The sequence below is a fragment of the Brassica napus genome, unplaced genomic scaffold (genome assembly GCF_020379485.1).
Source record: "Brassica napus cultivar Da-Ae unplaced genomic scaffold, Da-Ae ScsIHWf_763;HRSCAF=1102, whole genome shotgun sequence".
NCBI classification, from domain to species: Eukaryota; Viridiplantae; Streptophyta; class Magnoliopsida; order Brassicales; family Brassicaceae; genus Brassica; species Brassica napus.
Window position 1 is genome coordinate 64,347 of NW_026016810.1, and position 50,483 is coordinate 114,829.

Consider the following 50,483-nt stretch of genomic DNA (forward strand, 5'->3'; position numbering starts at 1 on the left):
ATCAGAAATAAAGAGAATCGGAAGAAGAAGAAAATAAAGACATTTTATAATGATATTTAGAATTTAGAGAGTCTAGTGTTATTGGTTTATAGATTATCATATTTTTACTAAAATCTAGTAATACTTGGGTTATGATTTTATAATTCTATACAGAATCATTTGTTAATTAAAAAGTTTAGATTTTAGTGATTCTATAAATGTATTAAAATTAGTATTATTGAGAATTGTATTCTTAACTATTTAACTCATAAAACGAGATTTTGATAATACTACATATATCCTTCGGATTTTTAAAATCATTATAGTTATTTATTTTCATAGTTTGTGGCAATATACAAAATTCTCTCTAAGTCTTTTTTTTTTTTGATAAAATGTAAATTATAATATCAAATCAAAGTTTGAATACATCCATTATATAACCGAAAACTTCTATGGCCAAAAAAAAAGAAAAACCAGGGAAAAGCCAAAATTTAGCCAAACAATTAGCACTATAGAAATTAGCTATGGGCAAACCAAAGAGAAAGGAGTTGATCACAGCCTTTCCGATGTCTTCTTGCCAACAATGTGTCTCTGATGACTCTATCCAATTGCTTGAACGAAGCTAATGGAGCAGTTGAAGGTGCCCCATGTCGTCTGTCGTTCCTTTCCTTCCATGTGAGATAGATAACAGCATGACAAACGAGCTTCATAAGGGTCCTAGTCTTGACAGATGAGTGTCCATTTAACAGCCAGTCTATAAGCTCGTCCCAAGATTTGAAAGGTTGATAGGTAAGACCAAAGCGTCTCTAAGTCTTTCCAAATTCAACAAATTTCTATACTGTTAAAATCAACACTTTATATAGTCATATAGATCTAACTCCCACTAACATCTCCAAAGTTGATTATTTTTTATTGATTAGGTAAAGAACTACATATAAGTGTTTGTAAACTAAACTGGAAATACACAACCAAATACATAACAAAATATTAAACCGGGATGAGATAATTGAACCATAACTCATGTAACAAAAGTACTTGGTGAAAGTTCTTGCAGCAGTTGTTGTAGTGTTTTTTGCACCATTCCTTGCTCCGCCACTCGTTGTTGCCTCGACGATCGTCTTCAGCTCGTCCCTTCCTTATTTTTTATTCTTGGCCAGCTTTGTTTGTTCTGAAAAGCTGATGAGAAAACTGCTTCCTAATTATGCTTTTGGTGGAAGAGGTGAGAAAATGGTGCTACTCCGAGTCTCCGAGACAAAATTGGTATTTAATTTATGATGATGGCATAGCAAGAGTGGCTATGAGTGAGCCAATTTTTGTGCAGGAAGAGGGGACTGCTGCAATTGCTTCACCCTTGAGAGTGACTAACTTCTTTGATGTATATGAAATCCCTGAGGATATGAGAAAAGAGTCAAAGAGATGAGGATAGAACTAATCAATCACTTGATAGAGGAATCTATGAAAAAGATTTCAGAGAGGACAACAAAGAGTGGATTGGATAATAAACATGTGAGAGAATTTTGGAGGGTTTATTTGATATTGTTATTGGCCCGAGTCGAATGGTTGTTAGAATGTATTAAAAACCATATGTAACAGGGTCATTTTCAACTTAACTATATCAAAGTCAAGGACCATGTACATAGTGTCTAAACATTAACATAACATAGTGCTGGTGGTGAACTTATTCAAGAAGTCTGCCGATGTCATATGTGGAGTATCTTCCACAGTACCCATCAGCTTGTCTTATTCTTTCTCGATGGATATTAACTTGTTAAATGTGATCATGCATTGTATTGTTTTGATTCCAAAATTAAATCACTCTCAAGTGGGTTTTTCCTTTTTCTTGTTCGAAATCAAGACTGTACAAGTTAAGTTGCTGAGATTGAGGTTTTTTTGGATGTCAATAAAGGTGTTGTATAGCGAGGAGAAGATATGGGCAAAGATGGAGACAGTAAGGAAGATAGTCGGATACAGTGTTGCCAGAAGCACAACATATTCTGAAGAACTGGAGGCACTTTACATGTTTACGGGTGTGGAACCCCATACATCAATGTTGGAGAAGGAGAATCAAGATATGGCACAAGTCAGTGAGAGACTTTACTTGCTAATGTCTGGTATTGGAATAAACAGAGCTTTTGTTGGGACTATTTTATGATCTGATCGTTTCTTTTTTGTGTTTAACATGAAAATGTGTATCAATTTAAGAGATGTTACTCACCAAAGGTGTTGGAGAAATAAAGAGATGAACAAGAGAGAGACTACAGAACCTGCAGAGGAACTATGGCTCACAAGAGACTATCTGATTTAAACTTCATCTTTACCAAAGATATTAATACGAAATAATCCCAATAAATAGATAACCAGAGAGACAACAACATCAATGACAAGAAACTGTTTGGTTTATTTGTGCAATGAATAAGCATTTTTTCTGATCAAAGGTCCACAAGCCATGATCTAGTTTTGTTTCTCCAGCAAGAAGATTGCACTCTAAGGGAAATAACAAAATAAAATGAGAGTTTTAAGACTGCGGAATCAGGCAATACTTCCATAGTCCATCCTTCCATGAACATTTGGGACATGATGGTTAGTCCTACGTCCTCCTACAAGCCAATTTAATTTACGGACAGTCTAAGACCAATCAGAAGCTGTGAACAAGAAAAAAAATAAGGTCTAGAGATAAATTAGTTATGGGTGAAATGAAGTACCCCAAGGGGCACCACTGGTATATGAGCTACTTCTGGGTGAGCGTTGACCCCCAGAACTAGTGTTGGACGGAGGAAGCTGAGCGTTGACGTGATTCCGATCTGTAGCCCTTCCAGCATTTGGTCTCCCATGATTGGAGCGTTGCTGCCCTAAGCGACTTGGAGAGTTCTGGGTGACATGAGGAGTGAATTGCGATCCTGGCATAAGTTGGCCAAATCTGGCATAAGGATCATTACTTGGAGGGCTGCCAATCTCTACTTGCGAAAAGGATTGATTGGGAACATATCTCCTGAAGTGTAGATCAAAAGTTACAAGCAATTACGCCAAATAAGATCCATCAAGACTGAAACAAAACAACAAGAAGCGAAAATGCTTCCAGGACAGAAGCTTAAATTTCTCTATCAGAGCACGTTCATGTGATAAACAATACATCATATCGTCTAACATCTTAAGTTCAAATTGCTTTTTACTGGGTCACTAAATAGTGTAGAAAGATTTGTTACTCTTATTAATTGCTTCAGATACACGTCCACCAAGAATCAGTCTTGTACAACGGTTCACACATACTGTACAAAGCACTGTATACATTTTCTAATAGAATGAATATATAAGTCCCATCAAGATGACTATTATGCACATAGATAATATCACAAATTCAGGAGGCATCAACATCAAGTATGGGACTTTATGCATTTCTATAATCTAGTTGAAAAAACCCTGATCCAAGTATAACATAGTTCTGATACTCAAGACGAACACATAGTCTGCACTGATAAGTTAGTATATATGAAAGATGTAGATCTAAGTATCACCGAAGTTACTCGTGGGGGTATATGTTCACGCATTCTAACAGAGGTTCAACAGCAAAAGAAAGAAAGGTTGTCTTTTAGGTTACCTTTGTGTTACCGGATTTGATGATGATGAGGTCGAGGGATTACTGTTGAACCTTCTGGAACTGGAGGCATCTGTTGAACCAAATTGCATTCCTCTACTGAATGCATTAGCAATAACACTTTCATCTGCGCTATCTTCTTGTAGAAGCAATTCTTCGCTGTTCATGTAACAAAACTGTGCATATTAGAATACTTCCAATTAAAGGATTAGAAGCAAGCATGTATCTTATGCGACTGCAAATAGCAGAATGAAAAAAGAGGTTGATATCATTTTAGCTGGGAAGATTAAACAGAACAGAGAATAACATCAAGCAACAAAGAATGATTGCCCTTTAAATGGAAACGTGATTGGTTCTAGATGTCACTCCACCGATAGCTTTTGATAGAGTTTCAATGCCTTCAAATTTGTCTATCTAAGTTTAAAACCCAACTACCAGTTAACAATGATGAGAGATCAGGAACTGTGACATGCCTGGTCCGAATGGTTGGACTGAAGGCAATACACAATATCACTCATATTCTATATAAGCCTCTCCCAGATTTCTTCTATATAGACTCGCAGAAAAGAGCTTTGACATTCTATAATCTGAAAATTAGGGAATATCTTGAATACTTGCCTGTAATTTGGGTCCCAATCTCCTGGATCAGGCACTGATAAGGCTTTTTCTGTATTCTCAATATGGGGACCAGTACTGGACCGAAGGGATGAGCTGGAAATGTTATGCGTAGAGTACCCAGGACTTCCTTGTGACTGTTTACGGTTTTGGAACCCAGGATCCAAATGTCGATGTGGAAGTGAACCAGAGAATTGCCCAGAATAACCCTCATTTTGATGCAAATTGTCCATCCCATGCCCCTGAGCTTGTGACAAGGAAGAATCTTGAGACTGAGAACCTCCAGAATATCCAACGCTTTGTCTTCTGTTAAACTGACTGAATGCTGCCATTTTCCCTAAAGGAGACCCGTGACAACTGTTTCTTGCTGGAGATGTCGGGCCATGGTGTCCAGGAGAGCCAGCTAAATATTGATTGTTTGGATTTGGTGGAGTAAATTGTGATGGACTAGTGCCGAGGGGTAGTGGAGCAAAATTTCCCGCGGATGGACTTGTACCAAGGCCATTTCCATGTGGATACTGCATAACCCTGCGTCTGGCATCAGGACTAGTTCCAACCATTGGGACACCACCTCTGTTTTGCATGTATAGGCCAGTATGATTCACAGGTGAATAATAGGCAAACATATTGCCGTTATCTCCATAGCTCCCGTAGCTACTTCCCTGTACGGCACCATCATTGTAGCTACCATAGCTTCCAATACTCCCATAACTATTTGCATGTGAATAAGGTATCATCTGAAAATGGGGACTATTGTGCATTGGGATTCTGGTTCTCCCTGATGCCTATAAGAGAAATAAATAACTTTAAAAAAGGAGGTGCACAAACAACTTGAAGGTGTTGAAAATATTCTATAGAGAAAAGATTCATACATGAGGAGAAAGACCGGCGGCAAACCAGTGCCCTCCACCTGGATGATGGTCAACTTTGAAATTTTGAGCAACATGCTACAAAGAAAATGGAAAGATAACAAGAACAAATTCAGCGAATAGAGGAATTTTAAACACACGTCGGTCCACAAGAAAGAACTGCATTTGTCTTTCAGCTAACTTTCTGCAAGATCTTTAAACTGTGAAGCATATGTATCCACCACAGAAGATTGAAATATCGGAAGAAAGTGCTAGAATGAAAAGTATCTTCAATTTATCACATGATTGTTTGGTTTAGAAAATGATGAAATAAAAAACTATTGGTATGACAGCAAGGCCACACAAGAAGTTTGAGACGTAGGAATAAATTCAATCTGACTCACCACATGAGGTGTTTCTGGCGGAGGGTTGTATGGGCACGTAAAAGGTTCCCCGGTGATAAAAGGGTGCTTGGCGGCCTAAAGAAATGAAAAGTAGATGTTTATCCACTATGGGTAGCAACATAATATTAAGCCTTTAAAACAATATATATAGATGACGTTAGCCAGGAAGTTCAATACCTGAAAAGGTGACCAACGTTTAGCTGGATCAAATTCAACAAGTCCTCTCAAAAAGTCTATAAGAGCTAACCGGATCTGAGTTTCTGTGAAAGTTCACGAAAAAAAAACTGTCACCATGGAAGATAGTCCAGTGATTATCCCTGAAACTTATAACACTATAGGGTCCTGACTTTACCTTTGACAACATCGTCTTCTGGCAAGTTTATCTTGTAAGGATAGCCTTTTACAATTTCTTCAAGGTTCTTATGGCGGAAGTACTCTTTCCCAATATCTGGCTTTTTCTTTTCTCTCTGAATAAAAAGTAAAAAATGGCACATAGTTATCCAGAGCAAAATCACCAAAGTGAAAACTTAATGACTATCTAAGAATAAAATTAATTTCCTCACGAAACGATCTAAGCCTTCTTTGTTCACTGACATAATTATCTTCCTCTGTTTTCAATATTTTTTATATTTTTGTTTGTCTCAGAGGTAAAGCATTACTTACAGCCTCAAATTCTTCTTCCGTCAGAGCCATATAAGCACTTTTGAGGCCACCATGAGTTCCACCATTCCCTAAATTGTGGACACTCCCAACACACTTAAAGAATTTATTCGCATTTTTTGCTTCCTTGAGCACATAATCAGGTGGTTGCTTTCTGGAAAACAGTATGACATAATATTGGTACAATCACAACATGAAGAAACAGAATAACAAGAGTTCCTCGCTCCTAGAAATCTCGACACATTGATTAAATAAAACTGAGGACTTCATTGAGAAGCTAAAATAAGGACTGCTGAATACAGAGGCCAAAGAAAGAATGACTGTAAGCACCAAGGGAAGTCTGAAACAATAAAATAACCGCTACTAGGAAAATGCATGAGTACTAGTATTGACCCTTCAAGGGTGCAAAACCCCCAAAAGAATTTCCCTGGCCCCTACAATTGTAGTCTGCTTCCTCATTTACCAAATTAATAATAAAAGATCATACCCCAGTATTTCAATCATACGCCTCATGATATCAAATTCTGAAGCTCCAGGAAACAGTGGCAATCCAAGAAACAGCTCGGCGACAATGCATCCAAATGACCACATGTCGATAGCTGTAGTGTATCTATAGAGTGGTTAAGCCTCAACAATCAACATACAATCTCAAAATACTTTAAAGATATCATGTACCAGGGGAAGACCAAAGCAAAGAACTTCTGTTAGCATTAAAACTAACGCGGGACAGGAAAGTTATGATTTTCCAAGGACAGTGATTCCGCTACCAACGACTTTGAGAAAATATTCTAATTTCGTTTATTATATATATAACGAAAAAGGATACTGATGACCAAGTAAAACTTCCGGCGATCTGTAGTAACGACTCTGTAGAAAGGAAAAAAATAGGTAACTTAGTTCATTTGTTTGGTTTGACATAAGAGAATAGACAGATAAATAGGAAGCAAAAATAAAACTTGAATATATGAATAAACAGTCCGATCTTCCATGCACGCTGATCCAAAGTCGATTATCTTAATTTGAGTTGGCTTCACACTGATGCAATTGAAAAAAAAAATATTCAAGTAAATTAAAGTTATGGACTCCAGTTGTGTGTATTGTATTGGTGGTAGAGAGTAGACCTGGCACACAGAAGAATGTTCTCTGGCTTCAGATCACAATGAATTATGCCAGCATCTTTCAAAAGAGCCAAACCAAGTAAGATCTATGGGACACCATAAGAAAACAGTCGATACAGTAAATTCAGACGCTAAAACAAACAAAATGGTGAAAACACAGATCTAGAAAATATAAATACCTGCTTAGAGAAGAGCTGGACTATGCTTAACGAGAGACCTCTAAATTGATTTATTTTTATGAGCTCATACCTAAACCACAAATTACCACGGACAATTGAATTATCATCAACACAAAAAAAAACTGTATACAGTTGGCATTAATGGAAATAAGAGGACAAACATATAGTCACAAAGACGGAGAAGAATACTTTAGTTATACAACTTACAGATTCATGTCCAGAAGTTCAAAGCATATGCACAAATGACGTTGATGTAAGAAGTAGTCGTATATGCGAACAATATGGTGCTTATCCTCTGGATCATACTTCTTGTTTAGCTACAAACTCAACCAATCCAAAAATTATGAGACAAACCTCATACGATTTTTAGTACTAAGACAAAGTTATCATTAAGTACAGAAGAATCTCATACCGTTGTCAAAATAGATACTTCAACCAGCGCCTGCTGATAGTATGCAGGCTGGTTTTTTATTACTTTTACAGCAACAAAGCTGTTTGTCTCAGGAACCCAGCATTTAGCAACCTGACCAAAAGTCCCATGGCCAAGAAGATCTTTGACAATGTATCTAAGAGCACGTGGTGAAGCTTAATCAAAAAGACATCTTTCGTAGATAGAAAGCGGTTCAAATTTTATGCCTCTAACAGCACAACAAAAGAAGGAAGAGTATCGGTCAATTGAAAATTGAAGATAACTAAGACAATAGCAAACCTCTGCCGTGAGTCTGAACTGCTCAAATCATCATTTACAGCCAGAATTAGGTCGGAGTTGACATTATCAAAGCCATCATTGAGCACACCAGCCGATGGAGTAGTCAAGTACCGCTTGGGATTCAACTCTCCTCTATATTTAAACTGTGGATTGCATATTTTGTATGTCTCAACCAAGCCGCTAGTTAGTCTCACCACTACCTGCAAACAGACAATTATATTAAAAAAAAAAAGAAGAAGAAGAAGCTAATTTGAGCTCTGGAAAGTATTGGAACAGCAACAAAAATCTTGACTGTTACTATTCTCACGTAGATATACATTTCTGATGGCTTGTCATAAATCAGAACAGTGATCAAGTACAAGATAAAGAGGGTAGATAGAGCATGGAATACAAGTATAACCTCCTGTAAAGTTATGGCAAGAAAACAACAACATTTATCAAGTATCATCCACTACCTCTATAGCAGCTAAGATTAATGCACACTTAAGAAACACTGGACCAATCATTCAACCAGGACCCTAGGGAACCCCACAGTAAGAAAATGGAAAACATTTTGCATCAGATTCATAAATGAGTTGATTTTGGCTGGTGAATACCTAAAAGCATGAAGGACTCTAACCCGAACCTTGCATAAAAAGAGATATTTGTTGAACAACTATACATCCTTCATCTAAAGTACTATGGTAATTGCATTGAGCTGTATGTAGGACTTGGCAGTGTATCACCTACTTAAAATAGTTCATGAGATAGCATGATTTAGGTAGAATGAAAGAGTGGTAACATCTTCTAAGCAAACTTTATCATAGACCTCCTTTATTACTAGTGTAAGCGAACACATACTAGGAGGCTATGCGTAAAGACTGGACCTAGAGCTAGTTCTGGCAGCTTACAAACAACATTGGCTTACTTAACGAACATACAAGTATTGCGTTCAATTACTTAAAATCTAAGAGCTATTATTATCACACAGAGTTAAAAAGAGAGGCTTGCTTTAGTGCATTTGAAAGATGAAATGAAATGTGCAGAGCAATTCTCACCGACTTCTTCTTCTTTGCAGTAGCACGGAATGTCCCACCTGTGAAATCAGACTCATTCGGTGGGATGTAAGGCTTGAAAACAAGCTGAACTGGCTGCCACGGTGTTGATGAGCCGACCTCACGAGCACCACCATCAATGTCATCCATAATCGGAACGAAGCAACCAAAGCAACTCAGAGATAGATTACAATCACCAATTCTAGGAGCCGATTGACTCAAGTCCCATGCCCCGCTCTTTTCTTCATCAAATCAAACCCAAGTCAGCGCCCTTGATCGATGATCCATAAATCAACACAGGTGGTGTATTAAAGGAATCGACTTTGATGGAACACCAGCAAAAGGGTAAGGTTGGATGATTGATGTCGGAGGAGGAAGGACTCGCAGAGCAGCCCAGGGTTTGGGGAAACGAAAAGAGAAGAGAAGAGATAAGGGAATCAGAGGGAGACAAAAGTGAAAAGCTTTTTGATTCTGATTTTTTTGGTCTGAGGAAGATGAGATGACTCGATTTGATTTCGTCTTCGATTCCACCACTCCTGGTTTTTGTTCTTTCTTCTCTCCTTCCCTTTCCCCACCAGTTTATTTATATGTATATATATTAAGAGGGATTATTATTATTATTCCTTTAATTTTTGTAGATATTTTAATGGCAAAGAATAATTATTTTATTGATAATCCAATTTAGTTTTTGTATCATTTAGAACACTAACCATCCATATCAATTTGGTTAACTTAAATAAAATCTTCTAAAATTTTAATTTTTTTATTACATATAGCTATTTACCTAAGTTAGTGTAAAAACAATAAAAATAAGCAAATAATTTGAAAAATATTAGTAAATGCAAGAACTTATATATCAGAGAGATCAATATTCCAGATCCATATAACTTTTACACACACTTCTCACTCCAACCCTTAACATTCCAGATACCAACCCTTCATACCTTCAAATTATGGCATTAGCCGGATCTTTATTATGTAATAAATATACATCATTCTTTCGACATTGAGGTGGTGGACATTTTTCTTACTTGTTTTGCATTTTGAAATTGGATATAAAGTCACTAATATTTGTATCGATTTTTAGTTAACATGACTTAAGACCTAATTGTTCATGTCATACATTGAAAGACTCAACCAAATATCCAAAATACTTTTTTCTTATTCACTGAAACTTTCATAGATACAAATTTTGATGGAACTATCATTACATTCATCATGACAAGTCCATCTTTATAATACCACTTACCCACACAACTCCATTCTTCCTAATCATTAGCTTGTCCGCCTCAAGGTTCATGGCGAATCCATTCTTACTGAGTAAGCTCCCCGTAATCAAGTTTTTCCTCATGTCAGATACATGCTTCACATTCTACAGAGTAACTTCAAGTCCATATGTCATCCTCAAAATCACCTTTCTGCAACCTTCAGTTTTGGATATTGTATTGTTTCCCATGCACAACTACTCTTGAGTTTTGCTCACTTGATATGTTCTAAACATCGACCTATCGATATAAATGTGTGTGGTGGCTCTTGTATCATACCACCACTCCTTAAGGTTGTTCTCAACCATGTTGACTTCAGTCACCACTGCGCAAAGTTCCTCTTCAAAGAGATTGACTTGATCTTTCCCATCTTTGATTTTACTGCGGCACACATCATTCTTGTGTCTGATTTTTGTTACGGTGTTGACGTTTTCCTTGAAATTTTTCACATTTGATTAAACGGCTTTCTTTTCAAGTTTGTTTTAAGAAGTTCTCAAGTGAACATCCATTTTGGAAGGCTAGCAGGAGAGTTTATCTTTGGCTTTCCTTTTGTCTTTCAACTCAATAATGCTGACATTGTGCTCTCTAGTGACGAGCTTATCATCATTTCATTTCATGGATTAGTTGAAGTCTCATGATGATGTCTTTAAAATTTATTGGCTTCTTCCTGTGCTTTAGGTAGTTTTTGAAAGTCAGCTACACTGAAGAAAACTTCTCGATGAAGTAGTTCATCGTCATGTCCCGCAGATCAATATTCTTTTAGCAACAATTTCATGGCACAACAGCTGCAAAGCTTTAACTTGATACATAATGAGTTTTGAATCTATCATTTTGAAGTCAAAGAACTTCACAACTGCAAACTTTTAGTAGTCAGCATCTTTGCCTCTCTACTTCTTGTCCAAAGATTTCCAGAGCTCTTTCACTGTTGAAATCTCATTGTTCGGTACAATTGGTTATTAAGACGAGCAAAAATTCATCGTTTGCACAGAATGTTAGATTGTGTTTATATCTCAACACTCTCAAGAGTGTGAACATCCTCAATCCTGTGAGGCAAAAAGATTCGTCTTCCTTGATAAATTTGTCCAACTTTAGTGTTGTGAGATATTGTTGGACATGTTAAAATAATTGACGTACTCTATAATCAATAGCGTGTACATTCTTATAAAATTCCTTGGTAAATATGATAAAAAAAATACGATACAGCAATCGAATGAAATGGATTAGAGTTGCGTCAAAAATAATGTGATCTCTTCAGTCGATATATGAATTATGTTTTTCAATTGATTTCGCAAATTTTCGTTTCTTTTAAAGCTTTTATGATTTCTGATTTTTTCTAACAACCTGATTATGTTTCTAATTATTGGTTTGATATGAAAACTCTATAAAGAAAAACAATAATTGGCTAAACTAAACATCCAACTTTGTGTGTAGCGTTCTTCACTTTAATTCATAACTAATCACAATTATTTTGTTGCTTTCTTATGCATAAACCTCAACCATGGAAAGTTCGGCAATATACGAAACTATCAATTTTAAAAAAACATTTTCATTCCAGTGTTTTTGTTGATGTGAATTTTAATGATTTTATAATTTATTTCTTTCAACAGTAATATTATTCAGTACTTGCCCGGAGAAAACTTTAATTCACTAATACAAATGTTAGAAATACGAAAACAAAAATGAGCTGACTAAAAAAATTAATGTGTGAACACATTTAATTGTTTGCAATAGAATTAAGAAAATTAGTGTATGAAAACATTAATTGCTAAATGACTGTGAAACTAACACGTAAATAATCTAAAAATTGAAATGACTGTGAGGTTGACACGTGTGAATGTTTATGTCAAAACATGTATTATAAATGCTTGTCTTTTTATAATGGATGACTATTTTTGTGATAAAAATGTTTAAAGACTATTTAAAAGTATTTTTCTATATTTTTGACTAAATAATTTTACCAAGAAAATACTAGTAATTTGACGGAATTAAAAAGAAAAAGAAAAGAAAAGTTGGACAGACAGCAGAGAAGTTACGATATTGCCCTTAATGTACTAAAAAATAGCTGGAGAGCAGCCGTGGAGTTCCTAAAACCCTAGCCGAGCCAAGAGATACACACCCACCCTAATCGATCTCTCTCTTCCTGGAGCCGAGAGAAAATGAGCGACGGTAACATGGACGTCGAAGATTCTCCAGAGGTTTCTTCCCTGGAGGCCTTAGTCGTCGATGGTTCTTCTTTCTCAAGAAACCTATCGAAACTCTCATCCTCTTCCCGTCTGATCCCGTCGAGTAAAGATTTTCACTTCTTCTACAACTTCGACGACTTCAAGCGACCCACCGACGATGTATCTGCAACCTCGCAGTCACTTCTCGAGACGATCGGTGATTCCGAGCAGGTTCTGGGGAAATCGATTAGGTTCCCCGGGGACATCGAAGAAGACGACGCCGATGATTGGCTCTGCAACGTCAACGATGAGTTTCTCGAGAGGTTCGATGTTTCGGTTGATGAGTTCCAGAGGCTGCGGAAGAAAGAGGAAGAAATAGGTCGGACTCTGTTGCCTCCTGCGTCTGATTTTGAGGAGGATGGGTTTCAGATGGTTTATGGTAAGAAGAAGAAACCTGTAGTTGGTGGATCTGGTAGGGATGGTGGATCAGTGATTGATGTTAAAGTGGCTGAGAGGAGCTTATCTGGTAAGGCAAAAGTTCCTTTCCATGTACCGACCATAAAGAAGCCTCAAGAAGAGTTTAACATTTTGGTGAACAACGCTAATCAACCCTTTGAGCATGTTTGGTTGGAGAGGAGCGAGGACAATCAGCGGGTTTTGCATCCACTGGTTACTCTCTTTTTTTTTTTTTCTCTTGAGGACGTTTCTTGTTTTGTTTCATAATTGACTTAAGCACCACCACTTTCACTTCATGAATGAGATTATTCCTTTTAGTCTAGTGAAGCAATCGTTAAAGTTGAAAGAGTTATACTAGATGTATAGGCTGTGGCATTTTTTTCCCTTTTTTTTAATGTTTGTTATATGTACTACGCAGGAGAAACTTTCAGTGATCGACTTCGTTGGCAATAGTGTAAGCGAGATGGAACCTGTTAAGCCCCTCCCTTTGGAAGAGACTCCATTCAAGCTCGTTCAAGATGTGAAAGATCTGAAAGATTTAGTTTCTAAATTGCGTACTGTTGAAGAGTTTGCGGTAATTTCTTTTCTTCTTGTTTATTAGCGCCTTGTTTGACTATCATGTCTGTTAGAGTTGGTAAGAAATTTGATAGTTATATCATTATTATGTAAAGACTAGTCTATTGTAAATAATAATACTGAACTACCAGCGTCATAGTTATTTCAGCATTTTGATTTGTAGAACAAAACGTTTATCTTATTTCGTTACCCAAAACGACTCAGATTGTGGAGTTACCACCCTTCTCTTATAACTGTTCTTTTTGCTCTGTTTAGGTTGATCTGGAGCATAATCAGTACCGATCTTTTCAAGGATTGACATGCTTAATGCAAATTTCCACCAGAACGGAGGATTATATAGTTGATACATTCAAGCTTCGTGTTCATATTGGTCCTTACTTAAGGGAGATTTTCAAAGACCCTAAGAAGAGAAAGGTTTTTGCCTGTGATACATTCATTTCCTTTCTAGAAGGTTTAAAATGTTTTCCTGCACTATGAACTCTGTTCATTTAACTAGGTGATGCACGGAGCAGATCGAGATATTGTTTGGCTTCAAAGGGACTTCGGGATATATGTCTGCAATCTCTTTGACACAGGACAGGTTTGATTCTAGTTTGAGCTATAACTTCGTAATTTTCCTGTGATGTTTCCTATCACACTAAACATAGGAGGTCCATTTTCCATAATGTAAACCTTTTGCTATATTGAAGACGAATGCTGGCATCTGAATTGAGTATCCCGCTTCCTACTTTCTTTTCTCTTGGTCTGGAAATGGATAATTTGAACCTTTCTCCCTTACAAAGTACATTGAACCAAGTTATTTGGAAGATATGTTTTTGTTAATTATATCATCTAGGGGACAACTAGAAAGAATTTGCGCAACGCTGGATTTTTAATTCTTTTAATACCCTCCTGACTGTTAGTAGCTCATGGTATGTGTTCCAAGGCACACAAGTCAATAGGTTAGAAATGCTTTGGATTTCATATTGTGGTGATTAAGAAGCAAACAGATTTTAATCTGATTTATATAGCTTTTTCCCCTAAAAGTAGGGTGGTTTTGGCTTACATATTCGCTTTTTTTTTCAGGCTTCAAGGGTGCTAAATTTGGAGAGAAACAGCCTGGAGTTTCTTTTGCAGCATTTTTGTGGTGTTACAGCAAATAAAGAGTGCGTTCTAGTCCAATCTGTTTTCTTTTTCGTTTTCACTCTCATCTTGACACTTGTATGTCAACTTGTTCATTGCTGCAGATACCAAAATGCAGACTGGAGAATTCGACCTCTTCCAAAGGAAATGACAAGGTTAATTCTTTTCTGTCCTGTGTCTTTTCACTACTGTTCTGGTATTAGTTTTTTCTTAGCTCACCTTTTCTTGGAATTCCGTGCAGATATGCAAGAGAAGATACCCACTATCTTTTGTACATATATGACGTAATGAGACTAGAACTGCAAAGAGTGGCAAAAGCTGACCATCAAACAGACTCTCCCCTGCTTGAGGTAGTCGTCATTAAACTAGTCTGACAAGTCTAATATCCATCTGCATTTTGGTATTTACCCGATCAATATAGTATCTTTCTGTTAGATTCCCACACTGGCCAAGTAGGAAGTAACTTAAAACTTGATGTCATAGCATTGTTTGTGGAATATTATTTGCGGCCAAGTGCGTTGGGTTTATATGGGTGGGTTATGTTGTCTTCTACGCTAGTTGGATTTTCAGTGATCTTAATGTATATTAGCTGCCTAACCTAAGTCTAGTTTTGCAACATTCTTATGGTTTTCTAACTCTCGAAGGGATTCATCGGTACATCATAATTCGTGGGTTTTATTGTAAGCTAGTTAATTTTCAGTGTTTTTATTGTATATTAGCTGGCTCAGCTAGGTGATTTCCTAGGTTTGCTACACTTTTATGCGTCTTAAGAGTAAATTTGGGAGGCATTCATCATGCATTTAATTGTTCTCTGGCTGAATTGTCTTTAGTAGCACTGGCAAAAAAAGTTGATTGACCACATGTTTTGGGAAATCATATTGTTTATCGGCATTCACATTTGTCTGGAATTGGTGATTTTAACATCTTTGCTTGTCTATATTTTGTTTCATTCAGTAGATGTATAGCCCAAGACGAATAGGCTCTATCTTCTTCAAAGTTCTGACCATTTTGACTTACTGTTTCCTATAGGTCTATAAACGCAGTTACGATTTGTGCACACAACTATATGAGAAAGAGCTTTTGACTGAGAATTCATACCTTCACATATATGGGTTTGTTGCTTTTCCTTCAAAGAATCATTATAATTTAGTTTCGATTGGCTCAGCAGACATGGTTTATGTGTTTATTGTTAAAGCCTATTAAGCATTTATTTATTTTCACTCGCCAAGATTATTTCATGAATAGACTTCTCTTAAGCCAAGTTACATAACCACCGATGTTGTTTCCGTTATCCTGGTATTTTGTCAGGCTTCAGGCAGCGGGCTTCAAGGCAGCTCAGCTTGCCATTGTTGCGGTAATATATGATGCATCCTTATTCTGCTTTTGCTAATACTATATGGAGCTCACTTCAAATTTTCTGTTTTGTAGGGACTTTGTGAATGGCGTGATTACGTTGCACGTGCGGAGGACGAGAGTACTGGTTATGTATTGCCAAACAAACTTCTTCTTGAAATAGGTAAATAGCCTAGGTTTTGATTTTTCATCTGCCAGAGTGGATTGTTCTGGTAGTTACTAACTTGGTCTAATGATTACTATCATAACAGCCAAGGAGATGCCTCTTAGTGTTGCCAAATTGCGTCGGTTGTTGAAGTCAAAGCATCCTTACATTGAGCGTAATGTTGATTCTGTTGTCAGCCTCATCAAGCATTCGATACAAAATTGTGCAGCATTTGAGTCTGCTGCTATATCTTTAAAAGATGCGTCTCCTGGAACTGTAAGATATCTGTTAATCTATTTTCAGGTCTCGTTCTGTTTATATAATGTAAGTGCAAGTTTTCAGTTGAGGTTTATAAGCTAATTGAAAGCCGATTAGGGTATTTAATATCCTCTGATACTCAAACCTCCAAAGAAACAAGAGCCTAGCGTTGAAAGAATTTAATTTCAAGGGCTAATTGTGATACCAAATTCCTAGTACTGAAACCTCACCGAATAGCTCCATATACTGCCTATTGCTGTATTCTCCATGTCTGCTTGAAGATATACTTCTCCTGTTGTAGGTAATGGAGAATATTGAACCTCTTAGTGAGAGGAAAGACATGTATACTCGTACAGAAGACGTAGCTTCTCCGAATCTGCAGGAAAATTCTTTGCAAGTTCAGAATAATACCTCGGGCCTAGTCACGGTTGCAGCAGATGCTAGTGAACGGAAGGATTTAGGGACAGGCTTGTTTGGTTCTGCTAAGGTGACAACTAGTTATTTCTTTGGTCGGTGCTCTTTTGTAATCCATGCCGTAGTCACAAAAGCCTTTCTGTTATTTATTAGGTTCCTGCGGCTGTTCTGATCTCTAAGAAACCAAGCAGTGGTTTAGGAGCATTACTGGGAAGTTCAGCCTCGAAAAAGAAATTTCGAACGGATAAGAACGTAAGTTTGTTTAAATTAGAACTCTAGAGTTGGTTTTCAATGCAGAATGATTGATAAAAATGTTCTCAGGTGAATGAAGAGGCGAAGCTCGAACAGATACGATCATCTGTAAACCTGCAATTCCAATCTTTTACCGACAAAAGTTCTGAGTCAAAGTCGGCTACTGGACCATCACCAAAGGAGCCTGAAGAGGTGTCGACTACTATGCCAGCCTCTGTTTCCAAGCAACATGGTGTGACTGCGTTAAAAGATGATTCAGAAGAAGCCTCAGAAATTGTTGGTACTTCTGATAGAGTTTCAGATGCCGAAGTATCTTGTTTTGAGACAGAGAATGTTATACTGTTAGACGATGGTGGTGGGAGTGGGAAGGAAGTTGATGCGGAAGATGAACCAATGTCCCTCTCGGAGTTGTCCACAAACTTTCAGAAATGCTTTAACTCCATGAGTAAGAGCAACAATAAGGCCCAAAAGCCCGAGTTCTTAAACATAGAACCGTTTGATTATGAAGCTGCAAGAAAAGAGGTGACATTTGGAGAAGGACAAAAGGGAAGACAAGGAGGAAAGAAAGAAGGTGGGTCAAAAGCAGGAGGTCAGAAGAAGGGGTCTGCTCCGGAACAGTCTGAGTTTGGGCAAGGAAAACGCCGTCAAGCCTTTCCAGCATCCGGGAATAGAAGTGCAACCTTCAAGAGTTAGACTCTCCAACTGAATATCTAATCAATGATCTGATCTCCGGACAGTCAGTATTGGTAGGTTTTGTTTTGATTACAATTCATTTTGGCTGTGGTCAATGGTGACTTTGTTTTACTTATTTACATTGTCTACTACAGATTTTCTCATTTTTTATGGGACTTATGGATACAAACTCTTTGGTTTGAAACATCAAAATCTGATTCACTGTTCAAACCATCAACCACTTTAATTTTTTTTTTTTGGTTAGCTTTATTTATTTTTAATTCATTAATTCTTACCAATCATATTATAATTTTATTTTAAAAATTAAAGCTTACCATTTTTAAACAATTTAATGAGTCTAAAATAAAACTACAATATATGCAGCCTTTATTATGTTTCTTTTTCTTAAAGCAATTATTCAAGTATTTTAAAATTGGAATTATTTTTTTTTAAATATATATATATATATATATAGCTAAAACAATAAACATTACACTACAAACTAAGTCCTACAGTAACATTTTTACATCTACAGTTTAACCAGTTATCACTATTACCTCGTCTTTAATTTGTGCCAGAGTCCATCTTAGTCTGTAACGCAAGACCATAATTTATTTTGATGCATTCACTTCACTATTCACTAGTGTCACTTAACCCTTCTTATAAGTTACTAGGGGTTGTCCGCGCTTCGCGCGGATTTATTAGTTAGTTATTGTGTGTATGTTTGATCTGGTTGTTCCAACTACGTGTATATTGATGTATAAGGTTGTGTTAATTGTGGGGGTGGTATGGATAATGTATAGTTGGGACTTCCGAACCGAAATAACCGGAACCGAAGAACCGAACCGGAACCGAACCGAAATACCCGAAACCAGAACCGGATCAATATCTTCAAATACTCGAACGGTTTCTATATTTTTATATCCGAAATAACCAAACCGAACCGGAACCGAACCGAGAACCGAACGGGTACCCGAATATATAAAAATATTCATTATATATAAATATAACATCATTAAATATATATTTTTAATTTAAAATTCTATTAAAGTATCTGAAAATAGTTGAGTATAACTAAATTATTATAAAGTATCCAAACTACCCGAAAGTATCCGGATAGTTTTATCCGAAATATCCAAAGTAATCCAAGATATCCAAAATTTTTTATCTAAATCATCCTAATTATTTGATATTTTACCTTAAATAACCGATATTTTATCCAAATTATCCGAACTACCCAAACTATCCGAACCCGAACCGGATCCAAATGAGAACCGAACTTTTTCCGGATATTTTCCGGTTCCTGCATTTACTATCCGAACCGAACCGAACCCGAAACTACCCGAACCGAACCGAATCAAAAATAGGTCAAGTACTAAATGGATCATCTAGCCCCTATCCAAACTATCCGAAACCCAAAATACCTGAACCGAACCGAACCGATGCCCGAAATGCCCAGGCCTAGTTGGGAGTTTGAAATCTTGTTAGGGCATGACTGGTTCAAACGCAGCGGTTGCGGTTGCGATTGCGGGAGTTTGTGGATGCGGGCGGTTGCGGTTTCTAGCGGTTTTAAGAGATTTGTACGACTGGTACTGCGGTTAAAAATTGGTGCGTTTGCGGGTGACTTATGACTGGTTAACTACCAAATGCAGTAACAATCAAATAATAAATTAACAATATTTACATTTAATATAATTATAAAAATATCAAAAATCATAAAATTATAATAAATATAAAATTTATATTTAGAAAGTTATAATTTTAATTTTGAAAATTTATTGAAATTGTTTTTATTATAAAATTTTATAATATTAATTAAAATATAATAGATATTTTTTAATATTTTCATAATTTCAATTTTAAATTTTTTATTAAATATTTTTACTTTTGTATATATATAATTTTTTTTAAAAGAAAAAAAAATTTACCCTCCCGCAACCGTCCGCAACCGCAAACGCTAGCTGGAGCCAGCTTTTGAATTTATGAGATTCGGAGCGGTTTGAAGCGGTTTAGAGCGATTTGAGTGATTGTTGCAAACCGCCAACAACCGCTACCAACCGCAAAAGCTGCGTTTGCGGGTGGTAGCGGGAAAACCAGTCGCCCTCTTAGTGGTATAGCTTTTGCGTTTTGTTCTTTTCTTCTTTTTGTGATTTGAAATGGGCCTTGTGTTATAAAAAAATAATTTATTATTGCTATAATAATATTTGGTTGAAGACATTTTTTTACTATATTCTGTTAGACTCTAGTATAAGTTTCATTATTAGATTTAGTTGTATTTTTAGTCGGACCTGTTGTTTGTATTTTTATATTCTGTTGCCTCCGTTCATTTGATTGGCATAGGTGGTTTAAGCTAAGTATTAAAAAGTCTGATTAGGATTATGAAAGTAAATAACCTTTTTTAGAGTTTGGAATTAAAATAAAAGAGGAATTTGAGTCACATCACATTTGTTCAGCCTATTATAAATGAAACATGTTCTTCAATCCACATTACGTGCATGTGGATCGCAAGTATTGAGCATGAAGCTGTCAATTATTATATCCCAGGTTGTGATGCGAGATGTGAAAAAATAGTTTGGGCTGCAATATGTTATAAGTAGTTAGAGAAAATCTTATTGGACGAGTAATGTCCAGTGTATGTCGATCGAAACAAACATCAAGTCTAAAGTAAAATGAAGCATATAATACTGAGCAACCAAAACACGTGCTGTATGCTTAAATTTTAATATGTGCAGAGACTTTTATAATTATTATTCGTTAATCTTAATTTTTCATACTTCCTCAGGGCTTGAGTTTACTTTCTGGCCATATGAGTTTCTGGAAGACCAATCCACAAAATTAATTGGGCTCAGATATATGTTGCAATAGTTTACTTTTGGGCTGGAAAATATGTTAAATGACATGTCATATTGATTGGTCCTGAATATTTTAGGTGAAGTGGTCACTCTTAGAAGCCACAAAATTAGTTCCTTTTATATAGTAGGATATGAATGATTTACATAGAAATACACTTTTGTCAAGTTTTGTTATTCATGGTTCTATTTTTACGGTCTCAAAAATATTGATATATTTGTGTCCCTTAACTAAGATATAATGAAACAAGAAAGAAGTCAACATAGAAAAAATTAGATAGTTGATGTAGAAAGTTGACAGTTTGATATATATATATACTAGGATTTGGCCCGTCCGTAGTTAGTAACCGAAAAAATTACGTAATTATATCATCAATTTTAATTAGTATTTCAAAATGCTTAACGTACTTTAGATTAAAAATAATCTTAAGTTTCACTGTGTATATTTTGTTATTCTTGTTGTGGATTATGTTAATCTAAATATCAAGAAAATGTTCATGATTGCATAATAGTCTTACATATTTTGAAATCAATTACAATGGGATGTCTTCTTGAAAGTTTACATAATAGTTTTACTGTGCATCAAGCGGATCACTTATGGTTTTTGTCAAGAAGCACATTACCACCATCACTTTAAAAGAATGACCATTCTGCTACCACTATCACTTACATAAGTGATGGTGGTATTGTGCTTCTTGAAATTTTCAAACTAATTACAAAGGAATGTTTCTTACATCAATTGCTTGCCAGCACTTTACCACCATAGATTAGGCTCAAGAGACCAATTAGCCATTACAGAGGCGACACGACGGTTCTCCTACCTGCAACAACGATAAAACCCTAAAGATAAATGGGGCCGTATGTTAACTTCCTAAGGACCTCATGAATTCATTGCTAACCCAAAAGGCCCGCTAAACATAACAAATCGAAAACAACTTTGAGGTGATTACTACTTTAAGTAGGACACTAGATTTTGACATTCACTTTCAAAGCGCAGATTTATTTTCTTTTCTTTTTTTCAATTGACAAATATTTAGTAAATGTCATTTTTCATATATTTGTGTTTTATTTTATAAAAGACTTAAATTTTTTTATCTTTATTTATCATATTTTATTTTAAATGACTATTTATGTTTAAGAAATTAAACTTTATTTCTTTAATGAATTAAGTTGGTATAACTCTGATAAATTAATTTTATTATGTAGTTAATATTTTAATAAAAAAATTATATACTTTTAATACAGATTTATACTTTTCAATGAAAAAAAATCGATTTTTTTATGAATGCTTAAATTATATTAAGAAAAAAATAATAATAATTAAGAATAGTTGAAAAAAAAATTATTTGAACTTGAACTCAATGACCCAAATGAAAAAAAATGTGAGAATTGGATCTGATTTCTTAATCGGTCCAAATGGCCCAAGAGAGATCTGATGTGGGCTGGATCCGAAAAAATGACCCAATATAGATGTGTTATTAATATTACTTGATTGCCCTTAATGAAACTTGCAATGTTAGTAAAGAAATAGACATGTTAAGGTAAAAAGGACAATATGATCATGCTTTAATAGTATAGATGTGTAGAAATTAGAACAGTGCTTTGCTGAAGTGGCGCAAAGAGAAGGGACAGAAGTCAACTTTATTTAGATAGATAGATATTTTGCAATAACCAATGTCACTGGTACTTATAAGCAAAAACCAAACTAATCGATTGCAATATGATCATATATCTCTTGTTACTTGAGCCGTGTTGCATCAGTGCCACCGATGACGTCTCTCGGTGACATCGACGACATCTCTCGACGACGTCTCTGCCGCAAAAGAAATTCACCCAATAAAGCAGAGATTGGACAGATTGAGATTGGACAGATGATACAACCCTAAATCGAGTAAGTGCAAACACATCAATTACCCAAAACTGAAAAACATAATTTATCCAAACATCTGAGATTTATAGAAAAATTGAACTTTAAAAAAAAATCAGAGATTCCTAGACGAGTAGAGATGGCAAAATTTGAACCTGCCCGCAGGCCCGGCCCGTTTGGACTTACTGCGGGGGCGGGATTGGTCACTAAGATTCGGGCCCGATTTTTTAACGGGCCTCGGGGGATGAACTTGTGTGGGATTGGGGCAAAAGCGGGATGGGTTCGGTGTATCCCGCGGGACGCGCGGGGATCCGCACAGACATCGTCACTTTGACTCTCGAGCTCTCACCGACAAACTAAACAAAGAGAAGTGGCGAGTACAAAGGCGATCTCTTCCGGCTTCTTTTCTTATTAGATCCGTCAATTTCGATCTGTCACAACTTCGCCATGCATGTTCTTCATATCCTCGTTTAATCAAGGAAGAGTCTCTTCTCGGTTTCATCTTCTTTCTTCATCTCCTCTTTAGCCATGACTCAAGAACAATGGACTCAGGTAAGGAAAAAATTGTGATTACATGTTCTTTAGCTCGTTACTGTGATTTAATTTGTAAGGAAAGATAAAATTTTTGGTCTAACTCTTCGTTGTCGATTACATGATCTCCAGTGAAAGAAAAAAAATGGGGTCTCTTTTGTCCTTATGAAGTGGCTACACATTGAGCAATCCTGTAAGTTGTTATGTCTCATTGTTGTCTCTTAACAAACAGCTTCTTATCGATAATACTTGTGGTGTTTAAGCTGTTTTTGTTGTTATCATCAAGTCAGTGTCTGCGTGTAGCTGTTATTGCTTCTTGTTGTTATCATCAAGTCAATGTTTGTTAATATGCATTTTTTTCATGTTGGCGTTGTTGTTCTTGTGTGTAGTTGTATGTTATAAAGTTTCCTTCTTTGTCTTGATATTGAAATCAGAAGTATGTTCGGTCTGTAAAATTAAACTAGGCACTGTTGTTTGTTATCCTCATGGCAGTTGTGTCTTAATGTTCTGATCGTATAAACTCAAGTGACTTAAGTCATAAATTTTCTAAAACTTTTTCTTGTTTTATTTGGATTTGATTATTTGGATTGCCATCGTTACTTCATGTCATTCTTATGGATACGCATCAAACCAAAATGATGCTCATCAAATAAGTGTTTTCAAATCCTAAACCATCGATATGAGACAATAATCAATCAAACAAGTGTTTTCAGATCATAAAATATGAAGCTTACATAATTATACAACCGAAAGAAAGCAATGTTTCATTTGCCTATAGAATTGACTTATGTTGTAATCTCATCTCTCTTGGTCTCTTCTTGTTGCAGCTGACATGTGAAGATCGGCGTTCCGGGGGCCGTACCTTCAAGGCTTGTGCATGCGGTGGGTCGGGATTGGGCAGCACTTCTAGGGACCGCGTCCTGCACGGGCCTGCCTGTCTGCAAAGACCCACATTGAACATGACCACGGCGGGGCGGTACAGCCCAATTGCCAACACTATAGACGAGCTAAGACTTAAATCGATTTCAGACTAAAAGAAAAAGAAGACTGAAAAAGAATCAAACTCTAAATCTCTATAAAAAATGTAGAATGTTGAAAGAGAAGCGTTGAACCGTAGAGCGAAAGAGAAAGTATATTTGATTAAAAAAATCGATTTCAAAGAGAAATGCTGTTAAAAATGTTATTTGGATAAATGAAGATATGGATATTACACTCACTAGATAAACAAAAAAAACCATAGTTCACTAACTAACCAAAAATACACTCTCTCTCATCTTTTCTCTTCCTATCTCTCTCTATACAACTAATTTTCATTTTTTTTGGTTATTTGAGAAATAAACCCATGAAGATATGTATTTCGCTAGGACTTAACAAAATTCTAAAATTTTTGCTTCAACATATCTTGTTAAGACAATTTTCATATTTTTTAATACATGAGCACCAATGTTAAAACTAGACACTGATGCCATTGTATTTATCAAAATGCTTACAAGATCACGTGTTATATGAACTAATTCACCATAGCACTGTGTTTGACATTTCCACCATTCTCAAACATCCAAGTCCTATAGTTAGTTCCAATATATTTTTCTAAAATATAAAGTCAATTTAGACTTTCTTTTGTTAGCATTCATAAATTTTGAAATCCTGTTATAAGCGAATCAAAATTAAATCAATCTTAAATTATTAATATTTTCAATTAATATGAGATACATAAAAGAATAAAACTTACTATATAAGAGAATAGTCTAAATTAATAATTTAGAAAATTAACTATTTTAAATAATTTAATATATTAAAATATAACTTTCGGGTTTTCGGACCGGTCCTATCCTAAACGGGCTTAAGTCTAAAACACTTAAAGCCCAAATGAACTAAGTTCGAAAGGTTCAATTTTTTGGCTTATATAATTAAGGCCGAGTCCAGTAATAGGTTTCAGCAAGATCAGGGTTTGGGGTTCGGCCCCACCAAAGTTGTTTAGCCAGTAAAGCCAAATCAAACTCATGAATCGTACGAAATCCAGTTCCCACCCTCCTCTTTCAGTAAGCAAATCTTCTCTCATTTCCCAAGTAAAATTTTTTTTGGTGGGTTTAAACTCTGCCAAAATGTGAAATAGTACTTGCGAGATTCTCATATATCTCAAAAGAGATGTTGGAAGGGTTAAAAAATAGTTTTGATTAATACTTCTTTTTCTCTTTTTGATTACTACCTACCATCTACCGGTCCATTCGTTCACTCTGTTCAATAATTTTTCTTTTAGAAAAAAAACAAACAGTAGAGACATTGGTTTGATGCTTGCCCGGGGCGGGAGGGTGTTTGTTACTTTGATCAATACAACAGGAGTTAACTATATGTATATTACATTAACGTCCTATATTTATGTTACAGTAACTAACATACATTTATGTGAAATCCAGTGACGTCCGATTATTTATTCAGTTATTTATTGAGACCTTGGAGAGTTGCATTCAAAGCAATGGAAATTCTGCGAGGATCACAAAAGCCGACATTTCCGATTCTCTCAAGTATCTCAACGTTCCTCCCTCCATGAGTTTCACCATCTTCTGTGTTATGTGTAGTCCCAATCCTTCCCTTGATGTATCTTTCCTCAAAGGCTGAAACATCTCTCTTACTAGATCGTCAGGCAGTCCCGGGGCCGGGTGTATTATCCTGAACTCTAGCTCTACTATCTTCATTCTTTTCCCTATAGCTTCTATCCGTGACATTACCTTAAATGATACGCACAATCCCTTCAATGCAGGAGTGAACCGTATGCTGCTTGAGAGTGTCTCTGAAAGGATTTGCTGAAGCCTTAAGGAATCTCCATACAGTCTCATTAACGAAACTTCTTGAGGATAATCGCAGATGATCTGCACTTTACGTTCTATGCTCAGCTCCATCACTTGTTTTACAACTGCTTCCAGGGATTCCTCAAGGCTGAATTCGCTGCAACCCAGCTGCACATACCTGATTTAAAGACATCAACAAACAAACAAACAAAAAGCAACAGGATTAGAACAGAAAATTCAAAATTCAAAAAATAGTAACCAATCCAACCAAGAAAAAAACACAAGAATACAGGTTTACAGTAGTACCCATCCTCGATTCCCTCTATGTCTGAGTCGCTTATGACTTTGGCTAACTGCTCCCTGCATGACACGCTTGTACTCAAGAGCTGCTTTTGTTCTTCATTTAATCCAGATGAATGTAGAAAATCTTGAAGGAAGGATATTGCTTTTTCTGGATTCTCCACTTGTTGGCGGAGATATGCCATTTTGTTGACAGCGCAGGCCATTGCCTGCTCTGATATTTGCTGAACCTGTAGAGCGTATTGGAGTTCTGGACTAGGTACTTGCAGAAAGCATAAAACCCCTGTAACTTTTCCTTCCATATCAGTTCTTTTGTTTGCAGAAAGCAAGGCCTCGATGAATCTACCATCACGATGGTAGAAGCCAAATAAAAGCTTCTCTATGTTATCCTGGCCAGAACTCACAGCATTTAAAGCTATTCTGAGTTTAGTTAACGTGTCATGGTCTTGAAGGCGGCAGCATGAGTCATTTGAGGTGAAAACCTCTCCAAGAAGCATTTTATTCACAGCTTCTTCTCTCCTTATACCAGAGAGCTTCTGCATCGCGTCGTTCCACTCTGAGCATAACCCATTCTCAGTGGTCATAAAAATTGGTGGGATCAGTGTTGAAGGGCTCCACATGATTCTGGCGTAATCTCCTTGCACGCGGCTATACTTCTCAATAAGCGTCTTCTGGCCTGTAACATCTTGTCCAATGAAGCACACACCAAGAACATTATTCCTTGTATCTCTGCTACAGCAAGTGTTGACGACTAATTCAATAGGACTGCTTTTCCTTTAGGACCAAATGCTCTGATCCTGATCTCGGCGCCACGTTCTTCGCTACCTATTATGTATTATGAATGAATATCTGTGAAAACAGTCTGGAAAATATGAAAACTAAATGTAAAAGGGAACCGGAAACATTTGCTTCCAAATACTGACCTTGGAGAGCCAATGCTAACATGTTCTTAACGGTTATTGCAGAATCATCTTCAACGATATCTGATACAGGTTTGCCTATCGCTTGTTCAACAGCCAACCCAGTCACCTCAGCCGCTTTTGAATTCCAACCGTTTATAACACCAGAGGCATCAGCCGCAAAGATCGGAACAGCAGCTGTGTCAATCAACCGCACCATTTCGTTCACAATAACACACATTTCATCCACCTTCTGGACTCTATTATCCACAAACGGCGGCACATTCACAACAGTCTCTGGATGCTCCTCTTGCAGTGAGCCTTTTATTATCAGCTGCAGAGAATTGATAGCATCCATTTCCATGTCATCCCAGGGCATACTTTTCCACCGGACTATTTCCATAAAAGCCTTGAACGAGGATCTAGGATGCATCCTTTTACCATCTCTGTCATCAGGATCATGTCTTGCACCACCCCACTTGATCTGTTTTGCAGTGCCAGACCGGAACCAGAAAAGGAAAACCTTTTGGGTTATATGTACGGCAGCCATTCCACAGATTGACTCCCCGAGGACGGAAGCATCCGGATAGCCAGACTCCATTAGACTTTCAGTGGTAAAGCCACTGTTTCCTCCTCCTTGACTTTTTAGAACCCAATCGATTATATCTCTAATTTGTGTCTCTGTAGGAGCAACCCCTAACGCCCAGAGCTTATCTCTGTAATAAAGAGCTGCTCCATCACATTTAACAAGATCCATTATATTTGGAGACTGAGTGACTATACCCATAGGTGCATTGCGAAAAAGCATGTCACATAGCACACTCTGAGTTTGCAGAATACGCTTCTCTTTCAACAGAAGAGCTGATTCCGCTTCCTTGTTGATCTGCACGCCAAACACCTGAGTCAAGAATTCACAGGCATATCTCAGAGGAAACGGGACGACCCTAGGACTTGCGTGATGACAAACCACTAAGCCCCATAAGGTTCTACCCGTCTGCAAATCTCTGTTCATCTCATCACTCTCACTACCATTGATCGTTACGGACATAACAAGAGATGCCACTGAGCCCATATTACTCATATACTGCGCGTGACAGCCATGAGGAGCTCTCAGAGTAGATCCAGCGAGAGTAATCGGCTGTGAGAGACTCTTGTCCTGGACTACTTTAACTGGAACAGCCGAACAATCACAAATCATCCTAACCTTGTTCCTCATAAAGAGAAATCTAGAGGCTTGTGGTATATCAGTAGCCGAGTAATGCAACCCAAGATAAGGTTCCAAGTCTGCCTTACAGCACTCAGCAATCACTTCCCCATGCCCATCTCCATGAAACTTATAAACCATCACCCTATCATACCCGGTTAACTCACTAACTTCCTTAACTAAAGCATCACAGAGCAACGACATATTCCCACTAGGCAAAGCCTGCAACCTCGAAATCGATTTAGCAGCGAGCTTGTATGACTTCAACGCACCAGCAGCAGTCACTGGGACCTCATCAAGACCCACTGGCTCCAAATCTATAACGAGACCTTGTTCAATCCGATGGAGAATGGCATAGAAAGGCTTACCCGAAGTCCTGCAGTGAAGCGTGATAGGATTCAGAATACTAATCTCACCAAAGTCAGCAGCTTTCTGCAACGCAGAAGAGCCTTGAGACTGAAACAGAGACTGCACATCAGTTCCGATACTCAGAGCCTCACGTTGCTCCATGCTAGGCACAGTGTGTGGAGACAAACCCAACATCTCTTGCGTGTTCTCGCTAAAGGCAATTACTTTGAGGGTCTTGTCGTCAACGACGATTAAGCAACCAAAGGGCTGAATCAACATCCCTCTCTGAATCTTGTGTAAGTAAGATGAGACGTCTGAAGAGGAAGGGATGTCGTAGGACGAGGAGGTGGGCATGTTCACGTGAATTGAAGCTGAGTAGTCGAATAAGCGCTCGGATTCCTCGAAACTCCCGTGGAGCTTTGCATCAGCGAGGACTTGTGAAGAAAGTCGAGAGTTGTTTCTGGATCGAGTTGAACAGCTTCCGGAATTGCTGCTACCTGATGACATTCTTAGACCTTTGTTTTCGTTTCCTGCGATTTATTTGAGAGTTTGCATCTTTTCTTTGGTTACTTTAGTGAGTGAATCCCAGAGCGGAGAGGAAATGGGTAGATTGATTCATTAAACGGCATGCGTTTTATTTCTGGATATAGTGAATTGCGTGGCGTGTAGAATAGAAAGAAGCATGGACCACCAAAACTGTTCTCGCCTCTGGGAGAGATATTATTGTTTTCGTTTAGACCTTGTACATTGGTTAAACATTTTCTAACATCCTATTTTTCACTTTTAGTTTTACCATTCCACGGTGTTACAAAAAAAAAAAAAAAAAAAGTTTTACCATTCCACATCATCCTCTCTTACTTCCATATAATCATTCATAATATGTCTAATTTTTATTTATTTACAATATTTCTTTTTTGAAAAAATCTGTCACTTTATTCTTCTATTTTTATTTTATATTTACAAATATTTAAATTTTATGATTATAAATGTTTATATTTTATCTTATAAAAAATTATCTAAAATATAAATAAAGAATATTAGAAAAATAAAATAAAATAAACATTATAATAATATAAAATATATATGTGTCCAAATCCAACAAAACAAGTTTATATTTATAAAACACAAAAATAATAAATTTTGATATAAATTTAAATAAATAAGTTTATTTGCTTATTACAAAATAATAGTCTCGAAATAATTAGTGTGATAAAAAATATGTACAATCACAAGAACCACTAATTGTAGAAGCCGGAAATCGAACTGAAATAACAATAATAAATAAAGCGATATTAAGAAGAAAAAAAACGATTATAAAAACCAAATAGAAACGGAGATGAAAACCGTTTTTAAAAAATGGACATTGAGTCGAGATACAATCTATTTTTTTTAACTCTAAATATTTGCTCCATAGTGAGACGGAACTGTACGAATATCGAGTTCCAGGATATAACCATGGCAGGCGATCGTGAATTCCCTATCGAACTATAAACCCTATCGAGATGGAGACGTTGGAGATATCTGGTCAGGTTGACGCTTCCATTCCTTCGGCTTGTTCTATATGTTAGTTGTGGTATCTACCATGATGATTGTTTCCTGCCTCTTTCCTAGGTTTTTGATAGGTTTTCTCGTTTTTGTCTCTCTCTCTCTTTTTCTCATTATTTGTGACGCGGGATTCCAGCTTTGAAAGTGTTTGAATTGTACGCTGAATTTTCTTTCCATTTGTACTCAAACTCAAGATAAGACATCTTTTATAATTATGCACTGATATTTGGTTAGTTCTTTATACATTATCATTTTATATCAATGCTAAACTATTCCAATTACTATGACATTAGTTTTATATTTTAATTATCACTAAAATAACAAATTATTACTATACCATATTATCACATTTTTGGTTTAAAATATTTATTAAATTAAAAATAATATAGAAATTTATCAGAATTACAATATTGGATTTATTTATTTAAAAGAAAATTAAAAATGTATGTTTTAGGTTGACTTTTGCATTTCATAATTCCAAAGGTAGAGGAGTACAAACACATGAGTAAAGGTATTTTACACGTGTAAGCACAAAATAAAAGGATCAAGCAAAGCAACATTCCTCAGTTCTGAGATCATTCATGTACAGAGAACGCATAATTTGAATGCGTATAGTCTATTATACAATATCAAGAAACAACATTCTTTCGTTGTTCACATGGATGAGAAGCTACCAGTATGGTTCACAAAATCAGTACGAGTGTTTTTAAGTTGATGAAAAAAAATTAAGCAACATGGCGCAAATGAAGCATGCAAATAAGAGTCTTCACTGTCTGCAGTTCTCTGCATCAAACCACCGTTTGTATATCACCTTCACCGCCACAAAGCTTCCAAAGAGCACTCCTTGACCCAATCTTTCACCAAAGCCGTTGTTTGGATCCATGGCTCATATCCATACAAATTGATAGAAACAGAGAAAAGACTCAGTTGATTTAGTGAGGATTCTTTATCGGACCATACAACAATGCCGACTCTGCTGGAGCCCCTTACATCAACCAAGATAATTTCATCATCACAGTCTTCCGTTCCTTCAAAGATACTTTACTGTTACACCAATCTCGGATCTTGGATGAGTAGAGATTGACTCCTTCATAAAAAGGAATATGTGAATATTCGGTAGAGAAAAGAACTGAACCAACCATGGGAGTTAGATGATTTGTGAAAGGGGCGAAAAACACATGCAAGCAGTAGCTGTCCTGGGCAAAAGCTATGTAAAATATATATAACATTTCGGCCAATAATAACAATTATCTCTGGCAGCTTAGTCGGTTAAGGTTTCAGTAGTCAATTGAAATGTGGCGGATTTGAACTTTTTCACCTATATTTTACATTTTAGTTTTTTACAGACCCATAATTTTTTTTTTTTGCTTCCGGCCAAAATGTTTTTAGACATTTTCAGAGCCGACTCTGCATACAAAGTTCTAAAACTTTATTTAGTTTCAACCCAGACCAGAGAAAGATAACAAGAGATATGCAGTTCTGATTTGATTAAAACTTAGCACACCAAAATCACCTAACGAAAGATAAGATTGCCTAAACGAAAAGCAAATTCGATCAAAGACCGAAAAAGTATCTACGATCAAAAAAACCTCCGACCGTATTTTTTTTTTTTGAGAAAAAGAGAAAATAACAAATATAATTTTATAGAGTTTTAATGATGTTTATAATAATTATTTACAATGAAATAAAATTAAAATAATGGTCTCTAGAGGCCCGGCCCGAATTGACCCAAATCGGCCTTAATGACAGCCTTCAAAGTTAACACTCCATCCCTAATCTCTCTCTGATTCACAAGAAGCGAAGAATATGGCGACGGAGGATGTGAACGAAGCCCTTGGGGCGGCGGAAGTACCGATAGAGTCGACGACGGAGAAGCAGCCTCATAAGCTCGAAAGAAAATGGTGTTTCTGGTTCGATAACCAATCTAAGCCAAAGCAAGGCGCCGCCTGGGGAGCTTCCCTTCGTAAAGCCTCTACCTTCGACACTGTCGAAGATTTCTGGGGGTGTGTCTTCTCCTCCTCCTCATTTTTAGATTTCTTCGATTAACTTCTTCTGACATGCGTTTTTGCAGTTTGCACGAGACTATATTCATTCCCAGCAAATTGACACCCAATGCTGATATCCACTTGTTCAAAGCTGGCGTTGAGCCCAAGTGGGAAGATCCAGAGTGTGCTCACGGCGGAAAGTGGACTTTTGTTGTTACCAACAACAGGAAGCAAGCTTTAGACAAGGCTTGGCTTGAAACTGTAATACCGTCTTCCCTTTTACTGTTTTTGTCTTTAGACCATTGTGGCTTATGTCCTAATGTCTGTTTCTTCTCTCTCTCTCTCTCGTAATTGGGCGGCAGTTGATGGCTTTGATTGGAGAGCAATTCGATGAGGCAGATGAGATTTGTGGTGTTGTTGCTAGTGTGCGCCTAAAGCAAGACAAGCTCTCCTTGTGGACACGGACTAAATCAAATGAAGCTGTCCTGGTTAGATTACGAATCATGTTTTCTTCTAGTTGTCTTTTTTTTTTTTTTTTTTTTCATTTTCTTGCTTTTTGGTGGTGTGCGATGAGATGCCCATGTACTATTCACTAGCTTCCTTTGTTGAACGTGTTGATTGCTTTCTACAGTAAAATAGCATAAGCTGTTTAATATATCAATAACGCTACTCTAAATTATCAACGAAAGATGTAGAGAGGTTTTTTATAATGAGTTAAATTAGTTTTTATACTGAAGGTTTATAGGTTCGTTTAACTATTCATATTTCTGTGATACCTGCTTTTATAGTTTACGCTCTATAAACATAGCATTTGACAGCTCTTTAGAACATGGCAGTATCTAGATGCTAAAAGACTAGTTTCTGAATCTGTCTGCTTAAATTACTGCTTTGTTGTTTGTTATGGTAAATTCAGATGGGTATTGGAAAGAAGTGGAAGGCGCTACTTGACGTCACCGACAAGATAACTTTCACTAACCATGTAATTAACGTTCTCCTATAGAAGCTAATAATACTTTTGTTCATGTTCATCCTTTCACGTGCTTACTAAAATGTGGTCTACTTACTTGCAGGATGATTCTAGAAGAAGTCGGTTCACTGTCTGAAACGAAGACGCCAGAGGAAGATGAAAGATGTCTTTTTTCTTCCTTATTTTGTCGGTTTACTCCAATAGCTGAGACCTTTAGGGCCACTTCAGTTTGAGGTGCAACTCTACAAAAAAATTATGTTTCATAGAGATTTTTAATATTATGTTCAGCTATATAAATTCACTTTTTGAAAGCATCGTTTTTGATTACCTTTTTTATCAAACTAATATTTTTTCCTTGATGATATTATCTATATTGGTATATTCCAGCAAATTGGTATATGCCATGTTCGAAAACACGAGCGAGTTGGCCGATTACTCGCCGGTTAAACGCAAATCGGTGGTGTTCCGATGCGATTTTGTGTTATTCGGGTAAAAACTCGGATTAAAAAAAAATTGTACATATTTGGCATTTTCTGGTTCGAAATCGGTCCTTTCAACATAAATCTTTCATATCTACTCTATTAAAATAGAGTCCTAAATTTATCTACCATTGAAATTGTCATTTAAGTTTTGGACTGTTTCAAGTTTGTTAATGTGTTGCATAATTTATGGACCATATCCTGTTAGTTACAATTAATTATACAATAAAATTAAAACCAGATAACTTAAATTAAACCAACAATCTATTATATTATAACAACCAAACGAATTATGTTCTATTGAATTATGTTCTATCTACTCTCTTAAACTATACCGATTGTATAATTACAATTATACTAGCAATTCAATAACTCTCACTTGGACCTCTTTTACTATAGATTAAACCTTGCTCTAAGTTGATTTATAATTTTCTCTTATCAACATCATATAATTTTCTCTATACCAAACATGTAGATGTTTGGTTCCTCTTTGCTTCTATAATAGATTAGATATGATAACTTTTTTTACACCTCATTTTGTATATATGTTACTTGACTCTAAGTTGATTGATTTTGTATTAGGCTTAGAGATACATGACATTATGAACACATAACTTAGAGACTTAGAGATACATGTCATTATATAAACTTCAATAATATAATTTCAAAAGTGCCAAAATATGATATCTATTTATAAAAATCTATTTAAAAAAAATAGAGTAGAAGTTAGGAATTACATGTATTATTTATTTAAAAAATATTTGTAACTACTAATTTCGAAAATATAATCCTTATCTACAAGAGAATTACAAAGATATTATTCAGCAAATATTTCAAAAATATAATCCTTATCTACAAGCTTCTTAACAAGATATTATTCATACTAACTTGACTTGCACACCAAATAATCGATAACAACTTAATACAATTTATTTATTACAAGATTCTCTCATATTTGAAAGTTTATATTTTTTAAATAAATTAAACAATCACATTAACTATATAATAAAAAAATTAGTTTTTTTTCTTATATGTTATATTTTGAATTTTTTAAAACGTCTATAAATTACTAAATCTCGGTCGATACAACAAAGATTTATTTAGAAGCTATTGAAATCACCTAGCGAGAATATGAATTGCACAACAAATTTGCTTTTGTAACCTTTACCCCCTTTCTCTTCGTCACAATACCGAAAAATGAATAATTTGAAAGTGTCGATTAAAAATCGGAAATGGTAATGTTTTCTTTAGTTCGGTCCATTGTTTTCCTTAACTAGATGGGCCACGTACATAGAAGAATGTATTTTGGCCTAAAAATGATTGCATACCCAAAATCAATATGAATCATCATCTATTTCGTTTAAAATTTTGTTACAAAAAAAAAATATAGGTTTGGGCAAAAAATCTGAATCCAAAAAATCGTACCAAATATAATCCGAAAGGTAGTAATGAACTTTAATTAAAATTGGTTAGATATCCGAACGGGTTCAAAATTTTGGTATCTAGAGAACCAGAATGGAACCGGATCCGAAACAAAATATTTCGGGTATCCGAATATATTCGAACCATATTTATATACTTAAATATATTAATTATTTTTAAATTTAATATTTAAAGAATATACAAAATATATAAGATGTTTTTAAGTTGTTTAAAATACTTATATATATATATAAATAGTTAAAAGTACATGTTTAAAATAGTTAAAGGATACTCAAAATACCAAAATTACTTAAAATATCTATTTATTTCATATCCAAATATTTAAGGTAAACCAAAATTTATTTTAAGTTTAAGTATTTTGGCATACATTATTCAAATTTATATGTTATATATTATTTTTATTTTTAGATTTTGAGATATTTAAAGTATATATGAATTTTATTTTGTTTTTAAAGTTAAATGAGTTATCCGAATCCAAACTCAAACCAAACCCGCAAAGATTCAAATTAAATCGAACTCGCAAAGATCAAAACAAACCAAACCAAGCCAAATCGAACCGAACCAAATGGAACCCGAATGTCCACTCCTAAGATTCAAATGTAAAAAAAAGTTATTCATAGCAAAGTATACTATTTATAATATTTAAATACAACATATTTTTAAAAAACCACTCCGCGCAGAGCGCGGGTTATCATCTAGTTTTATTGTTAATAATCAAGAATCGAAGCAAATCGTTCCAGGAGAAGATGATTTATGTTAAAAAAAAAAATGGCCATAAACTATGGTTAAAAGATGCACAGGTCGGGAGGAAGAAGATGAATTGTATATTACAAATATACCCTTCATTAAAGAAATGCAAAAAAATGAAAAAATAATATTAGTGGGCGTCAAATCCGGGTTAAGAGAGCTGAATATAGGCCTAATGTAACCGCTGAGCCACAATAACACGTCTGTTATTGATTTTCAAAACAATTTAACATATACTATAAATGAAAAATTGTGAATTTTTCTTATTTTTATTGTAAAATTACTCTCCGAGTACTCTCCGATTTTATCCCGATTTTTTCTTAACTCGCTAGGTCCAGGTCAAGCGTACGTATAGCGCTTAGCGCAATTTCGAACATGGGGTGTATGTAATGTTTTTGTTCATGTGCTGGGTAGCCTGATGTTTTTAAACATGGAAACTATACATGAACCGGCAAGTGGTGATGTCAATTTAGTTGATCTCATGAGGTCTCTACTGACGCGATGCATATGCAATGACCTGATCCTTTTGCATAAATACACAATCAACAAATGCTCAGCATGCTCTTCACTACTCCAAGAATAAACCATGTTATCATTGATGAAGATGATCACACACTTATCCCGTTGCTCGCGAAACACATCATTCATAAGCTTCACGATTGCTATTGGTGCATTCGTTAACCCAAATGATAACATTACACACTCATAATATCCATAATGTATATTGAAATCTGTATTCCGTACATACTCCTTAGTTATAAAAATGTGATGGTATCTTGATGCCAATTCAACCTTCAGAAGCATGAACCTCCTTGCAGCTAATCCAACAACTCGTCGATAAGCGGAATCGGTACTTATCTTTATCTTTGATGGTTACTGTTTGAGGTGAGTTTAGTCTCGGGTGAAGTAAACAATACTAGAAATGGGTCGAACAGAGGCGTTTATTAGATTTCGAGATGATGTTACAAAGGTGGAGAAAGTAAAAGCAAGCCGGAGCTCGTGAGAGCTTAAACCGGAAAAGTACAAATAGCAGAGAGATGATTGTACGGATGATAAACCCTAATCTCGCCGCTAAGTTTGTGTAGCTAAGTGTCGATGCCTTTCTCCTTTGCTTTCCTCTCCTTTTATACTCTGTTCGATTACCTTAACCTAATCTCTTTTTACTGATTGGGCTTTGTCGGCCCTTCGGGCCTGATTATGAGATGCTCGCTCCGAGCCGTTTAGTCGATCAACCTCGCTTCGCTTGCTCTCCGCTTCGACTAACGGCGCTTCCTGGTTAAGTTGAAGCCTCGAGAATCGGCTTCTGCGCCGACGTCGACTCGGTTTGCTGGACTGGGCTCTTTGTTCGATGGGCTTTGTGGATGGGTTAAATCCATCCCCAACAGTAAGTCCCCCCCCAGTTTATTGATGGTCGAGCAATCGACCTTCGATGAATTTGGTGTTTGTAGTTCGGAGAACAAAAGGTTCAATCCGAGCAAGCGACTGATCGTTGAAGAGTCGATCCGTTCAATTGATACTTCTCGATCGAGAGAATGGATTGACGCGTCCGTTTCTCACGCGTTGCGATCGTGAGATAAACGCTTACGGGTCGAGAAGACGGACCGGCGCATCTGTCGATCACGCGCCTAATTGGGTTTAGGCCCACTTAGGCCTTATTAGGCGTAATGATGACGCCTTGATCTCCGCGCTTATCTCTCCCTATAAATAGCTCTCCCCCCCTCTCCACTTCTTTTCATTTTTCTCCGCAGCGCTAAAGGTACTTTCTCTCTCTACGCTCCTTCTCTCTCTTTATCTCTGTTTTTAGATCTGCGATTATCCGAGATGTCGTCATCTCATCGTTTGACGCGAGAACAAAAGGGAAAGGGGGCGGTATCTTCTCGGGATTCTGACGATATCCATCACGAAGCGATGATGGATACGGGAAATATGGACTTATCGCAGCGTCTCTTGGTCTCGGAGGCGAGAGAACAGTTCCGGGGTGATGACGACGGTCACGAAGCGGTTGACACTTCGATTGTTCCGATCAGCTATTATCCCGGGAACATCTTCGCCGAGGAGAGTCCACTGGAGGTCTGGAGAATTCGACCTTCGGTCGTCGACGGACAAGATTGGTCCAACGTCGAGAGGACGAAATCCACCGTGGAGTCGGTGGAAGCTATCCTCCGAGATCTCAACGCACACGGGGTCTCGTTCATCATTCCAAAGCGGGATCAGAGGCCTTGGTCGCCTCCGAAGGGGTATCAGTGCATTTACGAGTCGTATTTTAGGAACGACACGAAGTTATGGTTCCCAATTCCCCGAATCGTCACGGCTTATGCGTTCCGCAGAGGAGTCGCTTTAAGCCAGTTGATGAACGGTTCTCTCCGGTTGATGGTCGTTTTATCGGTGATCGCGGCTGAGGCAGGGACATCGATGAGTGTGAGGTCGTTTGAAGAATTGACTTCAGTTTCGATTTCCGACGATGGGCTCGTCTCGACGAGGATGCGCCCAAACTATAACGTGGTCACGGGGTATCCGACCAAAACTTCAGACTGGCAACGCTCGTACTTCTACGTGAAGTCGAACAGATCAGCATTCGAAGAGCCTCCGAAGTCTGGTTACCGCGTTCTCTGGAATGCAGAGATGGGTACTGCACGCTGTCTTATGTGACGATTGTGGCGTGTGCTCGTCTAACGCGTATATTTTTTTTTGTAGTTGGTCACCCGAATCTCGCTACGTACCCCGAGAATTGGAAGGAGAGTGCTCGGATTGTCGCGTTGCAGAGGCAAGATCACTGGGAGGATTTTACTCGGGAGAGAATTCAAAGATCTGTAGAACGGATTGCGAGTCGTAAGTTCTCACTCCCCCTTTGTGTTTCCTATCAAGCGAATAACATCTTATTAGGGATTTTCTTTTGCAGAGCATTGGATTTCGGATTCGCTTCCTCTCATCAATCGATCGACTTCGAAACGGTTGTCTCTTTTTACACGAGCCGAGCAAAAGGAAATCAATCAGGCCCGAACAATGAAGCAACTGCCCGATCTTAGTCTTATTGCGGCGGGGAAGATAGGTGCCAAAAAGGGTACTGACGGCTCTGCAGGAGTCGAGATTACGGACACTGTCCCCGTTACCGCCGAGCGGGCGCCTACTGGTGGCTCTTCTCAGGGAAAAGCCTCGAAGAAGAAGAAGAGCAAGGAGACTCGGAAAGAGTCCAATGAGATAGGTCAAACCGATCTGGATAACTCTTCTAAGAAGGGTAGTAAGAAGAGGAAAGCCGCGGAACCACCTGCGGAAGACGTTCCCAGGAAGAAGAAAACGAAGAAGCAAGATTTCTCCGTGCCCCGACCATCTTCGGTTTGCGAGGAGGAACTCCAAGCTTTGGTCCCTGACGCTACTCCCGAGGTTGAGACCTCGGATGATGATGAAAACGAGACCATCGCTTTGCGTCGGAGAAGACGAGAGGGCCCTCAGCAGAATCGCGGAGCCTTAGTGGGTGATCAGGGCCTCTCGGAGACTTCGAAGGGGTTGCCAGCTTCTGAAAGACCGCGAGTCCCTCTGAGGGGCGACTCTTCGGCTCACATCACGGAAGGTTCTGAGACCCGTGTGTCCGGCCGTCCCAAGGAAACCCCGGAGGATGGGTTCAAGTTCGAGTTCAACCGAGAGCTCCCGCTGGCCTGTTACCCGGAGGATTGCGCTCGTTTGCTACGGCTAGTCAAAGGCGGTCCCGATCTGCTTCCTTCAGTGGGGGACCTCATCTTCAAAGATGAATATGAACATGCTTCTTGCTCGTCGGTAAAGGTAAGTGGTTGCTCGTTTCCTTCTTCTCTGAACTTTAAATTATTTTGGCTAAGTCTCTTTTTTTTTTGTGTTTTGATCAGAGTCACGGCGACTGGAATGTTCTGGTTGGGAAGTATGACTCAGCCCTTAGGCGGGCTAGAGAGCAGATCCGCGAGAGCGAAGAAGCCAAGAAGAAAGTGGAGGAGGCTCTTCGGGTGTCTTCGCGGGAGAAGACTGAGGCCATTGCTCGGGAGAGGTCTCTCAGGAAAGCGTTTGACGAGACGCGAACATCTGACGCGGTTGAATTGCAGATGTGTAAGGAGGCGATGAACAACCTTGAAGTTGTGGTAGACAAGCAGCGGAAGGAAAAGGTCGACCTAGAGAGAAGGATAGCCGCGGAATCACTTAGGCATTCCGAGGAGATGACCAGGCTTCGGAAATCTCGTAGGTACGAGGTTACGCACGAGAGGATTCGCGTGTTGATCGCCATGATTGCTAAGGCCGAGAAACGCTTCCATAAGATTTCTCTTCGTGAGGACCAAAGGGACAAGTATGACGATGCTAGATGTCTCTATAGCCAAGCCTTTGGAACAAGGAAATGTCTCGAGCAGATTAAGGCCTCAGGTGTCGAGATCCCGCAGGAAACCATCGATTTCTTCGCTGGGCAAGAGAGGCATTATGAAGAGGAAGCAGAACGCTTGGAAGTAAAGGAAATTCCAGCAGAAGATCTTCGCCTCTCCCCATTAGTGTTGGAGTCTCGGTTCCTGATCGAAGAGATTTGGCGTCAGCTCGACCCATTTGGATCGAACATTGGTTTGATCGATTCAGAGGCTGCCATTGCCCTTCGCACTCCCCTCGCCGACCGAGATCCCCGATCTGCAGATCCGACGGAGAAGCCCGCTCAGACGGCCGTATCTTCCAACCAGCACACCGACCAAGGTGTCGACCCGACGGAGCGAACATCAGTGGGACCGGTTGTTCAGAAGGACGGGGCCGTGCCTACCATCGTGCTGACCGATTCCTCTGCGAAGGCATCGAAGAATGCCAGCTCGTCGGCTTCCTCGTCGGAAGACCCGGGGAAGGGAGACGACCTTCCAACTGAGACGCCAGCTGCGAATGTTACCGAGTCAATCCCAACAAAGTTTGGCCGCGTCTCGGGTCCCGGAGAGGGTGACGGCAGTGGCGACAAGGATCCTCCTGTGGTCGATTAATAATCAATGTTGTTTGTTGTAACTTCTTTCGCTCTTTTTTTTTGTAGCCTTGATTCCTCGGAATCTATGAACTCAGCATTCCGTAAAAACTTTGAAATTTCTACTGAGTGTTTGTTCTTTATGTGGGTTACTGATAACAGCTAACAACTCAGTAGATTATGAAATTATTCGTTGCTCGTTAATTCGATCCCGCTATTCTTTCTTTCAATAAGTCGGGAGCAAACTAAGACAAGAATTCTGAGTAAGTTTCCGAGGGAAAGGTTTCTGGACGCGACACGGTAATCGAGAGAAATTAGGTCGGCCAACTCATTATTCTTCGATTTGTGACAAGGTCCGAAATTCCACTCGTGAGTTTGGTCAATGATTTTCATCATCGGTGACTCTGTTTTTCCCTTCGTTCAATATCTGATCAGGATATGTTCGATTAATTGGGCGAGTGCTTGTGCGCCGCTTTCGAGTTAAGGGGCTGGCATCGTTTGCTCGTTAGATAAACGAGACGAGTAAAAAGTTTTTTTTTTTTGTTTGTTTGGGGCTGGACCCCGTAGAAGGGATGCCTACGTACCTCCGAGGAGGATCAAGCCTTTCGTAGTTCGTTTTAGTCCAAGTAAAAGTGGCTTGGTAGTCACTTTTACTTGGTCGAGTAGAAGTGACCGTAGGGTGCATCTACTCGGGTTTTTTTTTTTTTTTTTTTTTTTTTTTTTTTTTTTTTTTTGAGTAAAACGGTGATGTAGATCATTTTACTCGTTCTGAAAGGTTACTCGTTTTACGAGTAAAAACGACGAAGATGCATGGAGTTCCAAGCTCGTGGGACTGCTTCTCCGCGGGAAGTCTCGAGTCGGTACACTCCTGGTTTGACGACTCGAGTGATTTTATACGGTCCTTCCCAATTCGCGCCGAGTTTTCCAGCGTTGGGTTCTTTGGTGTTCTCAAAGACTTTTCTCATAACCAGATCGCCGAGCTCGAGAGGACGCGAGCGGACCTTTTTGTTGTAGTAGCTCTCGATTTGGTTTTGGTAGTTTTGGATTCGAAGTAAGGCTTGGTCGCGCTTCTCCTCTAGCCCGTCGAGGGCATCTAGCAGCATCTCTTGATTAAGCTCAACATGCTGAGGCATCTTGGACCGGCGGAGACTTGTTACATTGACCTCGGCTGGAGCCATTGCCTCCATCCCGTAAGCGAGTGAAAAAGGGGTAGATTTTGTTGCTCCTCGGGGGGTTGTCCGGTGCGACCAGAGCACGCCGTCAAGTTCATCGGCCCAATGTCCTTTTTTGAGGTCAAGGCGCTTCTTGATTCCGTCGATGATAATCTTGTTCGAGGATTCTGCTTGTCCGTTTCCTTGAGGATATCTCGGCGTCGAAGGGCTTAGTCGGATGTTCCATTTGTTGCAGAAATCTTTAAAATTTCTGGCCATAAACTGTGATCCGTTGTCTGTCACGATCTCGTATGGTAGACCGTGGCGACAGATGATGTTCTTCCAGACAAAGCCGCGAACTTCCTTCTCTGTAACCTGCGCGAAGGCTTCTGCTTCGATCCATTTGGTGAAGTAGTCGGTCAATACCAGCACGAAGCGACGTTGGCGAGAATTCGGCATCGGTCCGATGATATCCATCCCCCATCGCATAAATGGGTAAGGGGCTGCGGACGTTCGTAGTAGCTCGGTTGGGCTATGGATACTCGGAGCGTGTCGTTGACATTTGTCGCACCGCCGGGCATATGCTTCGCAGTCGGTATTCATAGTTGGCCAGAAAAATCCTAAGTTCCGAATCTTCAGGGCTAGTGACCGACCTCCAGAATGGTTTCCACCTGCTCCTTCGTGAGTTTCCGCCATTACTAGCTGCGTTTGCTCGGCAAAAATGCATTTCAGGAGGACCTTGTTAGCCGTTACTCGGTGGAGTTCTTCTTCCATGACGACGTAGTGCGCGCTGCGCCTCTTTAATCGTCTTGCGGCCCATTTATCCGTTGGAAGTGTACCCGCGGTGAGATATTGGATGAATTCAGTCCTCCAGTCGGGTAGTAGCTGATCTTGGTCTGTCATCTCGGAGTCGTCGTTGGTCTTAGATAAGGGCGTTGTTTCGGGTTCTGTGGTGACGAAGTTAGCTGATTCCGTTGAGATGTCGATGCTTGGTTTCTCGATTCGGTGGATTGGAATAGTCCTTTTGACTTGATCGCGTAGCTTGCTTCCGAGTGCTGCTAACGCATCCGCACAGACATTTTCTCCACGAGGAACCTTTGTGAGCTCGAAGAATTCGAACTCTTTAGCCAATGCTTGTACGACTCGGAGGTAAGCATCCATTCTATCGTTGCGCGCATCGTAATCACCGCTGAACTGACTGGCGACGAGCTGTGAGTCGCAGTACGCACTGAGTCGCTTAGCCTTGACTGCTTTGGCGAGGCGAAGGCCGGCGATGAGTGACTCATACTCTGCTTCGTTGTTTGATGCTGGGAAACCGAAACTGAACGACTGTCGAATGAGTTCTCCCGATGGGGATTGAAGCTGAACTCCTGCTCCAGAACCTTTGTTTGTCGAGGAACCGTCGACATGCAGGATCCATGTTGAATCCGAGGTTTCCAAATCTTGAGCGAGTTCCGGAGATAACTCGACGAGGAAATCAGCGAGGACTTGAGCCTTAGCGGCGGTTCTACACTTATAAGTGATGTCGAGCTCTCCGAGTTCGATCGCCCATTTGGTAAGACGGCCAGCTCTGTTCGTGTTCTGTAAGACAGTTCTGAGCGGCTGGTCGGTGAGAACTTCTACCGAGTGTGACTGAAAATAGGGGCGGAGTTTCCTTGCTGATTCGACGACGGCTAGGGCCATCTTTTCAAGTGTCGGGTACCGGGTCTCCGGTCCGGTCATCCTTTTACTCATGTAGAAAACAGGTCGTTGTTCTCCTCGGTCTTCCTTGATTAGTACGCTGCTGACTGCGGCAGACGAGACTGCAATGTAGAGAGATAAAACGTCGCCTATGTCTGGTTTAGCCAGGATAGGAGGCGTCGTAAGGTAGTGTTTGAGCTGATTAAAAGCCTCCTCACATTTATCGTCCCAAATGAATTTCTTGTTTCCTCGGAGGAGATCGTAGAATGGGAGGCATTTATCGGTGGATCGGGAGATGAAACGATTAAGTGCTGCGATTCGGCCTGTTAGTCGTTGGACTTCTCGGCAGTTTCTCGGACTGGGGAGATCAAGGACAGCTGATATTTGCTTCGGGTTTGCTTCGATTCCCCGCTGCGTCACTATGTAGCCAAGGAATTCTCCGGACGATACCCCGAAAGTGCATTTGGCCGGGTTTAGCTTCATCTTGTACGCGTTTAGGATGTCGAAACACTCCCTTAAGTGTGCCAGGTGGTCGTTTGCTCGGACTGATTTGACGAGCATGTCATCGATGTAGACTTCCATCGTTGTACCGAGCTGTTTAGCGAACATGCGGTTGACAAGTCGCTGGTACGTCGCACCGGCATTCTTCAGCCCGAAGGGCATTACTTTGTAGCAGTAAGTTCCTCGATCCGTTATGAACGACGTCTTCTCTCGATCGTCGGGATGCATCATGATCTGGTTGTATCCCGAGAAAGCGTCCATAAACGTGAGCATTTCATTGCCGGCAGTTGACTCGACCAATCTGTCGATGTTCGGAAGTGGGTAGCTGTCTTTTGGACAGGCTTTGTTGAGGTCAGTAAAATCGACGCACATGCGCCACTTGCCGTTTTTCTTCTTGACAACCACCGGGTTAGCGAGCCATTCCGGGTAACGAACTTCTGCTATTGAGCCCGCGCTTAGTAAGCGCTCGACTTCCTCGACAACTGCTTTGGATCTTTCGGGACCCAACTTTCGTCTCTTCTGTCGGATGGGCTTAATATTTGGGTCTACGTTTAGCTCGTGAGTCGTGATGGACTGGTCGATTCCCTGCATGTCAGTCATCGACCAGGCAAAGGTAGACAAGTTTTGCTTCAGGAAATCCGTGATATCACGTTGCATCTCGTCCGACAGATAAGCGCCTACTCGTAGCACTTTACTTGGATCCGATTCGTCGACTGGGACTTCGAGCACCTCTTCCTTTTGTGGGCAGATCTTGCTGATAGGAGGTGAGATCGAGTTGACTAGTGACTGAGATCGCTGCAGTTTGACCGTGGCGATTAAGAGATCTCGCGCGGCCCGTTGATCTCCTCTCACTGTCTTAGTCGTGCCATCCATTCCCGGGAATTTGACGCACTGATGGTACGTGGATGCGATTGCACGCATGGAGTACAACCATGGAGTGCCTAGTATCACGTGGTAGGGAGCCTTGGTGCTGACTACCGAGAACTTGACCATCCGTGCTACTCCCTCTGCTTGTACCGAGAGACGGATAGTTCCCATGATTACTTCGGAAGAACCGTTAAAGCCGGTGAGAGTCCTGGATGACGGTTTCACGTCTTTTAAGTCGATTCCCATTTTTACGAGAGTTTCGCGAAAAATGATATCGACCGAGCTGCCAGTATCGATCAGCACTTTGGTGACGTCGTACTTATCGATGGCTAAAACGACGAGGAGAGGATCGTTGTGAGGGAAAGTTACTCCGACAAGGTCTTCAGTTGAGAAGGAGATTGGGAGATCAGTTGGGAACTTCTGCGGCCAGCGCTGCGAGGTGTCCACCATTCGTCGGTGATCTTTGACTGCTCGTACGGAGTCCCCGCAAGGTGGAGATCCTCCCATAATCACGTTGATCCGCGGCCTGACACTTGATTGCTTCCTGGTGAGAAGAGCTCGGAGGTCTTCGCTTTCTTTCGGCGACCCGGCCTTTTTGTGGTCCAGTTTTGCACGCAAATCACCGACTCGCGCGTTAAGCTGATCTCGTAGATCGACGATAGGATTGCCTTCCGTAGTTACCAATGAGGATCCTGGGCTCAGCGAATGCTTAGTTCTTTTAGCATTGAGCTCGACTCGGAGATCGGATGATCCGGGAGTCTTGTCATTCGTTGGCGTGGTCTTTCGTTTGAGGAGTACACGTAAGTCCAACGGGTCGAGGGCTTCCTCGAGATCGCTCTCTTCGTCTGATGAGGACTCCGGTTGGGCTCGAATGACTTCAATCCTTTGTCTGGCTGCCGGCGGATCTTCGTCAGCTGAGGCGTCACCATCGTCGTCTTGATGTGGGATTTGCTCGGCGACCTTTGGTTTTTGGTCGTCTTGACGCGGTTTTGCTTGATTTTTTCGCTGATTTTTCCTGTCCTTGTTTCTGCTCCAACTGTTCTCGCTTTTTGGCTTCGGAGGAGGAATCTTAATTTCACCGCTTTCGAGTGAGGAGAGGAATTGCGCAAAAAGTGTTTTGCACTCCGAAGTGTCGTGACCTTTTACACCGTGGAGTTTGCACGATTTAGTAAGCCCTGGTGGGGTCCGGGAAGATCCCGCTGCCGAATCGACCTGGGCGACCGTGGCTGGCGCTGTTGCTCGGGGGGATTCGCTTGGAGGATCGGTTTCCCGATGAAAGGTGTTCCACTTCTTCCCGTTTTCGTCGACGACGTAAAGGAGACCGTTCTTACGGTTATTTTTGTCGCTTGGAGCATGCTGACGAGGTTCGACGTGAGCTGTGGCGGCATTTTTAGGCGCCGATTGCTTCGCCGAGTTGTGCTTGCTCAAGATGGCTTTAGTGTCTTCTTCCATACGAATGAAGTTGTGAGAACGAGCAACGGCATCTTGCAACGTCGTGGCGGTGCATCGATAGAGATCTTCTCGGAACTTACATTCCACAAGGAGATTGTTCCTCAAGGCATCGACGGCGATGTGGTCTGGGATATTGATTCTTGACACGACCGACTTAAAACGTTCCATGTAATCGCGAAGATTCTGATCCTTCGTTTGCTTGAGGTTCCAGAGAGTCGACGCCGTTGCTTCACGCTTGGTGAACATGATATAAGTCTTGAGAAAAGCCGAGGAGAGCTCTTTGAAGCTTCTAATTGAATTCTCTTCGAGTCCCGAGAACCAGGTTAAGGCTTGCTCGTTGAGTGTTTCAATGAAAAGTTGGCAGTATCCCGCGTCTCTTTCATCGGGGGCGAGTCTGGCCCTCGCTACCGCAATATTAAAAGCCGTCAAGTGCTCGACGGGATCTCCTCCTGGTTTGTATTCCGGAAGACGCAACTTGTCCATCTTTCGGAGTTTGACCTCCGTCAGTTCCTCGGTGAAAGGAGTACGCGATGTTGATGCGATGACACTGTCAATCTCGGGTACTGCGCTCGTTGCTTGGTGGATCCTCGAACTCATTTGTTGGAAATTTAGTTTAAGCTCAGCGATTTCTCGGACAGTTGATGGATCTGACGCTGTAGGAGAAGCATCGGCGGCTAGGGTTTCCGCGAGTTGAAGAGTGGGATCGACTGGGTTCGTCGTTCGTCCTTCTGCCGGAGTAGGAGGGTTTGTATTGAAGAGGTAACGACGGAGCGGTTGTGAGTTGCCGGTGGAGGCGCTAAGAGCAGCGACAATGGCGGCGAGCTGATCATTCGTCGTCTTCTGAACTTCTTCTTGATGAGCAAGTCGGGCTATGACTGAACTCATGAATTCCGACGAGAGGAGGGGAGGAGGCGGAGGAGGCGTGAGTGCCGGCTCCTCTCCTGAGGTATCAGGGTTCGTACCTCCGGTGGTCATATCGGTCTAGAAACGCTGGGTCTGTTGGCCCCACGGTGGGCGCCAATTGTTTAAGGTGAGTTTGGTCTCGGGTGAAGTAAACAATACTAGAAATGGGTCGAACAGAGGCGTTTATTAGATTTCGAGATGATGTTACAAAGGTGGAGAAAGTAAAAGCAAGCCGGAGCTCGTGAGAGCTTAAACCGGAAAAGTACAAATAGCAGAGAGATGATTGTACGGATGATAAACCCTAATCTCGCCGCTAAGTTTGTGTAGCTAAGTGTCGATGCCTTTCTCCTTTGCTTTCCTCTCCTTTTATACTCTGTTCGATTACCTTAACCTAATCTCTTTTTACTGATTGGGCTTTGTCGGCCCTTCGGGCCTGATTATGAGATGCTCGCTCCGAGCCGTTTAGTCGATCAACCTCGCTTCGCTTGCTCTCCGCTTCGACTAACGGCGCTTCCTGGTTAAGTTGAAGCCTCGAGAATCGGCTTCTGCGCCGACGTCGACTCGGTTTGCTGGACTGGGCTCTTTGTTCGATGGGCTTTGTGGATGGGTTAAATCCATCCCCAACAGTTACCTTGTACAAGTCTTTGTAGTTGATACAAAGTTTGAAACTCCCATCTTTCTTCGTAACAACAACACTGGTGTTCCTCAGGGTGAAGTACTCGACCTGATAAACCAGTATTAGATAGTTCCTTCAACTGCTTTTTCAACTAATCTATCTTTGCTGGGCCGAGACAGTATGGACCTCGTGACAGCGGTGCTGCCTCTAGTTCACGGTGAGAAAGTTATTGACGATTTACTACACGACCCAAAACTGAAACTAAAGGCATAGCGGTTTCCAGCGGTTACCTTGATCTGCGTACGGTGGTGATGAGGTCGATGTGGTCAATCTCCGCTGGTTCAATCTCTAGTATCTGCAAAAGCTCCACTATTTTTCTTGTTGATTTGGAGGAAATAAAGTTGATGGAGGTGAGTATTTATAGAGAATCATTCTGGGTTTCGGGAATGCCTGGACTTTAACGGACAAAACTTTTGGACTGAAATTGGGTCGTTACAATATGGTTCATAATTTTTTAAAAAATATGACCACGATTATTCTTGCTCGTATTGTCAACTATTTGAAAAGACTAACTGGTGTTTGCTCCATTAGACTTGCATCTTCTCGTATACTCACATCCTGACTCATTGCTTTCTCATATATTTAATTTGGTCATGATTATAATTAATATTGATCTACATGAATGTAAGAATGATATGCGTAAAGACCATAAAACAAAAATATTAGTAAATATGAAGCTGAAATATTGGTCAATTTAAAAGAATGATTGTTATGAAAATACTAGACTGTATGAGTACTCACTTCATAATTCACTGAGTCCTTTTTTTGTTTGGTTCTCATTGTCGTTTACATTCATCTGCATTAGATAACAAACACATTATTTTATGAATGAAATTAATAAAACTCCCTAAGGTAGTACCATAAATATTGCATATGCTCGTGTACTCACATCTTACTTTATTTGCTTCTACGTGAGTATACAAATGGTAGGTAAAGACATTGAAAAATCACAATATAGGTAAATGTTTTCCCTAACCTTCTCCCCGAGATGCAAAAGTTCTGGAACCAGTAATCATGACGGTCGGTGGCAGTTCTTGAAAGTCAGAGGCAGTCGGTATATCTGTAAGGACGGCTAGGCGCGAAGGTTTGTGGAGAGCAGAGGAGTCTGCGTTTAGGAGCTCGCTCGTTAGATTCGAGATTTTCTCCTCCTTTCGGTCTTTGCTGTGTCGGTGGCGGTGTGTCGGCCGCTTTGAGGTCCTATCAGCTAAATCAAACGTTTTCTTTGCCTCATAGTGGGCGTATCTGCCTCTCAGTCTTGTCTTCTCTGTCTTTCCAATGGAGTCTTTCGGTGCCTCTGCGGATTAGGGTCCATCTCCGATGAATCGCGGCTATATGATTAGTAGGGTCTTGTGTTCCGATGGTTGAAGCAATCCTCATGGTTTTGTTGGGCTCTGTTTAGCGGGTCGGATGTGTCGTTCTTGTCAAAAGTCCTCCTCTCCCGTTTGACCATGCGTGTAGGATGGCTCTGTTCTGATCTTCTTGGATTGGTCTGTTTGGGTCTATCCTTGTTGATTATTCATGTACTCTTGCTCAAGATAGTGGGAATGTCGCTAGCAGGCTCCGCTATCTTGCCTGAGTTACAAGATGTGACCATCTCATCTCCAGTGGCGACGTGCAAAATTGGCGGCAAAAAACATCTTGCAATGTGGTGGAGTCGCGGTTCCTCTCTTGTCAGTCCCCGATACACCGTTCTGTGTCAACAATTAAGATGTGATGGATATTCAGAGCTACTAAGGTTCGTCGTAGTTTACCGTTTGGTCTCGATTTAGTAATCAGTCAGTTTAGGACAGGGTTTCAACAGGTTGTGGGTTTATTTTTGTGACTTCCCTCTTAGTTAAATTAGTTTGTGTAGTTTAGTTATTGTAGTAGCTATTTACTTGTATCTTTGTAATCTTTACGAAAATCAAAAATAGTAATAATATTTAACATTTTTACCAAAAAAGACTTATTTTAATATATTTATGCAGTTCTTCCAATTTTTAAGGATCTTTTATTCTCTTGTTTTTTGGTATAACTAGTTGATATCCCGCACTTTGTGCGGACTAATATATATAACAATTTTTAATTATAATGTTCATTTTATTAAAAAATTTATTAAATTAGATACAATTTTAAATTAATATTTTAAATATACTTCAACATCATTTGGTAATAAATATATTAAAAATGTTATTTTGTTTCATATTTTATATTAATAGATGTGAGTTTTGGATCAAATTTTTCCATGGTAATAATCAAATAGGAAATCTGGATTTGAAATTAAACACTTATTGTATTTGGACCGAAAAGAAACCCACTGGCACGGAAAGGATTTTATAAAAACTACAACCCATAAAACGTCAACAAATAACATATAGTCTAGGGGTGGTTCATATCGGGAAAAACCGAAGACTGAAAACGACACCCAAACCAAAATAAACAATCATAGGGGGGATTTGGTAGTGCGCGGATCGAATAAACCAGAAGAGAGGTTAGTTTATAGAAGCCAGAAGAGAGGGAGAGGGTTCAACTAAGGACGGAGGCAACCGATAAAAAAGAAAAA

The 50,483-nt window shown here is 39.3% G+C and overlaps 3 protein-coding genes and 1 pseudogene across 6 annotated transcripts; 2 read left to right on the plus strand and 2 right to left on the minus strand.

The window, feature by feature from the left end:
• Positions 1 to 2,276: 2,276 nt before the first annotated feature.
• LOC106415235 (dual specificity protein kinase YAK1 homolog) lies at positions 2,277 to 9,714 on the minus strand. Of its 2 annotated transcripts, none has more exons than XM_048775210.1 (18): positions 9,142 to 9,714; positions 8,105 to 8,304; positions 7,808 to 7,961; positions 7,603 to 7,712; positions 7,396 to 7,465; positions 7,220 to 7,302; positions 7,055 to 7,133; positions 6,925 to 6,965; positions 6,586 to 6,708; positions 6,102 to 6,252; positions 5,791 to 5,905; positions 5,616 to 5,698; positions 5,439 to 5,513; positions 5,059 to 5,133; positions 4,190 to 4,971; positions 3,575 to 3,730; positions 2,682 to 2,968; positions 2,277 to 2,576 (listed from the first exon to the last, which is right to left on the minus strand). In XM_048775210.1, exons 1-18 carry the CDS (start codon positions 9,286 to 9,288, stop codon positions 2,509 to 2,511), a joined length of 2,799 nt encoding a protein of 932 aa, XP_048631167.1. In that variant the 5' UTR covers positions 9,289 to 9,714; the 3' UTR covers positions 2,277 to 2,508. The 2 variants fall into 2 exon arrangements, with proteins under 2 accessions (XP_048631167.1, XP_048631168.1); XM_048775211.1 differs by having other exon boundaries at positions 2,277 to 2,604.
• A 2,773-nt stretch (positions 9,715 to 12,487) lies between these two features.
• LOC125605519 (protein RRP6-like 2) lies at positions 12,488 to 18,044 on the plus strand. Of its 2 annotated transcripts, XM_048775214.1 has the most exons (14): positions 12,489 to 13,234; positions 13,440 to 13,595; positions 13,853 to 14,011; positions 14,094 to 14,177; positions 14,663 to 14,742; positions 14,824 to 14,874; positions 14,961 to 15,069; positions 15,749 to 15,831; positions 16,028 to 16,073; positions 16,148 to 16,235; positions 16,324 to 16,493; positions 16,777 to 16,962; positions 17,043 to 17,141; positions 17,211 to 18,044. In XM_048775214.1, exons 1-14 carry the CDS (start codon positions 12,560 to 12,562, stop codon positions 17,832 to 17,834), a joined length of 2,610 nt encoding a protein of 869 aa, XP_048631171.1. In that variant the 5' UTR covers positions 12,489 to 12,559; the 3' UTR covers positions 17,835 to 18,044. The 2 variants fall into 2 exon arrangements, with proteins under 2 accessions (XP_048631170.1, XP_048631171.1); XM_048775213.1 differs by having other exon boundaries at positions 12,488 to 13,234; positions 14,663 to 14,874.
• Positions 18,045 to 25,298: 7,254 nt separating this feature from the next.
• Positions 25,299 to 29,206, minus strand: LOC125605520 (annotated as a pseudogene).
• A 2,669-nt stretch (positions 29,207 to 31,875) lies between these two features.
• On the plus strand, positions 31,876 to 33,424 carry LOC106385066 (eukaryotic translation initiation factor-like). Of its 2 annotated transcripts, XM_048775218.1 has the most exons (5): positions 31,876 to 32,148; positions 32,217 to 32,391; positions 32,493 to 32,618; positions 33,044 to 33,109; positions 33,201 to 33,424. In XM_048775218.1, the coding sequence occupies exons 1-5, from the start codon at positions 31,952 to 31,954 to the stop codon at positions 33,231 to 33,233; spliced, it is 597 nt and encodes a 198-aa protein (XP_048631175.1). In that variant the 5' UTR covers positions 31,876 to 31,951; the 3' UTR covers positions 33,234 to 33,424. The 2 variants fall into 2 exon arrangements, with proteins under 2 accessions (XP_048631175.1, XP_048631174.1); XM_048775217.1 differs by lacking the exons at positions 33,044 to 33,109; positions 33,201 to 33,424 and having other exon boundaries at positions 31,891 to 32,148; positions 32,493 to 32,741.
• Positions 33,425 to 50,483: the final 17,059 nt, after the last annotated feature.

Excerpts from the sequence above, each read along its gene's own strand:
- LOC106415235 (XM_048775210.1), bottom strand. The coding sequence starts at position 9,288 with ATGGATGACATTGATGGTGGTGCTCGTGAGGTCGGCTCATCAACACCG. Across the intron at positions 5,514-5,615 it reads AACGTTGGTCACCTTTTCAG|GCCGCCAAGCACCCTTTTAT; the intron begins GTATTGAACTTC and ends TCATTTCTTTAG. Across the intron at positions 2,969-3,574 it reads TCAAATCCGGTAACACAAAG|GAGATATGTTCCCAATCAAT; the intron begins GTAACCTAAAAG and ends TCTACACTTCAG.
- LOC125605519 (XM_048775213.1), top strand. The coding sequence starts at position 12,560 with ATGAGCGACGGTAACATGGACGTCGAAGATTCTCCAGAGGTTTCTTCC. Across the intron at positions 13,596-13,852 it reads GTACTGTTGAAGAGTTTGCG|GTTGATCTGGAGCATAATCA; the intron begins GTAATTTCTTTT and ends TGCTCTGTTTAG. Across the intron at positions 14,875-14,960 it reads CTTCCAAAGGAAATGACAAG|ATATGCAAGAGAAGATACCC; the intron begins GTTAATTCTTTT and ends AATTCCGTGCAG.
- LOC106385066 (XM_048775217.1), top strand. The coding sequence starts at position 31,952 with ATGGCGACGGAGGATGTGAACGAAGCCCTTGGGGCGGCGGAAGTACCG. Across the intron at positions 32,149-32,216 it reads ACTGTCGAAGATTTCTGGGG|TTTGCACGAGACTATATTCA; the intron begins GTGTGTCTTCTC and ends GCGTTTTTGCAG. Across the intron at positions 32,392-32,492 it reads ACAAGGCTTGGCTTGAAACT|TTGATGGCTTTGATTGGAGA; the intron begins GTAATACCGTCT and ends ATTGGGCGGCAG.